The sequence below is a fragment of the Borostomias antarcticus genome, assembly GCF_949987555.1.
Source record: "Borostomias antarcticus genome assembly, chromosome: 1".
In the NCBI taxonomy this organism is placed as follows: domain Eukaryota; kingdom Metazoa; phylum Chordata; class Actinopteri; order Stomiiformes; family Stomiidae; genus Borostomias; species Borostomias antarcticus.
In genome coordinates, this window is record NC_140234.1 from 35,880,971 (window position 1) to 35,953,059 (window position 72,089).

The window sequence follows — 72,089 nt, forward strand, 5'->3', positions numbered from 1 at the left end:
TGTGTGGGGTGTGTGTGTATTCTCACTTGTAGCAGTTGTTGTGGAAGGGGTTGTAGCTGGCCAGGGCTAGCAGCACTCCAAAGCCCGGCCCCAGAGAGAAGAAGATCTGGGCCGCCGCATCAATCCACACCTGGAGAGAAGTGGAGGGGGGCGAGAGACACTGTGATGAACAAGAAATATACCGGCAAACATGACGCTTTGTAGATCTAGGACTAGGAACCATAAAAAAATGTTCTTAAAGGCTTTTTCAGAGGGGTTCGAAGGTCAAACGGCAACACGTCTCCCGGCTGTGCTGAGTAAGGACCACTCACGGATGTGCTGAGTAGTTTCCCCCAATCGGGTTTGAGATAGAAGACCACGCCCCTCCAGGCCCCTGGCAGAGTGGCCCCACGGACAAGCAGCACCAGGAGGACCAAGTAGGGGAAGGTGGCCGTCACCCACACCACCTGAGGAGGGAGGGAGGGAGGGAGGGAGGGAGGGAGGGAGGGAGGGAGGGAGGGAGGGAGAGAGAGAGGGAGAGAGAGAGGGAGAGAGAGAGAGAGAGAGAGAGAGAGAGAAAGAAGGTGAGACGTACACAGGAGAACAAGGGACAAACTGCGCCATACCATGATACGAGACGCACCTGTTATGCCTGACGATGCGTTTCATCTTGATGGACAGTTGGTTCGCTGCTCACCTTCCGTCAACAACACCCTCTGGCCCCGCCTACAACCGATATACCCCTCCCCGACCCCGCCCCCTCACCTTGCCAGACGTCTTGACTCCTTTCCAGATGCTGAAGTAGACAATGGTGAAGATGAAGAGGAGGCAGAGGGCCAGCTGCCAGCTGATGGAGCCCAGCTGTTCGAGTCCCGGGGACAAATGCACCTGCAGCACATGGCGGCTGGGGAGGGGGGGGAGGGGGAGGGGGGGTGTGAACGGAGTTGAGGAAGAAGGAGTTGTTGCTTTTTAAAATCGAGGAAGAGAGCAGAGAGAAACCGGACCCGTCGCGCGCCCCTTGTTCATTCTTGCCACAGTAGCACAGGTGAAATCATAAAACCCAATGTTGCATTGTGGGAAAGTGAGTTATGGGAGTTTGGGCGTTGACCCAGGTCAGACAGGGGGAATTAGACAGCGAGACCTGATGGAGTTGGACAGTTTTATAGCTGTATTAGAGGCTCATCTCTCTCGATACCAGACAGACAGACAGACGGGGTGTGATAAGAGTGGGCCTCGTCCAGACACAACCCTGACCCTGACACCCCCTGACACGGCCCTTCAACGCCCACACCTCCCTCCTCTCTCTCTCTCTCTCTCTCTTTCTCTCTCTTTCTACCTTCTACACAAACATAGTTGTTGTTTCATTCTTTCTGCAAAACCATTTGCATCCCCGGGGACAGTTCAAGTTGAAAACCAAAGTTGACGAACATATAAGAGCTCTCTCACCCCTCGCTCCAACAATACCCCCCCCCCCCACCCTCTCTCTCTCTCTCTCTCTCTCTCTCTCTCTCTCTCTTACATGTAGAACTCTTCGGCGGGCGAGGTGGAGGCGTTGGTCCAGGTGACGTTGTGGTCAGCGGAGAGGTAGCGGATGCAGTTGACCGTGTTCCAGCTGTTAGAGCAGGTGGTCCAGGGCAGAGTGGAGCGGAAGGAGGACAGGAGGTAGTACAGAGCCCACGCCATGATGGTGTTGTAGTAGAAGGCTACGTACAGAGCTATGATACAGATGGCAAAACCTATACCTGTAGGAGAGAGGGAGAGGGAGGGAGGGGAAGCTGGTTACAGGACTATGTACAGAGCTGTGGTGCAAAGCCTGTACCTATTAGCAGAGAGGGAGAGAGGGAGAGAGGGAGGGAGGGAGAGAGAGAGAGAGGGAAAGGGAGGGATAGAGAAAGAGATGAGATGAAAGAGCGACACACTCATTCCCTTGCTCAGTGTCAGCCTCGCACTTATGGACTCGGAATCGGAAATCTATCGCCTGGTTTCCAAGCTAATTCAAGTTCAGATGGAGAAGATGACATTTAAAAACAACTAAGATTTACATAATATCAAGTTCTTAAGGCAGCTGGCATTTTAAGGGGAAATGTGACAATTTCCATATCAGAGAGGGTGGACATCAGAGCACCCCGGAGAAGAGAGGAGGAGGCTTGAAGTGGGAGGAGCCAAAGGTCACAGAGGTCACGCCATCTGTCTCTCAGCTGGCTTAACAGGCAGCTAGACGTTAAGTCTGCTCTCGTCTCCTCTCTCTTTTTCTCCTCTCCTCTCCTTATTTGTCTGTCTGACTTATCTCTTGTAAAGCATCCTTGAGTCTCATGAAAGGTGCTATATAAATCAATTGTATTATTATTATTATTATTATTATTATTATTATCCTCTCCTCCTCTCCGTACCTTTGAAGATGGGGCAGATGTGTTTCCAGATGGAGATGCAGCCGCTACGGTGGAATTGCCCCAGGGCCAGCTCCATGTAGAACAGAGGCACTCCTCCAAACACCGCCATCAGCATGTAGGGCAGCAGGAAGGCCCCTGGAGACGAAACAAGCACACACTTCTGTTAACATCACTGACCGTCAGTGGTTTTTTTGGTCATCATGTTTTTGTAGGTGCTCTTCTACTGCCTGGTACTGCCTGCTCTCAGGCTGCAGGATGACCAGGATGAGGATCAGGTGGAACTCTATCATCTTCATGGGCTGGCTGGCTTGTGTGTGTGTGTGTGTGTGTGTGTGTGTGTGTGTGTGTGTGTGTGTGTGTGTGTGTGTGTGTGTGTGTGTGTGTGTGTGTCTGTCTGTCTGGCCTGGTGGCTGTCTGGTTGTCTGTCTGTCTGTCTGTCTGTCTGTCTGTCTGGCCTGGTGTCTGTCTGTCTGTCTGTCTGTCTGTCTGTCTGGCCTGGTGTCTGTCTGGTTGTCTGTCTCTCTGGCCTGGTGGCTGTCTGGTTGTCTGTCTGGCTGTCTGTCTGTTTGTCTGTCTGGCTGTCTGTATGTCTGTCTGTCTGTCTGTCTGTCTGTCTGTCTGGCTGTCTGGCTGGCTGGCTGGGTGATTACTTATTTGTGTGTCTGACATGAAAGTCCAGATAACAGTTGATTGAGCAGCTGGGAGACAGGTTATTAAGCAAGCAGAAAGAGACACCGGCCATTCTCATAAAACACAATTAATAGTGTTGCTTATATATCCACTATATCAAGTGTTTTCTATCTCTCCACATACGCACGCACGCACGCACGCATGCACGCACACACACACCTACACACACACACACACACACACACACACACACACACACGCACACACGCACACACGCACACACACAGGAAATTGCAAAGATTTTATTATTGCAAATTCAATCCAAACACAAAGGTGGTCTATTTGTCGCTTGGCTGGGGAGGGTGTGGTAAGCGAGAAGAGAGAGGGGAGGCTCCGCCCCCTAAACACACTGGCCAGTTCACTGTGATTACATAAGATACACAGGCTGACCTGGATGGAACTATGGGATCTATTGTCAGGGATGTGAAATTCAATGTTAGTTTAACCTGCTGAGTTCACTTCATTACAGAGAATGATATCTATGTCTTTTTTATGATGTTTAATCTTCACAATGGAGTGTGAGAGGATCATACTTAACTAGTGGTCCCAAACTACTCTCCAACACCTCCTCCCTGTCCTCCTCCTCCTCCTCTACTTCTACCTCCTCACTCTCCCCTCCCCTCCACCAGCCCCCCCCCTCTACTCCGCTTCTCCTCGTCTTTTCCTCCCCTCCTCCTCTCCTCCTCCTCCTCCTTACCTCTTCCCCTCCTCTCCTCCTCCTCCTCTCCTCCTCTCTTCCTCTCCTCCTCCTCTCTTCTTCCCCTCCTCCTCCTTACCTCCTCCTCTCTTCCTCCTCCTCTTTACCTCCTCCCCTCCTCCTCCTCCTCCTCCTCTTCCTCCACCTCCTCCTCCTCACCTCCTCCGTTCTGGTAGCAGATGTAGGGAAAGCGCCACACGTTCCCCAGGTCGACAGCGTATCCAATCACAGAGAGCAGGAAGTCCATCTTCTTGCTCCAGTTCTCCCGGGGCCGGTCCAGGCTGGTCTGCTGGACCACCAGGGTCCTGAGGCCGCCCAGCCCCGCCTCCCCGGGGCTCTGGGGGGAGGTGGAGGAGGGGAGGCCGTTGGACACCTGCCCCGACCCGGAGTTGGGCTTGGCCGGTCCCCCTTTCTCCCCCACCCCTCCGTCCCCCAGCACCAGCCTGCCGTTCTCCTGAGAGCCCTCCTCCTCCTCCACCTCCTCTCGCTCCTCCTCTTTCTCTCTCTCTCCCTCGTTCTCCGTCATCATCATCGTCGTCGACGGCGGTTTCATCTCCATAGCGGTGCGGTCGGCGGTTGTTAGGGGCGGGACGCGAGCAGCGACGGTGGCAGGGTTGTTGAGTGGTCTGACGAGGGGCCCATCAGGGGAAGAGGAGGATCGGGGAGAGGTCGGGGCAGGGGGGAGGGGACGTGGCCGGCTGGAGCAGGTACGGTACGGTAGGAACGGGACGTGGCCCTGCCGGTCAGATGTGTGGGACAGGGCCAGAGAGAGGGAAACTGGGAATGGGACTGGGCCGGCCGGGGATGGCTGGAGCGGAAGGAGGAGGGGTAGGGGCCAGAGGAGGCGGCAGGTGGGAATGGGACGCAGCTGGTGGAGGCGATGTAGGAAGAGACTCTTGGGTCTCCACAGTCTCCTCCTGGGACGGACGCGGAGATGACGAACTGCAACACAAACAGACAGTGACACTCTCTGGACCACTTGGACGAACAAAGAGAGCTGGTCAACAGACAAAGCCACGAGCTGCCAGTGTTCTGTCTGAGATCTGCTCTGTCTGAGGCCCAGTCTTCGTGTCCCCCCTAAACCCTCAAGCCCTGAGCCCTCACAGAATTATTGACGTCACCTGGTAAAGTGGTAGAGTGCGAGAGGCTGCAAGGGCTCTAAGCACTTGCGACATCACGTTACGTTGGCATCAAAACATATTTCTTACTATTGTGGGTGTGGGACTTTTTATTTCACTTTTACTTGATGTTTTTCTTGTTAGCGTACAGTACATGTAAATTAATTTTGGGCTGATTCAAATCCCCTTTACATTATCACAACCCTCTGTGTTACCCTCAAAACATTTCTGTTCAACTTACTTGTTGAAATCATTTCATTTTGTGGTCATAAGCAAACTACATTACGGCCTGTGATTCTTGTTTGTGATGAATCCAAAAGTATACAACACATTTTTGCACCTCACAACCATTTCCATATTCACGTTTGAAATCTCAAATCAAAGAACACTGTACCGAGATGGATGATCAATGTCATGCAGGTTTTAACTGGGTAATCATATGATTTAGGGCAACAGAAATCAATGTAATTTATAACCATATAGGCTACATATATTCAAACAAATCAAATTATACAAACCCACGGGGTTGATAACCTATATGTAAAAATATTGAAACCAAAACAACTATAAGGCTACTTGTGCAGATAAGCAAGTCCAGATGAAAACATGAAAACATATTTTGTTTTGTAATATGAAAGGTAGAGTTGGTTGATCTGTCCATGCTTGTTTATTGGCCGTTCAAGAGATAACCCCGTGTCCGATATGAACTGTGGGTAATTCCCTTCAGCAAAGTCTGCAGAAGTTGAGACTTACGGAAAGGGGGCATAGAGGGCTCAAAATGTCTGCCAGAGAGCCCTCATGCACTTGATGATTTGACAATGGGACAGCCCTACAAGTGCATCTCCTTTCTAAACAAGCGCACGCACGCACGCGCGCACACACACACACACACACTCATACAAACACACACATACTCTCTCAATGTTTCTCCTTCATAGTCTTTAACCAGGGTGGATGACAGGGAACCTCTGAGGTAGCACACTAGGACAGTGATTATTTTGAGGCGACCAGAGGTGTCATCACAGGGTTAATGATTGTGCACCGGTCCGTGGAGAGATGGAGGCGAAGCCCCTCGGATCGTCTGTCTGCCAAATACCATCTCAGCGAACTCTGCTAGAACACGCTGGTTTATTTTCTCTGTCCTAACAGTGTTGCAACTGTCGCAGCTACAATCACAACTGATTTCTTAGTACCTTGGGAAATAAAACGTACGGACGTTACATATATACTGAGGAGGGAAAAGCAGGATGAAGAGACAGCAAGAGGACTTGAAAAGAAGGAGAAAACAGTAAATAGTTAGAGGTTAGGTTGACAGATGTAACTTTGTGTGTGTTCAGGCAGCAGAAGTAGATGAGTTGAGGTGCTTTAACAAACACTCACTTTCACATTTGTTGTGTAAACTATAAACTATAAATAATAAAGAGTAATCATGATATTAATCATAGTGCATATTATGAGAGCCTGTGTAAGTGATTGATTTTTAATATCTAACTTTCTTCAGTACTTTAAAAGTACAAATCAAGATAACAGTAAAATAATTGTTAATATCTCAACTTCAGCAAAAAGGGAAAATTAAAATTAAATAATTAATCAGTTTTAACTAATACAATTAAAACAGATAATTTATCATTTGTCTTTTCTTTTTCTCTCTCTTCAAACTATAACTTAGAATGAGAATTTTTTTCCCCAGTTGCATAACATGGAAGGAAACTGTTTCTCTATCGTCTGTGGTATTTCAATCAAAACCATGTTCCTCATTCTGGAGAATTCGATTTTCCAAAACCATGTATTGGTTTTCAACTTCTTTCATCTTACGTTTATTCTCTGGTGATTCTGGTAACACTTGATATAAAAGTTGATCCAGACAATCAAAAAAACGTCTGAGACAAAACACTCGGTCTTAAGACAACAGGAAAGATACAAAAATACAAAACATACTGTATTGCCCTTAATTGTTTTGGGCCAAAACATGAAAATTATCCCCAAAAAATAACATATATGAAAATACAGATCATGTAATCTTCTCAGTTAAATATGTAATTTAGAAAAAATTGAGAACCAGCATTGTTATGACAACCTGTTTTATCCTGGCACATAAAAATATGCTCCATTTCAAAATTCCTTAAATGTAGGCCTACTTAACACTAATTTGAGACATACAGCAACAATAAGATGGGAAATGATTCAGAAATGTATAAATCAATTTTGAGTTTCTGATCAAATATGTCAAACGACCCTTGCGGCCCCGGCTGTTGAAACCGAGGGGAGACTTCCAAAGTTCATCACATTGTTTATGTGCGTTTGCCTCAGAAGGAATTTAATGGCACAGCCAAGAGAGAGTCCATTCAAATGGAATGCCATTATCTCAATTAAAGGTGATTGTCCGGCAATTCTCTACAAAGTAAAACACCACCACCACCATCAATCACTCCCTCCCCCCGCGCCGAGCCCCATGGTGCACCTGGAGGCACAGGAGAACAGAGACCCGGCACCAGGTTTCAACTCCATAGAGACTGAACTAACACAACGAGGAACTGGATGTGGTCCTTATAGACGGAATAGCATAGAGACTGAACTAACAGACCACTAAGATCTGGATGTAGTCTTTATACACGGACCAGCATGACGGAATAACATATAATAGAAGAGAAACAGATAAATAAATACTTTTATAAATCATTTTGATTTCTTCTCTTTTAATCCCCTGTACATACTCATGTAGAGGATTTCATCCTGCATTTCAGAACGAACTCACACATGAGGCTACTGAGCCTTTATCTACAAACTGTAATACCAATAAACAGCAACTATTGGGAAAACTTAAAGTTGATAAACATGCTGAAACATGGTCTCTGAGAGGGACAGGGGAACAGTCTCCCTCCAGGACATATACAGTATCACGCCAGTCTGAAACATGGTCTCTGAGAGGGACAGGGGAACAGTCTCCCTCCAGGACATATACAGTATCACGCCATTCAGCCCAGATCACAAAAGGAGGTGAAGAAAGAAACAGAATGAAAAACAACAGCAGCAGCAGCCAGGGCACAGAGCACAGGGGGCAAGGTCTGACCTACACACACACACACACACACACACACACACACACGCACACGCACACACACACCTACACACACACACACACACACACACACGCACGCACGCACGCAAACACACACATACACAAACACACACGCACACACACGCACGCAAACACACATACCTACGCACAAACACGTATGCACACACACGTACGTATGCACACACACATGAACGCACGCACACACATGCATGCACACCTACGCACACACGTATACGAGCACACATACACAATATTCAACAGATGGAGACCAACGACACAAACCATACATTGTAATTGACTATCTACGGAGGTAGCAAACACACACACACACACACACACACACACACACTCACAGCCCACATAGCATGGGTTACTGTACACAGGATCCTCTGTGAAACATTAGTTATAGTAAGCAAGCCGGAGCACATCTTAACATACTGTTTGCCTTAGAGCGCTCTAATATCTCTCATCACACACACACAAGCGCACACATAAGCGTGTGTGGACTCTTTCACACACTCCCCGTCTGACACACACATACATACACACACACACACACAAGATACACACATACTTTAAAGTTGTGTCCTTGAAACTCAGAAGTTTATTCATGCATATATTCTGAACTACAGCCAACACCGTCACATGCATCCAATCTCCACTTCACACACACACACACACACACACACACACACACACGCACACACACACAGTAAGAGTGCAGAGGGTAGTCCTACCGTTGAGGCTCTGGTGGCGGTGTGGGGTTCTGTGTGAGGAGGAGACTCTGTAACGTCCCTCAAAACAGACCCTCTCAGACACTCCCACTTCACGCTGCTGCAGTCTATTACTCTCTCTCTCTCTCTCTCTTCAATCCCTCTCACCCCTATCTCTCTCTCATCTCCCTCTCTCTCTCACCCCTCTCTCTCTCATCTCCCTCTCCCCCAATTTCACTCCCTTTCTATCTTCCCTCCATCTCTCTCACTCTCTTCAATCTCTCTCCTCCTGTCCATCACTCTTTATTCTCTCTCCCCTCTATATCTCCCTCCCTCTTTCATCTCTACGTCTTTCAGTTCATATCTTTCTACCACTTCTCTCACTGTTAAATATATTTACATTTCTCTTGACAAACAGACAGACAGGGGGAGGCAGGCAAACAGACAGGCAGACGGACAGACAGACAGGCAGACAGACAGGCAGTCAGAGCTGCTCCTTAGTCCTTTCATCTCCAGAGAGAGCATGTTAACTGCCGCTTTAAAGCACCTTGTAAGACGTCAGCCCCACCTTGCCCTGCAGTGTCCTGGCCGAGCCAGCGGGTCTGTTCTCAGACGGAGCCGACACAGCTGGCCTGGCGGAGGGGTAACCGGGGGCAAAACACACAACCCCCTCACTTATCAGTCTCTTCTCAGGGTTGTTCTCCCAGAAGGATCGGTGTTTCTTTACAACCGACCCCTCTGACTCGCTCCGCTTATATCCGTATAGTTCCACTGCTCCGGCCTGCGGTCCTCTCACCCCACTGCAGCGCGCCTCACTGGCGGGCAGACGGGCGACAAGCGGACCATCACACAGTTCGTCACGAAACTTTTTTTCGTCTGTACTTCCACCATGGGAGCAGGCCTACGTATGTCAAGCCCAGCCGATGACCCCGGGACTAGCTGCACGGGGGCCCAGCGCGTGAGAGAGTATCTTAAGCAGGCGACATTGCGAAATTCTGAGAAGCGAATATTACTCCGGAAACACTGTCCTAGCCCTCACACTAATGCACGCCGCTTATCTGATCAGAGTGGCCGGCTACTAAAAATACAGAGCCGGTCACTCAGCAGGAGGAAATGAGAGAGGACAGATCGGGTCTAAGATTCCGACAGACATGAAGGATAGATCGCCTCCCTGTGGGGGAAGTTGACACCCCGTTCTGACGGGGAGACTTTCCGGAGCCACCCAGGGAGAGCAGTTCTGGGGAAGTTTCATCTGATTTGGCAGTGCCCATCTCATACCCACCCAGCCCGACCCCCCCAACCCCCCCCCCCGATGCGATAAGAAGCAAGCGTGGGCAGAAAACCATTAGGCCGTTTAGGGCTGATGCCTAAAAGCTTCCCCAGCATCTGTCCAAACAACGATCAACTCAACGCACGACTCCATCTTAGCTCCCCAGCTTCCCCCTGGCACGGAGGGCCGCCAGGCTCCTATTGGCTGGCTGTTTCACAAGCGGAGGGTAAACACAAAGAGGGGCTGGGCGAAGTGGGGGGGGGGGGGTCGAGGACGGCAAGGGTCCGTCCGTTGCCAAGCGATGGCCTCCCTCTCTCTCCCCAGCTCCGGGCTGCTGAGGTAAGGTTTACCCACCAGCTGGGCTCGTTCCCCGGGAGCCCGGGACCCTTATCTGCCTTTATCTACAAACACCGCCATCAGATATGACAGCTCCCTCCTGAATAATGTGTTGACTCTGAACGCAGACTTTTTATCTCTGCCTACATGCGGCCTGTACCATTCTCCTGCATACCCTGGTGTTCAGAGCCAAGGGCATGACAACTGCTGATCGAGGCTCCCGTTTCAGTGAGCGACAGTGTGTGTGTGTGCGTGTGCGTGTGCGTGTGTGTGAGCGAGTGTGTGAATGACTGAGTGTTTGAGAGTTGCAGTGAGAGCAGGGAATGAATGTGAGACCTCCCTGGACTTCATCCCTGATGACCTGTCAAGCGGGACACAGCGCCCTCTAGCATACCCAGGAGGAACTGCAGCCCGGCAGTAGTAGCGACACAAAACTGAGGACAGATTAAAAAAAACGTTGATCAGTTGGTGGAACCCCGTCAGTCCACGGCTTAAAGGGCTCATTGATAAATACTAACTGTACGGCTTTTCAGGCTCAGGCTTCAGAAGCACGCTCTCACGCTCGACCACGTCCCGCAACCACATGGGTGACAAAGTTAATCAGAGTACATTTCCATGAGGCAGTGCACACGCACACACACACACACACACACACACACACACACACACACACACACACACACATACAGGAGAGTAAGATTTTCCATACTAAGGTTAATAAATGAGTTCAACCTGGTCTGCATCAACCATGTCACCCTTTATATCCCTCGCCCAGTGAGTCACTCAGCCAGCGGACCCCAGTTGTAGGCGGGGCACCCGGGACCACTGGAGGGGCTGAGCAGAGACTAACCAAGTGCTGGTAATCATATTCTCATCCACATCTCGTCTTGATGCTGAGAGTGTGTGTGTGTGTGTGTGTGTGTGTGTGTGTGTGTGTGTGTAGCCGAAGTGTGTTCGTCGTTGCAGCCCTGCTCCTGTTGAGTGAAGAGCGACGGAGTTCTGGAACTGGAGCAGACGGAACCCTGCTGTGACTGCGGTAATCCGTGGCGCCGGTCGCAGCGCCGGTACTGTGGGTCGGAGCGCTGGTACTGTGGGTCGGAGCGCTGGTACTGTGGGTCGGAGTGCTGGTACTGTGTGATGACGGGCAGGTGTGTCCTACCTGAGAGCTGCGCTGTGTTCCATAGAGCTGCGGTCAGTCGGGTCTCAGCATCCTTGGCGACGGGCTAGGGGACAGACGCAGGCTTCAACACAGCCAGGGCTTAGGAAAGGCTACATTCTTCATGGCTTTGTTTAAACACACACACACACCCTGGGATTTTATAGGGGGCAGGGATCCCTTGCTCCTAATCCAACACACATATTTCTTAGAGAGGATGAGAGAGGGAGAAGGGAAAGAGGGAGAGAGAGAGAGCGAGATAGAGGGAGGGGAAGGGAGAGAGACAGAGGGCGAGCGATAGAGGGAAAAGGGAGAGGGGAAAGAGAAAGGGGGAGAGAGAGAGAGAGACAGGGTGAGAGAGAGGGAGATGGAGAGAGACCGTGAGAGAGAGGGGGTGGGGGAGGGAGAGAGAGAGAGAGAGAGAGAGAGAGAGAGAGAGAGGGGGGGGGGGGGGGGGGGTTCAGAGCGGGCTCTGTCTGAGTCTGAGAGGCTGTAGGGTTGACCCTCTTTCAGCCACCTGCAGCAAACCCTGCCAGGGACATTAAGCCAAGTGGATTGCTCCAATGTCTCCCGAGACCTGTGTGTGTGTGTGTGTTGTTAATGAAATAGAGACACATTCTTTCAGAGACTCACTCTCTGTCTTCCACATCCTCACATACAGGCACACTCCAAGGAGAGGTGTGCATGTGTGTGTGTGTGCTGAGCGTCATCCCAATCTGTCTCAGTGGCAGTACTGGGTTAATCCCTATTAAAGATACATACACACAGAGAAAAGAGGAGCATGCATGAGAGGTTGTGGAGAGAGGAGAGGAGTGGAGAGGAGGAGAGGGGAAGGAGGTGAAGAAAGGAGAGCGGAGAAGAGGAAAAGAGGAGGATGAGAGGGAAGGAGGTTGAGAGGATAATTTTTAGAACAAAAACATTTGGATTGTGAGCTTAAGACTCTTGGGATGTAAAAACCTAGACGTCTAGCAGGCAGCCAGAGCTAAAGAAAGTAGAGGAGGGTAGAGAGAGGAGGGGACAGAGGTAGGTCAGTAGGGCCACTCGTGCGCGCACACACACACACACACTCGCGTGCACACACACATACAGTACACATACGTCAGCGTAAAGGCTTAGAGGCTTAGACTTCAGCCCCAGACCAGAGAACTGGGTAATTAATGTGATTCACCATTCAGAAAAACCACCCTGGTACCAAACATACAGAACACCAAACGATCAGCTGCAACTGTAAACAAACCATTGCTGCCAAACTTTATAACATTCATTAGAACAGCCATCAGTGGATCCCCAGGGATATTGGTTGTGAAAGCGTGTTTTTGGTCATCTGTGGACCCAGGGTTATGACTGAATGAAGCAGGCTATACATCTGTCTGTCAATCAAGCTATATTCCATAGCTATCTACAGTATGTCTTCACATATGTGACAGCCACTGGATGTTTGGTCCTGATGTCTGCAAGGTCATTTTTCTTTTTACAGATTATGAAAGTGTAAATATTAAACTTTCAAATGATGTGCCATGCATTGAAATCTGCAAATATTTGAACATATGCTTCTGTGACTGTTGGTATTCAGACATGCACTTTGATGACAAAATATGACTATTTAGTGATCCTAAAACTGTTGTTTTTATATTGAGTGGGTTCTTCGCAACTTCAATTTTCCTAATATGAAAAAAAGGAAAACAAAAGAAAAAAAAAAAGTCTCTCTAGTGCATTTTGAGGACTTCAGACAAAAACCACCTGTGGCTGTCAATGTGAGTTTCACTGAGATGGGAAAACGGGTCAGGAGAAGGGGGCGGAGCCGCAGACATGGTTAGGGGATCGAGCCCTAGTTCTCTGGGCAGGAGCCGTATAAGTCTCAATGCCAGACCCATGAGTTATTTCGCTGATATACTACGTAAGCTATGTTAACTGCAGATCTCTCCATGGATCTGGGACACTTCATGCAAAAATCTGGTGCTCAAATCTTGGCAATTCATTGGTTTCGCAGGAATCCCTGCGACACCAATCAGTAACGACTTTTTCAATCAGGCGTTCCCACCCATAGATATACCTGGGCTAGTGTCTCTCATTTGCTGCTACAACCTCTCACTTTCAATTTTGAACCGTCGTTACGCCCTCAGAACACCAGCTTGGGCGGTGAAGTGGAACAGATTCTATTATGTAGTATGTGGAGCGCAGTGATTCAGCGTAATATTTGAGTCTGGAGAGAGACTAGATGCGCATGAACCTCGTTAGGAAGTGGAGTCTGCCGCAAGACCACGACCCGGGTGTGCTGCCTCAGAGAGCGCTGGGACTAATGACGCTCTGAGATCACAGGACATGCATGAGGAAAATGGCTGTTTTCAGAGAAATGTATTGGTTAACCTGATCCTGTTAGCTGTTTCTAATTATGATGTTGACCCCTGAGTGTGGCCGTCTGCTTGAGCTTTCTGTAAGAAACTGTGTCTCCCTTTGCATAGACTTATGAGATAAGGGTGACATTCCATGGCTGGGACATTCTGTAGACAACACCAAATTGTTGTGGTTAGAAATAGAGACCTGGGTGCTGAACCATCAGCCGGTTATCTACTACAAGGCCGTGGGCTGCAGGGGAGACCAGACCAGTCTGATCGGGGAAGGGGGGGTGGCGGGGGTGGAACGCCCCCGAACCATAAGAACCATACTCAAGCTCAGATGCTTTGATTTGGGCCAGACAGCCATACAGACAGGCAAGCTGACATTAGACTAGATGCCATCGTCTTTTGTATGCTAAACCTTCTGTAAATAAATATAAATCTCAAATCCCGTGTTGGAGAGATTCATTTGGAATACACCTGGAAAAGGGACACTGGACTGTGTGGTATTGTGAGACACTGGGTGCCGTCTTTTATTGAAATCAAAACACAACGCAGAGCTGAATAAGGACAATAATAAAAGTCAAAATTGGTGCCGTGACGACCCAGATCGGACATCGAACCCTGAGAAAGTCCAAGACTGGTCGTCAGCCAAGGCAGACAGCTACAGCCACGGGAGACGCCTGGCAGTGCAGCTGTGACCTGAACGACCCTGGACAGACAATCAGACCCAACTGGGTGAGTGGGTTCGGTATCCCGATCATAAAAACTAATCAGTAAATCTCAGTATACCACACAGTCTCTCAACACGTAAAATAACCAGTGCTGGATGTGAATGTATGTAGCTACATGTCCTATGTTTGTAATGCCAAGGTGCGCATTGTTTTGTCTTGTGAAGTAGGCCACTGCTCCACTTCTCTATATGTTTGTATTTGTGGCATCTGGGGACTATAGTATTCCCTAGAATAGACCTGGGTGAGACCGGGAGGTTGGCATCTGGGGACCATAGTTTTCCTGAGAGAAGACCAGTGAGAGATCGGGGGGGGGGGGGTGCCGTCTACGTGAAATAAGGGGGATGGTTGTGCTTTTAGTTTAAGGTAAACCTGTGTGGGATACGGGACCGAATTGCCTGGGGTTGGGATGATTTTGTGATTCATGTTTATTGTTGCATACGGAAGCTAGATGTGTATGTATGTTGGGGCTGTTCAATTTTGCCTAAAAATAAAATCCAGATTTTTAAATCTCAAAACCCAATTTCCGATTACGATTTTTTTGGTAAAATTACAAAAGACAGACATTTCAAATATATTGCTTTTTATTTCAAACTGAAATTATTTTATTATATACAGTCTGCCTCGGTTCTGAGGGAGGCTAATAGGCCTATGATAAAATAAATGAGGATAACATTTTACTATCTGGCTTTGCTCTATGCTATTTTCTTGTAAACCTCTTGTAAACCAACACAAAGATGAATCCCTTGGGATTAAGTGAGAACCTCACTTTCACAGTAAACTTCACTTAGCTTTGCTCCATGCTATTTTCTTGTAAACATTTCCTAAAAAAACACAATGATTAATCCCTTGGGTTTAAGTGAGAACCTCACTTTCACAGTAAACTTCAGGTTTCTCTATCCTCTTGATCAAACAAAAATGTATGAATAAAGTGCAAAACTTTTACTTTTTGTCAAATAAATAAAGCTTGAAAAAATATATTGTATCTCAGACAAATCATAACAAAATCATACATGAGAGAGAGAAGTGCGTATTGTCAGTCTTTTTTTTTTTTACATTGTTTCAGTCATGCAGGCAGGCAGGCAGGCAGGCAGGCAGCCAACCAGCCAGTCAGTCAGCCAACCAGCCAGTCAGTCAGCCAACCAGCCATTCAGCCAACCAGCCAGTCAGTCAGTCAGCCAGCCAGCCAGTCAGTCAGTCAGTCAGTCAGTCAGCCAGCCAGTCAGTCAGTCAGTCAGTCAGCCAGCCAGTCAGTCAGTCAGTCAGCCAGTCAGTCAGTCAGTCAGCCAGTCATTACTTTTACTTTTTACAGTCACATTTGCAAGTTTTTTGCAATGAACACAAGCCTGTCTACAGCATCTGGCTTGAGGGATGCCCTGTGGCATGTTACAGTACAATGTTCCCTCCCACACTAAAGAGCCTCTCTGACGGGGCACTCGTCGCAGGGATTGAGAGGTATTTCTTGGCTAGCTTGCTGAGGCTTGGGAAGTTTTGATGTTTCTTCCACCACTGAAGTGGATCAGCATCCTCGCTTACCTCAGACATAAACAGGTAGGTTGCCAGCTTAGTTCTAATTATGTCTGCCTGTGACAAGGAGGAAGGGGGACCTTCTTCTGGAAGAAGCTTGACAAGCTCCTCCTCTTCTTCTGCGCAGGACCAGGCTCAGCTGCTGCTCCTTCTTCTTCTTCTTCCTGGCGCCCCTGCACAGCTGGGCCAGGCTCAGTGGGCAGCAGAGACAGCAGCTCTGTGACAGCTCTCTACGTAATGTGTTCCACCTTGTCAGGGTCAATGTATAGCCTCAGCGTCGTCGTCTTCTGGCTTGAGGAGACTGTTTCTGAACATGCTGAGTGTTGGTTTGATGAAGGAGACAGTCACGTAACTCTCCCCAGACAGAGTGTCAGTGAAATCTTGCAGTGGTTTAACAACTTTATTCACCAACTCCAAAACCTCAAGGTTTTGCATGATGGGCACAAGGTGCCTGCATTTCCTGTCTGACCCCAGGACACGTGCTATGGCTCTTTCTTGTTCCAGGACACGTTCTATCATGGCTTGCCTGGATCCCCACCTGGTTGGAGACTCTGTGATGAGTTGATGAGTGGGTAGGCTGAGCTCAGTCTGTACTACAGCCAGCTCTCTCCTTCTTTTCCAACTGTATGAAAAAGAACTGACAACCTTCTTACAAGTCCCGATGGCACGATCAATCTTTGGGTCCTTCATACCATTCTCTGTATAAAAAGAAATACAGAAGAAACAAACAACACTGTGAGAAATTGTTTCACCTTTAAAAAGGACCGACACAAACACACACAATGTGTCATATGCTATTATATAGGTTGTAAATGTATCATGTAGGCTATGCATTTCGTCAAAATATGTTTTTGGGTTAAAATAAATAAAATTGTCCATCATTGCTTGCTTCATTAATCTAGCAGTCAGTAACTTGTTTTTAAAGCACTTCAGATAAATGCAATTTAAATGCAATTGCCATTTTAGACACTTACCGATGGCGTTGTGCAGTTTGTGCCCAAAGCACTGTAGGTTGGGCCACTCATTAAGGTTCAGAGCCTTAATCATATTGGTGCCGCTGTCATTTGTCAATGCAAATGAAAGGTCTTCACTCAGATTCCAGGACTCAAGTCCATCTCTCAACCCCTGGGCAATTTCTTCACCTGTGTGATCGCTTGGGAAATAAGAGGTTTGCAGGCAGACGTTTTCCAGACTCCATTCGTCGGTGATAAAATGAACTGTGTAGTATATTTTATACTGTATCATACTGTATTACATCAATCATACTGTATTACTCTCATGTAGTAATAATTTTATTAGAATAATGAACAAACTTCACTTTAGTAGGAACTGTGTTAATATAAGGAGTTTAACATGTGAGCAAAGCAGATGTCTTTTGTCCCTGAGTCAGCATTCCTGTCCTGAGTCAATAAGATAGCACCTTTGAAGTCAGTTAGTCCACAGTTGTAACATGATCCTAGGAGGACACAGGAAGGACCCAAATAGCCCCATGTCGGAGGGGGGCAGAACTCAGTGACTGTTTGTGACCATGTTTGTATCCCTTGTATACAAATTTGTTTGTCATGTGATTCCTTGCCTGAAGCCAGTTTAAAAGCTGTGGCACCTCGTATGAGAAAGTAGTATTTGCCTAGAGATTCGTCCCCTGTGTTAGGCTTGCTCAATAAATTGATGATTCAACGTTTTTGGCCTCCTTGAAGTTCTGTTCCACACGAAGATGATGCTTTTGAAATACACTGCAACTGTCAAACTCAGGTATGGCTGCATAGTGTGACTGGACCAGAGGTCTGTCGTAGCAGAGAAGAACTGCACGTCCTCCAGCTGCTTTGTCACTTTTGCATGAGTAGTGTTGTACAGACGGGGCAAGACAACTTTGCCAAAATGTTTTCGGCCTGGTAGCTTGTAGCGGGAGTCTAGCACGTTTAGCAAATATTGGAACCCAGCCTTTTCAACAGTATATATCGGGACCATGTCTTTTGCAATGTGAAACGTCACTGCATCCGTGATATTTGCTTCGGAGCTGGTGGTGGCGTTTTAGCCGTATTCACGTTTTCTTGTGCAGCCCGCTCTGCGACACACTGCTCCCATTCCGGCGCGTGGTTTTTCTGGAGGTGTTAGAATAGGTTTGTCGTGCTGTGATCTTTTATCACCATGGACTTCTGACAGACTTTACAGCGTGAAGTGTTTTGTTCTACATCAGAAACGTTGAAGCCGTACCATCTCCACACAACTGACTTTTCTTCGCAACTAAACTCACGCTTCCCTTAGCGAACGCAGACATGTTTGTTTACAGGTGGGAGGCAGTAGAGCCAGTGCCAGTGTATGGAACGGAGGAGGGAAGTTGTGTGGGAGAATTTGGGGTGGTTGAACACCAGACGAGCAGCAGCTTTCTGGACAAGTTCCAGAGGTTTAATGGCTGACGCCGGTGCCCCAGTGAGGAGTTGCAGTAGTCCATGCAGTGTTTTTTGTGTGTTGGCTGTAAGCCGACACACCTAGAAGACGGAATCCCTTCCTCCCTTCCTCTGTCCCTGTTTGCGTTGTTGACTTGCAGTTCTATGTTGCTACCACAAGAGGCAGTGGTCCCAGAACATCAAAAGAAAAAGACTCCACAGATTTCACAGGTCAGTGGTGTGCTGCCTATCATCGTGAAGGTTGTGAGTTCAATCCTTGGTGTGGACATACCAAGGTACCTGACATATTTTGTCACTGGATGTTGTAGAAGTTATGTAACGAGCGTGGGTCATATTTGTTAATTATAGACCCTTTTACAGCCTAGTCAGCACAAGTATGCGCGCGCATTCTTGAAACAGTAGCAGAGGAAGACAGACGAAATCGCCATTATTAAGCGTACAGACCAATACATCCATGGTACGGACTGGACTGAGGACATCATCAAATCACCGCGTTTCGGTGCCCATTTTATATCAGGTAAGTTATTTTGACTACCTGGTTTCACTGGAATGTCTGGTTGAAATGTAGCCCTTCTCAGTCCCGTTGTCGCATTCCGCTCGCTCATGCCAGACAACAGTCCTTTGCTGGTCCATTCACTTTGCCGTCAAAATAAATCGGTGTCGGCCTTGTTAGGAGAGGCGCTCATATTTACAAGTGTCAGATAAACATTAAACTTCACTTACCTAAGCAAAAGTGTCAATTTTAACAAATGCTGAGTTGAAGCTTTAAATTTAAGCACCGCCAACACCACCACAGAAGAAGACTACCTCGGAAAAATAATTTCACTCGGACAGAACGCGCCAAAATAAGTTATTTATTGGTAGCGCCGAGGCTTCAAAACCCAGCATTTGTCAAAGATGGTCTTCAGGTGCAAGCCACACCCGGACAGGACATGGCCAGACAGCAGTATCTGATCATGGATGGCTGTGATACAGGCAGTGCAATTACATAACATGTCAAGTATACTGTACAGTAGTATACAGTAGTGCAGAGTAAGTTCTCTATTGTATAGACAAGGTGTTCAATTGCTCAAGTGTTGTCAGGTGTTGATTCAAGTGATAGTGTACAGTAGTGCAGTCAGTTGTCTATTGTATAGACGAGGTGTTCAATTGCTCAAGTGTTGTCAGGGTCGAGTGTACAGTGGTGCAGAGTCAGTTGTTTATTGTACTCTGGTTGTACTATACATAGGCCCTCACTCTAATTATAACAATGGCACACATGCCACCCCCTGGACCAACAAGTGAACACGTGACACCTTGCACCTTGTCTATACAATAGACAACTGACTATGCACCACTGTACACTCGAACCAACACCTGACAACACTTGAGCAATTGAACACCTTGTCTATACAATAGACAACTGACTCTGTACTACTGTATACATGTGCATTACATGCCTCTCTTCTTTACAAAGATGGTCACAACCACATGATGTCCTGAGAGCACATGCAAAATAACGTATGGCTACTTTTAATGTGCATGTCTGTATGTTTAATAAAGCATTTAGGAAAAGTTTCAATCAAGACTTGAATATTACCTATTCTGTTGAGTACTATGTTTACAATTGTTAATTCATGATATTATTACAATTGACTTTTCAAGTCTGCCTACACTTAGGTTACTTAGCTAAGAACCATTTTAATTACAATTTACTTCTAAGGGCAAATACTTTACTTTCATATCTTCATATCAATATAATATCAAGATCCTAGTAGATGTCCAAATAACCCACTGTGTCCTGGGTCTACTTATTCACCACCTAAAGGGAAGTGCAAAACAGCAAGTCATGACCTTTATCCAGAAACAAAAGTTGAACCCATTGCAGCAAAATAGCTAACATTACAGGAATCATCAGTGTAACTGCTTTAGCCACTGGCCGCTACCATTAATGTTATGGAAGCCGCTGCTAGTTGTTGTGAGCCCATGAGCTAACTGGCTATCCCGCTCTCATTGTGCTGGATTGCATTGTAAGCATTGGAACTGATGTGTCCAGGTGACAAGACCCATCTTTATTTATCAGACACTACCGTCCTACCAGTCCCGCACAGAAACAAGCCAGCCAACACACAGAAGCCAGGCTTGATCTGGCCTGGTTGATTTACACCTTGTGTATACATGTCACAGAATCCAAACATATATCTTTTATAATCACTGTTTTAGTGGCTATAAGATAGACTAATTTTTGTGTTTCCTGCTACATTTGTGTTTCCTGCTACATAGCACTGAGTGACAGCTAGCCAGATAGCTAGCCTCCAGTAGATGGGGCGCTTTGGACCACTGTGGTCAAACGCGCCCCACATGCAATGATCATGCATTACTAGCCATTTTTCTTTACTTTTATTCACAGTATGAGAAATAGGCAACGTAAGACCGACAGAGAAGTGGCCAGGGATGTGCTTGAGCTGGCAGCCAGAGAAGTGGAGAGGAATGTCTGTACGTGGTGCAGCTTAAAGCTACTCCATCAGTCACGTCTCCCTGTTACGCTACTTAAAAAAGTGGAGGGACATGCAAGAGGCAGGCAGCACACGGCTCCCTGATGTTGGCTACTCTCGCCATGGTCGAGTGTTCAGTAAGGGTCAGGAGAGGGAGCTGAGGGACTACCTACTGACAGCATCTGCCATGTTTCATGGGTTAAGCCCAAGTCAGGTAGCCTAATTCAGGAGAAGTTAATTTATGAGTTAGATATTCATAGAAATCATCACCCAACAATCTATACATTAGCCTATAATACAATAAATAAATACAAGCTATATAGACATAATAAATACAACTATATACATAGGCTTATGATAAAATAAATACTAAATATAGGTGCAAATATCGTATAGAACATGACATTAGGCCTATACATAATAAATACCTAACAGTATAAATAATGCATGCAGGTAGTGAAAAAACATGTATGTAGCACATAACATATAGTTGTAAGAAGATAATGTTATTTGCATGGGTTTTTAAGCAATGTACAATATTGGTCCAATGCGCCACACTACGTGGTCCAACACGCCTCACCCATGTTGGACCGTTTTCACATCCGCCACTTTTGGCAAAACTGTAAGAGTGCTGGAAACCTCGTTTTGATGTCCTTTTGTAGCCAACAGATATAGGTATACATGTATAGCAAAATTCATAATAAAACCAATAAAAAAATAAATAAAAAAAAAACGAAATAATTTTTAAAATAAATAAGCTTAAGGCAAAAAATGGTCCAACGCGCCCCGTTCTCCCCTTAATGTAAAGCACTGCCACAAGCTGCTTTGAACTTGCGCACCCTACGATCGGGGGGTGGTACTGTCAGTGCAGAGGGCAATCTTGAATGCTGGTCGGCTAGTGTAAAACATCCAAGCGATGTAGGTGATGTGAACATGGCTCAGGCCAGACACCCGTTGATCGGTGACACTCTAACTAAAGTAATCACCACCAAGGTCAGTAGAGTAGAGGAGAAAGCCAGAGCTCCACAGATCCCATTCAGAGCTAGGGATGACAAACGAAAGCGCTGTCATTTTTGTGGGAGCAGAGGCCATTGGAGAAAGAACTGTAAGCAGAGGCCATTGGAGAACAGCTGTTCCAACTTCATACCCCATTATCAGTAGATGCCACTGCTCCGCATCCTAGGCTGCCCTGTTACAAAAGCCAGAAGGCCTACATGGGACAACCACCTTGAACGGACGCCAAAACATAGAGTTCCTCCTTGATATGAGGGGGGGTGGTGGCTACAGTCACTCCTCAATGCTGTCTGGAGCGAACAGACATCAAAATGAGAGAGCGAAAGCAAGGCATGCCTGGTGCAAGGGGGGGGGGAGAGCCTATTTGGGTGAGAAAAACCAGGTCATTCCTGCTGGAATTGGGACCTGTGTCTCTCACGACCTCTGTGTGGGTGGGACCGTAGGATAACCCCTACTGGGCCTTGATGTGTTGACAAATCAATTCATCCCTTCATTTCCAACAATGGAAAGCCAAATGGAATTTGAGTCGGGTAAACAAACCTGACCTTGCAGAGTTGCCAATCTGGGCAAAGGACAAAAATGATTATGGGCTTCTGAAAATGGAACCGGTCACCTTCACAGGCAGGCCTCCTCCATGTACTAGTCAGTATCCACTCTCCTCACGCGCGGTCGAGGGGATCAAGCCCCTCCTTAAAATCTTTGAGGAGAGAGAGGGGTTCTGAAGAAAACTCACAGGGCCTCCAACAGCCCAGCGTGGCCTGTGTTGAAACCTTCAGATGAATGGCGCCTGTGTGAACTACAGAGTGGCCAATGAGTATGTGGATAAGATAGCACCCCTAGTGGCAGACCCGTCCACCATTTTCAGTGCCCTCAAACCTTAACCTCTGGTGTTTTCAGTCTTCTGCTGAATCCCAAATCGCGCACTTAGGCTAAAGTGCAGAGCACTTGCGGCCTTACATGCGTCTTCCCGCTAAGTCCACAAGGGCTCAGGGTAGTCCCAAAACGGAATTGCTAGGTCCACAAGTGCGCCACTGCCGCCATTTTGCGCACTTTAACAGCATATACCGAAAGTCTGCAATTTCGCGGACTTAGGAGCAGAAAATACCCACAGTCCACCGCGTCTCATGTGACACAGTGCATTCGAGTCATGATCCGAGTGCATCACACAAATTATGACATTTGCCGATAACACATTTATCTTGAAATCCACATGCTGCAAACATATCCCACCGAACATCATTTTTTAATTTAATTTTAAATTAAAACAGACGTCAGTCGGTCAATTTGCAGAGCCGAGCGGAGAACTGAGGACGTGGCAGCCAATGAAAACGAAGTGGGAGGGGCATTGAGCTAAACTGGCTTGGGAATCGTTGGCACACCGCTGGAAGTCCTGTCCCATTTAATTCACTGCCCTGGAATCTCTGGCCCTTTAAGCTGACGTCAATTAAGTGCTCAGGCCTCAGGCCGCAAGTGCGAGGGGCCGCAAGGGTGGTTTGCGCACTCAGATTGGGATTCAGCTATAGACATGATGCAAGGCGGTCGTGTCACCTGACACAGATTAAGATGAGTACGTCCCAAAGTAAACGTACCCTCATAGATTGGATAACTTGTAGAGCCAAACACTCCAGACTAACAAGGTATATAGGTATAGGTACTGCATTTGTAATGCGCTCCCCATCCAGTTGTTACACTGGCCCGGCGCGCAGCCCGAGGGCAGAACGAAAGGGAGAGGAAAGATTGCACAAAAAGGGAGGACAGTACACAAGGACAGTCTAGCACTCAAGCACACAGTGTGGGGGGAAAAAATTCACACAAACAACTCTCACACAACACAACAGCAAGTGAACCTAGGAGTCTGTTATGGTGAACAAATGGGTTTTTAACAATCCTTTAAAAGTCCCTACGGTGGGAGCAGACTTAATGTGAATGGGGAGCTTGTTCCACAGTTTTGGAGCCAACACAGCAAAGGCGCAATCTCCCAGCCTTACTGCGTTGGACCGTGGAGGTCTCAGCCACATTTGGTCGTCCGACCTGAGTCCCCGCGAGCTGGAGGTTTTGACCAGTAAATCCATGATGTAGGCTGGGGCAAGGCAGTTCAGTGCTTTGTAGACAAATATGAGGATCTTAAAAGATACTCTCTGTCTGACTGGAAGCCAGTGGAGGGAGACAAGGACTGGTGAAATATAGTCCCTCAACTTAGTCCCGGTCACAAGCCTAGCTGCCACGTTTTGGACCAGCTGGAGACGTTTGATGGTCCCATCAGTGAGTCCAGCATAGAGGGCATTGCAGTATTCCAGTCGGGAGAAGATTAACATGAGCACTACTCTCACCAGGTCACTAGGAGAGAGGAAGGGCTTAATCTTGGCGATGGTGCGCAGCTGGTAGAAACAAGACTGTACTGTGGCGGTCACTTGACGGTCGAACTTGAGCTCGGAGTCAAATCTGACTCCGAGATTCCTGACGTGGGGCCTGACCAAAGAGGACAGGCTTCCCATGTTGTTGGACGTCCGACTAGTCAGGTTGGTGATCACATGATGATCTCCGTCTTGTCTTCGTTCAACTGGAGAAGGTTTTGAGCCATCCAGACCTTGATGTCCTCCAAGCAGTCTCTGAGTCGGTCCAGTCCAGCAACAACAGTGTAGCTTCAAGCCTAGCCCCCCAAAATCAGGGACAGTCGTGCCAGCTTTTGTTCGAGCAGACCCCTTGATCCACACGGTTTAGGTGCGGGGGCCTACTCGGGGTGAAGGAAGCAAATATGGAAAATTTCACTGTAATGTTCCAATTTGTTCCCACTGCTCGGATGACTGTAGCTCTGCTAAAGGAAGAAAGAGAATGGGTGCTAGGACCATAGGCAGTTTAGAATGAACCTTCCAAAAGGTCAAGTCTGGAGTCAACAGTAGCTCTTCTATAAAAAGATAACCTCTATATATGATCTGAGAGAGAGAGAGAGAGAGAGAGGAGACATGCTCTCACAATCAGAGTGGAATGCATAATGCTGTCGCAGTTTTCTTGTGTTTTTCTGTGCCAACAGGTGGAGAGAAGGGCTTCCGGGTTGACTTGGGACACGGTGATCAACATGTGTTGGAGTTCAACAGGGGAGACTACACTACTCCGGGTGGAGACGTCGACAACCAATACGGGACACGAACTTTCACACCACATTACACTAACCTTTACATCCTCCATTCACAGCTTGCTGGTTAGGGAGAGGGAAGCTGATGTGGAGTGGGTGGGTTTTTTGTCATACTGTGAATAAAACTCCAGGTTGCACTTGAGATACACTCATTAAAACTGAGACAGGGGTATTGTGAAGTGTATTTTGTTAAAAAGGTTCTTTATCTCTGGGTGGGGGACCCTCGAATTTGGAGTAATTTTCCCTTTCACAGCAGAAATTCACACAGCAATACATGAAGTGATCTTTTAAGATAAATATTTTTGCTTTAGAATTGTAATCATGCTAGAGAAAGGTATGATTATGTTATGGTTTAGACATTAACCTGTTTTAGCTTAGGCATGTTTCCATGTCTGCTTCCTTTTCTTTCTGCATAATGGCTGTTCAGGTTTAGGTTGTGGGAAGTCAACATTTCTCTTGATCATTGTGATTTTGCGTGTTCACGTATAATCTAGGGGGGATTGATGAATATGGCTATTGGAACGGAGTGGAACACCCCCGAACCATAAGAACCGTGCTCGAGCTCAGATGCTTTGATTTGGGCCAGACAGCCATACAGACAGGCAAGCTGACATTAGACTAGATGCCATTGTCTTTTGTATGCTGTAAATAAACAGCGTTTGTTTGTCACTCAAATCCCGTGTTGGAGAGATTCATTTGGAATACACCTGGAAAAGGGACACTGGACTGTGTGGTATTGTGAGACATTGGGTGCCGTCTTTTATTGAAATCAAAACACAACGAGAGAGAGAGAGAGAGAGAGAGAGAGAGAGAGAGAGAGAGAGAGAGAGACTGCAGACTTCTATCTGAGTCTGCAGGGAAATCTCCTGTAGCAGACTGTTTCAGACCTTTCTGGAGGAGCTGAGCAGAAGTTCCAGGAACTGAAAAGAGGAGAGGAGAGAGGAGAAATGAGGAGGGGAAAGGGGAGGGAAGGAGAGGAATTGAGGAGAGGAGGATTGGGGAGGGGAGAGGAGACGACGAGAGGGGAGGGGAAGAGAGTCTGCCCAAGGATCTCTGGGAACTTTAATGATGCAGCAGAGGAAGGCGGGAGAGAAGGAGGGGGAGTTTTCAGACTTCCATTGGAAGGCAGGGGAGAGAGAGAGAGAGGAGGAGGGGGGGGTTAGCTCATGGTTTCCATGCTCCAGACTGTGTTGTGCTTTCCCATCACTGAGAACACAAGGGCATCTAAGTACCATTAAAACTCTGCCCCTCCCAAACCCCGGCCCTCCAGCTTCTCTGGGCCCTCCAGGCCCCTGCGCTAGCCCCTGGGTGACCCCGGCCCAGACGGAGCAGCTCTCTGCTGGATGCTGTGCTGGCTCCGCACTCTCCTAGAGGCCTGTCAGGGGTAGCTGTAACTCATCCGATTGGCCCGCTACCTCGGGGTCAGGACAGGCGTGTCACTTCCTGTTTGGAACTGGTCTACGCAGAGAGCACGGGGGGGGGGGAGAACAGAGGAAGGGAAAAGACAGGAGAGGAGAGTAGAGGAAGGACCAAGGGTGGAGGCGACGTTAGTTAATCACGTGTTAATCACACGGCTTGACGTGATGTTGGCCGGAGAGCACCTGGTGGAGCTAGGACCCTGCTGGCTGGACTGACCTGCACACCGACAGCTGTCAGCGCACTGAGCCCCTCAGAGGGACTCAGAGGAGAGAACGGCGAAGAGGCGGAGCTCTGTAAGACCCTCAGAACATGAAACTCTCCCAGGAAACAATTGAGACCAAATAAAGTTAGGCCACAGACATCCAGTCCAGTAAAAAAGAAAACAAAAACTTTATTATTTTGTCTAAAACTTGTGTTGGGTGGAAGGGGGGCATGGTCTATGGAGGGATGTAACCAGAGAGGAGGGGCGGAGTCAAACAGACCAGAGGGGGAAGGGGGCAGGGCTGGGGCGTTGAGTCGGTTGCCATGGTTATGCCAGGGCTCCCATTGGATCCCAAGCAGAAAGTACGATGGGCTCCTGTTGCATCACGTCCAGAACCTCCTGGGAGAGGTACTTCCTGTCCACCACCACCTCGTAGACGTACTCGGAGAACCAATCATCAGTCATGATCAGGTAACCTGGAGACAGACAGGAGAGAAGAACCAGTCATGATCAGGTAACCTGGAGAAAGGACAGGACGAGACAAGGACAGACAGACAGACAGACAGACAGACAGACAGACAGACAGACAGACAGACAGACAGGACAAGACATGACAAGACAAGACATGACAAGATAGGACAGGACAAGATAAGACAAGACAAGACAAGACAAGACAAGACAGACAAAGGAGAGAGAAGCCAGTGACCTTTTTCATGTGTTTGCTCAAAAGGGTAAAATATTGACTGTTGGTTCAACTCCCTGGAAAAGAACATGTCCTAAAATACCTCCTGAAGCATAATCTGAAATACATCAATGGTAACTAGCAGGGAGGGGAGGAGTGTGAGAGCTGATAACGCCGTTCTCCATCACCGTGCGTACCCTCCGGGTAGAACAGCAGAACCCTCCGCCACCTCCTCCACCCCCCACACCAGTCCCCCTCCCCTGTTATCACCTCTCAACCCCAGCTTAGAGTACACACACACTGAGCGCACGCACGCACACACTTTCCACCTCCCCACACCAACCCCACCCACCCGACAGAAAACAACAAGACTTTAACTCATTATTGCTGCATTAGACCATTTCCTCCTCAGAAAAATGGAGAAAGGAATGACTGGCTTCCTCCTCCTCCTCCTCCCACATACCAGCGAAAAACATCCTGACTACCCCGGCTGTGTGTAATCTGACCTGGCACAGTACTGCTGTGTGCCCCCAGCTACCAGAAAACACACACACACGGTTATTCTCACTCTCCCCCTTGCCATCTCTCTCACATAAGTTTGCCGAAAGTACAACCAATCACAGGAACAGCAACGAGCTGTAACTCATTAGATTGGCCCGCTGCCGACGCACTGATACGGGCGCACCACCACACCGCAGGACGTCTCTGGGGTGAGAGTTCCTCTGCTATCTGCTGACCTGTCAGACACCCTCATACTGACCCCAGCCTCGTACTGACCCCAGCCTCGTACTGACTCCAGCCTCGTACTGACCCCAGCCTCGTACTGACTCCAGCCTCGTACTGACCCCAGCCTCGTACTGACCTCAGTCTCATATAGCCCTGACTGACCCTCATACTGACCCCAGCCTTGGACTGACCCCAGCCTCATATAGCCTCTTACTGACCCCAGCCTCATATAGCCTCATACTAACTCCAGCAACCTGCTGCTACATATCTCCCCAGCCTCGTACTGACCCCAGCCTCAGACTGAGCCCAGCCTCCAGCATAACCAGAGCTCCTGAAAAGCTGAGGACCTATTGTACTCATATTGTCCTACTCTTACACTTTGGCTCCACTACTAGATTATACTCTTAGTCACTTGTTTTAGAAAGGAGATGCACTTGTGAGTTCAGGCACGTAGTAGTACACTGACTTCCTACATTAAATGCAATTATTGTAAGTCGATTTGGATAAAAGCGTCTGCTAGATGACTAATGTAATGACCTGGACACTGGAGGAGAGAGAGAGACTGGTGGAGAAGGGACAGAGAGAGAGAGAGAGAGAGAGAGACTGGAGGAGAAAAGACAGAGAGAGAGAGAGAGAGAGAGAGCGAGAGAGGAGAGGTGAGGAGAGACTGGAGAAGGGACAGAGAGAGAGAGAGAGAGAGAGAGAGAGAGAGAGAGAGAGAGGGAGGAGGACAGACTGGTGGAGAAGGGACAGAGAGAGAGAGAGAGGAAGATAGACAGGAGAAGGGACAGAGAGAGCGAGATAGAGAGGAGGAAAGACTGGAGGAGAAGGGACATAGAGAGAGAAAGAGAGAGAGAGAGAGAGAAGAGAGACTGGAGGAGATAAATGAAAAGAGACTGGGGAAGAGAGAGAGTGTCTGTGGTGGTCGAGGCCTCTGGTCAGTCCTGCTGGTTGTGTAATGGAGGCTGGGGGCCAGCAGGGTTCAGTTTGTGTGTGTGTGCGCGCGAGTGTGTGTGTGTGTGACCGACCGCAACACTCCCTGCTGACAAGTTGACTTATCGATGACGTTATAAGAACTCGCAGAACGTGCCGGAGCTCAAAACAATACCCCTTCTCCTGCCTGTGTGTGTGTGTGTGTGTGTGTGTGTGTGTGCGTGTGTGCACGCGTGCATGCGCGTGTTCTTCCTGGAAGGGGAATGTTGGGTGGCAGGCGGTTTGCGTATAGCGTCATTATTTGTCTTGACGGGACGGCAGATGTGCGGCGCTTCTTCAGGGGGAGACATCTTGAGGCTGCGGCCGGCAGCCATTTTGTTTTAGCCGTAGAGAGGAGGCGGATGAGGCGCGCTCCTGAGCTGCGGCTCGCAGCGCGACGACGGCAACGATGACGACGGGGGCGATAAAACCGAACAGAGCAGATCAGGCTAGATTACTATCCCCTCAACTCCCCGCCCGCACTCCCCTACTCAAGAGATTTATTTTCGGATCCTCGGTCGCTGATGACTTCAGCACATAAACCACTTGAACACATAAATGAACGTCCAGCGGTCACCGGTAACACGACCCGCTAACTGGGGAACAATCATGTCGGAGCAGAATAACACCGTCTCTTCCTGCCCTGGCAGGGATGATAAAGTAGTCGTATCTGATGTGAGAAAAGTGTTGTGGAGCACATTACCAGGCCATAAATACCTTGTCAGAAAAGAAATATGGTCTGCGTGTGTGTGGGGGGGGGGGGGCACTTCTCCCCTATTTGTATAATATCGTGTTAAAGTAGAAATAGTGCAGAAAAGGAGCCGGAACCATCAGTCATGTGGAGCCAAGGCTTTGGAAGCAGCGGGTTCAGATCATTCCAGCTGACCCTCTGAGGGGAACGAGTACAACAGGACACACACGCACGCACGCACGCACGCACGCACACACACACGCACGCACACACGCACGCACACACACACACACCTCTCTCTCTACCCCCGACTGTCCACTCCCGCTCCCCCTTAACCTGGCACAGCCCTCCTGATCACGTGAGCTCACGCTCTGGTTCTCTTCACGGTTCTCTCCCCAGAATGTGAGCTCATGTGATCAGGGTGGCTATGCCAGGCTGGCACCCATCATTCTCTCTCTCGCTCCCTCTCTCTCACACACACCCCAACTATCAACTCTCCCACTTCCTCTCTCTCCGCATCTGTAGCTGTCCACTCTCCCTACCCTAACCCTCAACTTTCCCTCCCTCCCTCCCTCTCTCCCTCTCTCTCTCTAACCGTCAAACAGTCATCATTCCTCTCATGTCCCCTGCACCTCCCCTGACAGCCTTTAGCATCATTTGTTTTCGCTAACTTTATTAACACACCGTCCGGCGCGCGGAGGCTGCGCTCCATGTGTCCGTGTTTATGGAATAGGATATGCACGTAATTCACTTCATTTGCAGAGTTCTCTCATGGCCTGTCGTGGCCATATGCAGATATGATTAGTTTAATGTGCCAAAAGGGGGGGTTGAAGTGCAGGACTGGACCAAAATACCCCAGTAATCTGCCCTGGAATGTAGAGCTGAGAGAGAGGAGAGAGAGAGAGAGAGAGAGAGAGAGAGAGAGAGAGAGAGAGAGAGAGAGAGAGAGTAACGATGGAGGGAGAGAAACAGGCTTTCCTAGCGAAAGGACGTGTGGGACGGTGTCTATACCTATATAGTATGGAGAGAGAGAGGGGAAGGGGGAGAGAGAAAGAGAGAGAGACAGGTCTTGTTGTGAGTGAGGAACAAAATGGAGACCACTGAGACAGTAAATAAGACTATTAGGCCAGACTAGGAGTGTAACAATTACCGGTATTATAAACTGTGATAACATTTGATTAAATTTATCACAAAAAAATGATCACTAAAACTGTGTTTGATAACCATGCATCGAAAAACTCACTGTAAAAACTGTCCAACCAAAGCTAACAACAGTCTCCCAGACGCATTATTTTGTTCCTGCAAACAAAACGTGCATAGTGCTGCTAATTCTATTAGTGGTTCTCAATATAAAACTTGGTGAAATTATTTCAGTGTTTATCAGCAGTTTTTGAAAATGTTCAGCAGATTTTAACAATACCGTGATAATACTGATAACGGTGATAATTTTGGTTACTATAATCGTAATGTGAAATGTTCATACCGTTACATCTCTGGTCCAGACCAGAGCAGACCAGACCTGAGAAGAGGATGCTCCAGACAACACTAACCAGGGCCAGATCTAGAGCTTCATACCAGGACTAGACAGGGAGGCTTCTCTCTAATCCTGCCTCTGACCCTGCCCCCCCCCCCCTCTAACTGGAAGAGAGCATAGTTCTTCACCCTGCAGAAAGCCTGCGCTACAGAGCGGAACCGTGTGTGTGTGTGTGTGCGTGCGTGTGTGTCCTTGGCCGAGTCCACTCTCACCTTTATTCCCACGGTCATCTCCCCAGGAGTTCTCTACCCTCCACTTCTCAAACCCTCCTTCCTTCCCGTCCTGGAAGACACAGAGAAAGAGAGAGACAGAGACAAAGAGAGGGGGCAGAATAGAGAGAGAAAGACAGAGAGAGAGAGAAAGAAAGAGAGAGAGAGAGAGAGCGAGCGAGGGAGAGAGAGAGAGAGAGAGAAAGAGGTTTCTATTTACAGTAGAAGACAGCTGTCCATGTTTTCTGAAGCACACAGAGAGAGGTACAAGTTGTCAGCCTGGTCAGGAAGAGACAGGTGGTAGATATATGTCTATCTTAGGGACTAGACTGGTAGATATCTGTCTATCTTGGGGACTAGACTGGTAGATATCTGTCTATCTTAGGGACAAAACTGGTAGATATCTGTCTATCTGAGGAACTAGACTGGTAGATATCTGTCTATCTTAGGGACTAGACTGGTAGATATCTGTCTATCTTAGGGACTAGACTGGTAGATATCTGTCTATCTGAGGAACTAGACTGGTAGATATCTGTCTATCTGAGGAACTAGACTGGTAGATATCTGTCTATCTTAGGGACTAGACTGGTAGATATCTGTCTATCTTAGGGACTAGACTGGTAGATATCTGTCTATCTTAGGGACTAGACTGGTAGATAGTCAGCTATCTTGGGGACTAGACTGGTAGATGGAGAGTTATCTTGGGGACTAGACTGGTAGATAGAGTTATCTTGGGGACTAGACTGGTACAGTAGATAGACAGCCATCTTGGGGACTAGACTGGTAGATAGACAGTTATCTTGGGGACTAGACTGGTACAGTAGATAGACAGCCATCTTGGGGACTAGACTGGTACAGTAGATAGACAGCTATCTTGGGGACTAGACTGGTACAGTAGATAGACAGCTATCTTGGGGACTAGACTGGTACAGTAGATAGACAGCCATCTTGGGGACTAGACTGGTACAGTAGATAGACAGCTATCTTGGGGACTAGACTGGTACAGTAGATAGACAGCTATCTTGGGGACTAGACTGTGGTACAGTAGGTGGACAGCCATCTTAGCTGGCTACAGGCTTCTAGTTCATATCGGGCCGCTGTTCCAGGGCTGGATGGAGAAGAGAGGTGAAGAGAGGAGAGGAGCTGACAGCTGGGCTTACTTACACAGTGAAATTGACACCAATTTTATGAACTGCAGTCGATTAAAACCACAATAAACATACTGGATGCTTTTGATGTAGAAAACGTCATGTTAGATTAGGAGCACGTGTGAGAGGAGTGTGTGTTTGAGAAAGACAAGTGCGCTTTTGGTTAAGTGAGTGGGTGGGTGTTTGTTAAAGTATGTGAGGTGTTTGTTAATGTGCGTGTGTGTGTGTGTGCGTGCGTGGGTCTGTGTGTGTGCATGTTAGGCTTGGCAGATTGGACAAATATAATGGCAATCAGCAATTCCAGACTCCAACCGGAAGTTGTTCTTTTGGGGTGATTTTTTTATTGTCCTTTTATTTAGCTAATTGAATGGTCTGCCTCCTCAAGAATTCAACTCGGCAAATAATGAACCTGTGAAGCGCGATTCAAAACGTGCGCAAATAGAAACTGGCAGTGCCTCATGCTCGTTGTTGCACTGATTTCACTTTCACAAAACAGGGCAGTGACCAACAACAGCTTGCATTTGACCCATTGTCTTGAGAGAAAATGATAATTATACACTAGCTATAGGGGAAATCACTCAGTTCATTTGTTTTGTAAAGTGAATTATTCATAACTATTTAGAGGTTACAATGCCAGCTTCCTTCTTGAGATCTCTGAAGATGTGGTGGCGCTGCTGTAGCTACCGCTAGCTTTCATCTAGCAGACCATTATGTTCTCTACAGCTAATCTACAGCTACTGCAACAGATATGTCTGCCGGTGGAACATGCTTACAAATCCATAGACCTACCAAGACGGAATGGCTGGCTAATGCTGAATTAAGAAACGCTGCTGCTTGGCCTTGTCTTTCAATGTTATTTGACAACGGGTGAGTGAAAATGTGGAGGAGCTGTTTTCTAACTCGTTCCAGCTGAAGCGTCCGCGCCCACCGGGGCGAGTATACCGGCGCTCGGCGTCTGCTGGGCTGACGAGGCCGGTGGGGAGATCTGGACACATCGGCCCAATCCTAGTGTGTGTTCTATCTTGGGGACTAGACTGGTAGATGGACAGCTATCTTCAGACACATTGGCCCAATCCTAGTGTTTGTTCTACCTTGTCGGTGACGGCTGTGAGGATCATGGCGTGGGTCATCAGGGAGTCTCCGAAGATCAGCCTCTCAGCCTTAGACAGGTTCTTCACTGATACACCAAACACCAGCTCGTGGTTGAACCTACACACACACACACACACACACACACAAAAGGCTGTTATCAAAAATGTGTGGACTAAACACACAGTAACATGTATGACTGAGGACAGAGACTCACACGTTCATGTCGTTGATGCCCAGCTTGCCGTGGAAGTGTTTCCCTACGTCACAGCCGAACCACACAGCCTAGATCAAGAACAAACATCCAGAATAACGTTACTGACCAGGCACAGCCTAGATCAGGAGCAAACACACCCAGAATAACGTTACTGACCAGGCACAGTCTAGATCAAGAACAAACACCCCCAGAATAACGTTACTGATCAGGCACAGCCTAGATTCGCACATCCGGCTTAGGCCTGAACCTGGGTCCGTATCCTTTTCCTACCCCCCACCCTATCCCAACCCCTGCCTCTATCTCGGCCCAGGCACACTCACGCACACACAGACACACACCAGAGTTTGCCATACCTCTCCCATGATGCTCTTAGCCTTTCTTGCTCTGAAAATGTAATTTAATGTAATTTATGGCTCTATAAATGTTCTTAGCCGTTAGACAAATATATTCCAGGAGCTTGCTCCAGGTTGCCTGTTTTAAATATCTGTGTTGCTTTATGGCTCTGTGTGCTGCTAACCCTGTTCTGCCTTCCCTCTCCCTAGTGCCTCTCTCTCTCCCTCCTATCTTCTAACCAGGTCCAGTGGATGCCCCACTGTCACCAGCAGACCTCCCGGAGTCCGATAGATACCCCTGTGTCTGCTGTGGATGTCGTAGCATTTAGTTAACACACACACACGTACACACAGACATACATGTCTCTCCTATGATATTTTTAGCCTCTCTTACTCTGAAAATGTAATTTAATGTAATTTATTGCTTTATAAATGTTCTTAGCCGGTAGACAAACATACTCCAGGAGCTTGCTCGATCGCCTTGTTGAGAGGGGTCAGGGAATAATTTTTTAAAGCTCACTTATCTGGCCCCCGGGTGATACTGTTTTTTTGCTTCCCTCTGGAATATGCAGGGGTGGGTCGTATGCTCACCTCCCTTGTTCTCTGTAAAGCGCATTGTGTTGCCTCTGGGTATGAAATGCGCTATACAAATAAAGCTTTGATTGATTGATAGATCAAGAACAAACACACCCAGAATAACGTTACTGACCAGGCACAGCCAAGATCAAGAACAAACACCCCCAGAATAACGTTAATCTTTGGGAGGTTGCGCCTTCCCAGTATTTTGTTTGTGGTGCTAAACCATAGTCATATAATTCCAAGTTAATTCCATAGTCTGCTGATGGCCATCGGGCTGAAACTTTAGCATTGTTTGTTTTGTACATGGCCAAAATAAACCGGTAACATTGAGAAAAGTCAACGTCATCCTGAAGATCGGTGTTTGTGCTACCTTTCTACCTTTGGGTGTTCACTCACGCATGCACGCATGCACGCATGCACGCACGCACACACGCACGCACACACGCACGCACACACACACGAGCGCGTGAGCACGGCCCACCTCGCCCTCTTTGATGGACTCTGCGGCAGCCTTCTTGAGCAGCTGGACGGGTTGGTTGTTGTACAGGGTGCTGCGTCCTCCCACCATGTTCCCCAGGAACTCCACGCTGTACAGCTTCCCGTACGGGTTCTGGGGACGCGGGTCGTTCACCAGGCACACCTACACCAGATACAACACATCTGTTGGGTCGGACTGCTTCCTAGAGGAATCTACCTATAGAATAAATCTGTTAGATTGAACAGTTTCCTATAATAATAATAATAATAATAATAAAAAACTTTATTTGTATGGCAACTTTCATGCAAATAAATGCAATTGATTTATAAATGGCCGTACTTTAGCTATGTGGAAAAATGAGGTTTTCGACTCGTAACCTCAGGTTTCCTGTAAACAGCTGGTTATGGCCCTTTTTTTTGTCACAATTAGATTATGGTGACATAGTTTATCGATTTGCTTGTCCCACTGCCCTAGCCAAACTGGATCCACTTCATCATGCTGCTCTGAGATTTATTACAAGTTCAACATTCAGGACACATCATTGTACACTTTATTCTCTAGTTGGTTGGTCTTCACTTGCTACACGGAGGTTGCAGCACTGGTATGTTTTGTGTATAAGGCTGTTCTTGACATGCTTCCGTCGTATATTTGCTCCAAGTTTGAACAAGTTTGAACTCCCTCCACCTCAGATACAACTCTTGGGTGCTCTTTAAAGTGCTGCCCGTAAGGATAGAGGCAAGTAAACAAAGCCTGTTTGATTTTGACCCCTGGTCTTGGAACGATCTGCAGACCCATCAAACTGGCCACTCTTATATCCTTTCACAGTTTTAAACAAAAACTATCAGAAATCCTTTCCACCTGCTGCTCCTGCTCTGATGTGTAGCACTTTCTCTTTCTGACCCCTGGGCTTCTCTAAAGATACATTTTGTCATGGTTTTATTATGTCTGCCTTTTATATAGTTACGGGTGGTTGGTAGTCTACTGACAGTTTGTAATTTTGTACTGTGCTCATTCTATTTGTATTGTATGTTTGTAAGTCATGTATGTAGGACGTGAATTGTGCTCAGCCTTCTTGGCCAGATCACCCTTGAAAAAGAGACCTCGGTCTCAATGGGTTTTTAATTTTCTGGTTAAATAAAGGTTTGATTGATTGATTGATTGATTATTTAATCCAGGATGTCAGTTTCCCCAGGTTTTTAAACAACAATTCTTTTTGTTTTAGGGCAGATCAATAGGATATCAGTTTTGTCCTCATTTAGCTTTAAAAAGTTGTTGTACGATCGTACCAAACACTGCACTTAGATCTAATAGGACAAGAATTGAGACCTTAATTGCATCAGAAGTTAGTCTGAGGTCGCTGATTCTTTTAGTAAGAGCAGTTTCAGTGCAGTGGTGTGTCTTAAGCCTGATTGAAGTTCCTCCAGGATGTTATTTTCTTTAGGAAAGGAGTTCATTTGTACTGAAACTGTCTTTTCAAGTATCTTACTAATGAATGGGAGGTTGGATATCGGCCTGTAATTGTTCAGTGCATTAACATCTAGGTTGGGTTTCTTTAGTAGCAGTTTTACAACAGATGTTTTGAAGGCATCTGGGAAGATGCCTGTTTGAAGAGAGATGTTTATGATCTTAAGGACATGACGGAACACTGAAACACTGTCAAACACCTGCTTAAAGAATTCTCTAGGTACAGGGTCAAGACATGAGGGAGTGGAGTTACACTCAGTGACAATCTTACAAAGCTCTGGTAATGTGATACGTGTGAATTTCCCCATGGTTACATCTTTTAGTTTTTTTCCAGGGTTTGCTGAGGTCGTCTATGTTTATGTCAGAGGTAATACTGGCTCCATGTCATTCTGTTATGGAAGAACAGTGCGAGTTCTTCACATTTTGGTGTTGAGGGCTGCAGGAAGGGGGGAAGTGTTGATTAACTGGTCTATAGAGGAGAATAATAGAGTTAGTTGCTCTAGAGCAGGGGTCCCCAACCTTGCACCGAGAACCGGTTTCATATAGCCAAATTTCCCGAGGCCCGGGGGGTAGCCTATCACGTTTTTTTTTCCTTTTTGTTTCTGAGCCTATAACGTTGTAGTGTAGTCGCTTTTTCATAATTTTAAGTAGGCCTAACAACAGCACACTGATTTAAACACATTACATGCATATTACAGTATGTTGGTGTCAACACATATTAGCCTATTATTATTATGATTATGATTAGTATTATTATTAAATATTATTATTATTATAGGCCTAATAATACATTTAAGTAGGCCTAACACACTGATATAAAACATTTTGATTTTATTTGATTTATTGACAAAAAACATAAAATTGTCAGATTAGCAACATAATGTGCATTGTCAGGGATAATACAAAAAGTCCAAGACTTGTTTCCATCCAGTTTGTCTTTTTTTCTCATGCTAGCTAGCTAAGATCGGCAAGGCAGGCAACACACAGACACAGTTCACATGGCTAGCTCAAGATCAACTCGGAAGTGCTCCTTTATTTGGAACTTCGGGTCAGAAGTTCAAAATCTGTAAATTGTTGTGGGCTTAACAGATAGTGGTTACTAGTGAAAAAATGACCAACATACTGTAATAAATGTATTACTCCACCACCCCAAAAAAAAAATGTTTTTTTTTTTTCATTATTAATTTTAGACTATACTTTCCGAGGCCTAGTAGCACCTGTGCCGAGGCCCGGTACCGGTCGGCGGCCCGGTGGTTGGGGACCAATGCTCTAGAGGACTATGCCTATAGAATAGATGTTAGATTGAACAGTTTCCTATAGGACTATACCAATTCCTAGGCTATTGTTCAATAATTACACATCAGGATCGGTGACATAATCCCATTCAATAGCCTACCTCTCGTCATATTGGGGGCTATAACGTGAGGGAATGGATGAAGGACATAGAAAAACTGATTATAAGGACTATATATTGGAACATTTGAACTGAATTAGATTAGATTAGGAACACAAACTGAGCTGGGGAGCCTACCCACAAGTCTCAATTAAGGCTTTTAAACTTTTTTTTAAAGATAATTATTATTTGAAGTGTCTACTCTTGTTTGGGTTATGATTTGAAATGTTTACTTTTTGGAGGGAACCTTTTGCGTGACTCCTGTTACTCTTATTTCCAAATTGATATTAACTATAGTATCCACTAAGATACTATACAGGTCAAACTCGTAAATCACCTGTTTGATTGTTATAATGTGAAGCACAGCGTTACAGTGTAGCCCTATTCCTATCGTTTTTACGAAAGCCTCCGGATCTGCCTTTTACACTGGAACGCAGCTCTGGATTGCTAGGAGCAAACGTAGGTCTTTTTCGGGGGAAACGCGGTAGAATAATCCAGGCCTGAGAGGGGTGTTCCTGCAGGTACAAGGTCTGGGACACCAGCATATCAGCGGGCCAGGCCTACCTTGTCCTGGATGTTGTAGAGAAGTTATCAGGTCTAGGACTAGGCCTACCTTGTCCTGGATGTTGTAGAGGAGTTATCAGGTCTAGGACTAGGCCTACCTTGTCCTGGATGTTGTAGAGGAGTTATCAGGTCTAGGACTAGGCCTACCTTATCCTGGATGTTGTAGAGGAGTTATCAGGTCTAGGACTAGGCCTACCTTGTCCTGGATGTTGTAGAGAAGTTATCAGGTCTAGGACTGGGTCTACCTTGTCCTGGATGTTGTGGAGGAGTTATCAGGTCTAGGACTAGGAGGTCTACCTTGTCCTGGATGTTGTGGAGGAGTTATCAGGTCTAGGACTAGGAGGTCTACCTTGTCCTGGATGTTGTGGAGGAGTTATCAGGTCTAGGACTAGGAGGTCTACCTTGTCCTGGATGTTGTGGAGGAGTTATCAGGTCTAGGACTAGGAGGTCTACCTTGTCCTGGATGTTGTAGAGAGGTTTGACATGGTCCAGGTAGAACTGCTGGGGCGTTAGGGGGCCCATGCGGTGGAAGTTCTTGTCCTTGTCTCGGTACTCCCAGCAGATGGTCTCTGGAGGGCTTCCCAGACACACACTGGCCACCCGGAACACCTTGACACACACACACAAAAACACAAACACACACAAATATGAAGCAAGATCTGAAGGTGGCTATGTAAATGTCTCCAGGAGGTTGTACAGCAGCAGTGTTTAGTGGGTCAGTGGTGATTCACCATCTTTGCTGGGCCTGTACACCCCATATACCCAGAGAGAGACAGCCCTACATGACTGATCCTGTAACCCTCCCCAGCCCCGTCTAAAAACAGCTAGTCTGAGGAAGAGCCGAGCCAACCCCCCCCCCCCCCATACCTCAGGCTTTCCTGCTGCTGCTCCTTCCAAGCCTCTTCTAGCATCCTCTAGCTTCCTCCTCCTCTAGCCTCCTCCTCCTCTAGCCTCATCCTCCTCTAGCTTCCTCATCCTCTAGCCTCATCCTCCTTTAGCCTTCTCCTCTAACCTCCTCCTCCTCTAGCCTCCTCCTCCTCTAGCCTCCTCCTCCTCTAGCCTCCTCCTCCTCTAGCTTCCTCATCCTCATCCTCCTTTAGCCTTCTCCTCTAACCTCCTCCTCCTCTAACCTCCTCCTCCTGTAGTCTTCTCCTCTAACCTCCTCCTCTAGCCTCATCCTCCTCTAGTCTTCTCCTCTAACCTCCTCCTCCTCTAGCTTCCTCCTCCTCTAGCCTCATCCTCCTCTAGCTTCCTCATCCTCTAGCCTCATCCTCCTTTAGCCTTCTCCTCCAACCTCCTCCTCCTCTAGTCTCCTCCTCTAACCTCCTCTAGCTTCCTGCTCCTCTAGTTTCCTCATCCTCTAGCTTCCTCCTCCTCTAGCCTCATCCTCCTTTAGCCTCCTCTAACCTCCTCCTCTAGTCTCCTCCTCTAACCTCCTCTTCCTTTAGCCTCCTCCTCCTTTAGCTTCCTCCTCCTCTAACCTCCTCCTCCAGCCTCCTCTTATAACCTGCTCCTCCTCCTCTAGCCTCCTCCTCTAACCTCCTCTTCCTCTAGCTTCCTGCTCCTCTAGTTTCCTCGTTCTCTAACCTCCCCCTGGATAAACTGGGCTTTTTGGACCCGTTCTCAGAAACAGCCTTCCGTACACTGATACAGTAATCTCAGGAATTTCCTTCTCCTTCCTCCCAGGGTTTGGTGTATAAATACATATGCTTTCGCTATCACAAACGGCCGCCACCGCCGTGACAGTCAGAACTGCGGCCATTGTCCACTCCTGATAAGAAGGCCTAGCCTAGCCTGATGATATCAACAGTAGTGACAGCATGGATAATACACACACACACACACACACACACACACACACACACACACACACACACACACACACACACACACACACACACACACACACACACACACACACACACACACACACACACACACACACACACACACACACACACACACACACACACACACACACACACACACACACACACACACACACACACCTTTGGGGGGACATTTTAAGTGGATGATCGCACACACGCACGCACACACATCCTATTACTCAACCTACATCTGGTTTACGAGGACATCCCGTCGACTTTCATTATTTGTGTGCATGTGACTTTCTGCTAAACCCAGACAGAGTATAAGTGGTAGCAGGGTCAGAACAGAGCTGGAGAGATTATCTTTGGCTGCTCATGGAGCACAGTCTCACGACAGCTCAGGAGCTCTGTGGCTTCATGCTGCCTGCTTTCCACCCTCAACAACACTTAAACTACTAATGACATTCCTGAGTACAGGCTGATACTGAGGCTCTCACACACACACAGATACACACACAAAGACACACATCAACAGAGACCCACACACGCACATTGACAGACACACATACACACACCATTCGACAGAGGCGCACACACACACACACACATCGACAGACACACACGCGCGCACACACACACACATTCAAACCTTCCAAACTCTGGATTTGTTTTGACTGTCCAGCAGTCCTGGCCAGAAGAATAAATGGCTGAGGTGTCCACCCCTGGCCTCTATTTAACCAGATGCCCCGGGCACACAAACAGTATCACCCCCCCTCCCCGCCCCGTGCCCTCCTCTCCCTCGGGCCCTGCCCTAACCCCCCCGCCCCCCTCACTCTGCCCTCAGCCTCAGGCCCTGTCCTAACCCCCCCGCCCCTCACTCTGCCCTCCTCAGCCTCGGGCCCTGCCCTAACCCCCCCCCCCCGCCCCCCTCACTCTGCCCTCCTCAGCCTCGGGCCCTGCCCTAACCCCCCCCCCCGCGCCCCTCACTCTGCCCTCCTCAGCCTCGGGCCCTGCCCTAACCCCCCCCCCCGCGCCCCTCACTCTGCCCTCCTCAGCCTCGGGCCCTGCCCTAACCCCCCCCCCGCGCCCCTCACTCTGCCCTCCTCAGCCTCGGGCCCTGCCCTAACCCCCCCCGCCCCGCTCACTCTGCCCTCCTCAGCCTCGGGCCCTGCCCTAACACCCCCCCGCCCCCCTCACTCTGCCCTCCTCAGCCTCGGGCCCTGCCCTAACACCCCCCCGCCCCCCTCACTCTGCCCTCCTCAGCCTCGGGCCCTGCCCTAACACCCCCCCGCCCCCCTCACTCTGCCGCCCTCAGCCTCGGGCCCTGCCCTAACCCCCCCCCCCCCGCCCCCCTCACTCTGCCCTCCTCAGCCTCGGGCCCTGCCCTGACCCCCCACTCTGATCTCCTCAAAAGGTTAAATAAACCGCCGGACGGCCAAACCCAACACAGCAGACACGCAGCCTGGACCGAAACACACGAGGACCCAGAACAATGACACGGCCACGCTGACGTCAGAGCAGACCTCACTGTCAATATTGAAACACCTGTCCTAGACGAACACACATACAGGGAGGGAGGAAGGGAGGGAGAGGGTGGTCAGCAGACAGACAGACAGAGGAGGAGACAGAGACATGCAGGTGGACAGACAGACAGGCTCTTTCCCTCTGTCCCCCCCTTCTCTCAGGAAACAGACAAACATCACTTAGGGTGGGCAAGCAGTGGCTGACAGGACCTCTGTGTGTGTGTGTGTGTGTGTGTGTGTGTGTGTGTGTGTGTGTGTGCGTGCTTGTGTGTGTGCGTGTGTGTATGGTGTGGGAGGGGGGATTTAAAAGCGCTGGACTGAGCCAGACTTGTGTGTTTGAGCAGCGTCTTTATCCTTTTTTTAGCCCTTTTTATGTGTGTGATTACCAGCGAGGCGTCCCTGCCTCTCCTCCACAACACCGGGGCCTGGAGGAGGGAGCCGGAGCTCAAACATCCACATACAAACCCTAAAGACCAGGGCTTAACCAGAGAGCTGTTCTGGACAGGCATCGCCAGGGCCACCACGCTCCTCTCTCTCACTCAGCCACTATTATTAGGTACACCTGTCCAGCCTCCAGAACGTCCCGAATTCTTTCTTTTGCGGCATGGAGCCAGCTAGACTTGGTTCTGGTTTGTGAACAGGCATTGTCCAAGGCCAACCCGCTTCCTGAGTATTCCGCCATGGCATGGTTTGAATTAGGGGGCCTTATCGGATGGTACTGACCAAAACAGGAAGCTGAAGCTGGCGTGTGGGTGTTTTGTTGGGGGGGGGGGGGGGGGAATTACCTCCGTACATCTCTGGCCCACAGTGAGACCGGCCCTATACCACCCCAGCCCGGCGTAAACAACACAACCAGGGGCAGGCCTGTCCCGTCTTCATCAACGACATTTCAACTGGGGACTTGTTCCCTGAAGCAGACGTTTGGGCATGGCCTGATCTGTGGCTTCCTGATCCTCTTCTGCGCACTCACTCGCTCCCCTTCATGGATCTGAAAGCCAGGGACAGGTGTAAAAATCATGGCAGGATCTCTGACGTCGGGCCCATGCCGACGCCGGTCCAAGGCCGGGAGTGAGTGTGCTTTGTGGGGTGGCTAGAGAACAGGAGGGGAATTCCCTCATTATGCGGTCCATGTGCTGCTGTCGTGAGGGGGCAGAGATGAGGTCCAGCTGGGGGTAATTGGGCCTATAACTGGCCTTGCGGGGGCATTCGGAGGCCTGCCTGCCTGTGTGTTCGTGCAGCATCATGCTAGCTAGCGGATAGCTTAGTAGTTTGCATGTCTCCCAATGTAAACACACGAGAGCACCTGCACGCTAGCCGTTGGCATGACTAAGGCTCAAGGCTCTTCCTCATCGCAGTCTTGTTTGTTTACAGGTGTCCCGTTTCCCCAAACAAGAGGGAGATCACCTATGGCTGAGACAAACAAAGAGCACAACAGCAGCCTAGCAACACCCAGGGCTGGTAGCTGTCCAGGCCCTGCCAAGAAACCACCTGTCTCCTTCTGCTTCACTAGTCCCATTCCCTAGCCATCTTCCCTAGACTCCTTCCCTAGTGTCCTTCCCCATCTTCCTGTCCTAGACTACTTCCCTACTCTCCTTCTCTCATCTGTCGCTCGTCCCCTTCAATACACTCCTTCCCTTTACCTAGTCCTTCACTAGCCTTCTTCCCCTAGTCTCCTTCCCTAAAATCCTTCCCTAGCCTTCTTCCCCTAGTCTCCTTCCCTAAACTCCTTCCCTTTACCTAGTCCTTCACTAGCCTTCTTCACCTAGTCTCCTTCCCTAAACTCCTTCCCTTTACCTAGTCCTTCACTAGCCTTCTTCACCTAGTCTCCTTCCCTAAACTCCTTCCCTTTACCTAGTCCTTCACTAGCCTTCTTCACCTAGTCTCCTTCCCTAAACTCCTTCCCTTTACCTAGTCCTTCACTAGCCTTCTTCCCCTAGTCTCCTTCCCTAAACTCCTTCCCTTTACCTAGTCCTTTACTAGCCTTCTTCATCTAGTCTCATTCCCTAAACTCCTTCCCTTCACCTAGACTCCTTCCCTAAACTCCTTCCCTTCACCTAGAACATGCTGTGTAACCTAACTTGCATGTTCTGTTCTCTCCACTCCTGTGAACATCTACAGTTCTACGTGAAAATGTAAGCAAATGACACACACAGGGCGTCCGGGGAATACCAAACACACAGGGCGTCCGGGGAATACCAAACACACAGGGCGTCCGGGGTATACCAAACACATAGGGCGTCCGGGGAATACAAAACACACAGGGCTTCCGGGGTATACCAAACACACAGGGCGTCCGGGGTATACCAAACACACTCGCTTGATTGGAACCGTCTTGCAGAGTAAACAGAAAACACATGAGGTCTTTGCCGACTCTAACAAATGGTGTTCAACTATGAAATATGAGCGTAGGACTGCCTGCAGCTCCTCTAGAGGAGCTGGCCCTGGTCGTTGCTGGTGTCCTCAGATAGTCTCTTAGGCAGAACGTCACTGTCGCCTCGCCATGGCTCACGGAACGGCGGATCACATCGGCTTGGTTGTGTGTGTGTGTGTGTGCTTGCGTGCATGTCCGCGGGGAGCTGGCGCCGAGCGTCGACATATGGACATTTCAGCAGAGCTGAATGTGTTGTTTCTGATTCCCTCCGCATGACGCAATGCCACATATCAGAGGTTGAGCGGCCACACACACACACAATGTGAGAAACAAGCCGCAGTCTAAACACGTGTCAGTGTCGTGCGCGTTTGTGTGTAAAGCATACATGTGAGTAAGAGCATAAAAGTGTGTGTGTGTATGTGTGCGTGTGTGCAGCAGACATGCGTGTGAGAGCATAAAAGTGTGTGTGTGTATGTGTGCGCGCGCGCAGCAGACATGCGTGTAAGAGCATAAAAGTGTGTGTGTATGTATGTATGTGTGCGTGTGTGCAGCAGACATGCGTGTAAGAGCATAAAAGTGTGTGTGTGTGTGCAGCAGACATGCGTGTAAGAGCATAAAAGTGTGTGTGTGTGTGTGTGTGTGTGCGTGCGTGTGCAGCAGACATGCGTGTAAGAGCAAAAAAGTGTGTGTGTGTTTGCGTGTATCAAAGTCTCCTGGCTGGGGCCTCGTTAAGCTGGAGGAGACGTCAGTCCCACTTTGGGCTGTGTGGCGCCGACGCTGAACACACTTCATCTGTGGCTCTCACACGGTGACTGGGTTACATCACTCTGCGTCACACACACTCCACATGACAGCCCCGGCCGGGCCGCCCCTCCCGCCCCCGTCAAACTCCGCTTCTGCCCCCTTCATCCGGCTGCTCTGTGCTCCGGAGCCCCGCGCCTACCCGGGCCTCCACGCCAGGCAGCCTGAACCAAGCGCACCCAAAGGAATTTGAACCAGTAAGAAGTAGCACGGGGAGCCGGAGGGGAGGTGCTGTAGTGTTTCCACCCAGGGCTGATGCCACAGGCCTCTGGTACAAGGAGCCCTATGCAAGCATGGCAAGCGATGGAAACACACATTCAGATGGAGAAAGAGAGAGAGAGAGAGAGAGAGAGAGAGAGAGGTTCAGGTGAAGAGAGGTTCAGATGGAGAGAGAGAGAAAGAGGTTCAGGTGGAGAGAGAGAGATGGAGAGAAGGGGGGTGAGAGAGAGGTTCAGATGGAGAGAGAGGTTCAGGTGGAGAGAGAGAAATTTGGGTGAAGAGAGAGAGGTTCAGATGGAGAGAGGGAGAGAGAGAGGTTCAGGTTGAGAGAGGTTCAGGTTGAGAGAGAGAGGGGTTCAGGTGGAGAGAGAGAGGGAGGTTCAGGTGGAGAGAGAGAGGTTCAGGTTGAGAGAGAGAGGTTCAGGTTGAGAGAGAGGGAGGTTCAGGTGGAGAGAGAGAGGGAGGTTCAGGTTGAGAGAGAGAGGTTCAGGTTGAGAGAGCGAGGTTCAGGTTGAGAGAGGGAGGTTCAGGTTGAGAGAGAGAGAGGTTCAGATGGAGAAAGAGATTAATTCATTCACTGTCTTTATTTCACCAGGAAATGCCCACTGAAACACTCTTTTACAAGGGTGACCTGGCCAAGTAAACAGCAGTCAATCAATTAAACAATGTACAGTAGAACATCCAATGCAAAACATAAAGTGAAAGACCTCAGATACACAACAACATATCAGTGAAAGCCGATCCAGCCTATAAAAAAACATTTGCACCCCTCAATAACAGAGTTGAGCAAGAGTTTTAAATTCCCCAAGGGCGACTAAAACAAGACGAAGTGAAATTTGAAGCATGTTCCATGCCTCCGGAGCACAATAGGAAAAGTCAGACTTGCCCAGCTCTGTAAGGACCCTGGGTGCTTTAAGCTGCATCCACCTAGTGGACTGTGTCTGATATCTGGGACCAGTAAAAGAGAGCAGGCTACTGAGACAGAGACGCAGTTTGCCGATGAGGGCTTTGTAAACAAAAACAATGAAAAGAAGTTGTCAGCGTATATACAGAGAGGAGCAACCCACCAACTGGAATAGGGTACAATGGGGAGTGAGTGATTTGGCGTTTGTGATAAAACGTAAGGAGGCATGATAAACAGGGTCCAGTCTCTTTAGTGAGAGAGAGAGAGAGAGAGAGAGAGAGAGAGAGAGAGAGAGAGAGAGAGAGAGAGAGAGAGATGAATGACTGAGTGTTTGAGAGTTGTAGGGAGAGCAGGGAATGAATGTGAGACTTGATCTGAAGCAGTCTTCCCAGTATGGGGTCTGTTAAGAAGTCATGACCGCCTGAACTTAGCGACATTTACGCATTAGAGAGCATTCCTTCTGTATGTACAGTATGTGAGAGAGAGAGAGGGAGAGGGACAGAGGGAGAGAGAGAGAGAGAGAGAGGGAGAGGGAGAGGGAGAGGGAGAGGGAGAGGGAGAGGGAGAGGGAGAGGGAGAGGGAGAGGGAGAGGGAGAGGGAGAGGGAGAGGGAGAGAGAGAGGGAGAGAGAGGGGGAGAGAGAGGGGGAGAGAGAGGGGGGAGAGAGAGGGGGAGAGAGAGGGGGGAGAGAGGGGAGAGAGAGAGAGAGAGAGAGCGAGAGAGAGAGAGGGGGGAGAGGGAGAGAGGGATAGCGGGTTCAAAGATTCTTCTCTCAGATGCTGTGTCTGCAGATCGTCCCTGTGCTGCTCTGCTCACTCACAAAGACGTGTGAGGACACACGTAACCACCCCCCACCCCCACCCCCACCCCTCACCCCCGCCCCCCACCCTCACCCCCCACCCCTCAGCACACACACGGTGCTGGGGAGTCGACAATGAAGCCATCAAGCCCGCGAGCGTGCCGCTAACACCCGTGCCATGCTGGGGGACATGTTGCTGACCTGCTTTGACGACAGCATTACTGCAAGGGGACAGATAAGCATGACGAGGACCTGGTCGAGGCTAACGGATAATTAACGACTAATCATCGCCAATCTCCATGGACATCGGACAGTGTGTAAATATAATTACGGCTAATTAGCCAGCGGCTCCTCGGGGCTGCTGATCCTGCATCTCTCCTGTCGGCCTCTGCCGTCTCCGTCACGGCCTTACGGAGGCTCTCTGGGCTCCATCGGTTTCGGCATGACCAGGGCGGGATTGGGCAGTAGGGACGTGCCTCTTGGAGGGACTGTCAGCGTTCCTTTGAGGAGTTAGTATCGCCAGCTACTCTCATATTTCACTCGGTTACACTCCCCCCCCCCCACCCCCCGGTACACTCGCTGATGCAGAGCACCGCCCCCCCCCCCCCCTTTCTCTGAGAGTTAGTATCACACAAAACAAACCACTTCCAGGTGGACAAACAAACACATTGACAACCCCCCTCCCCCCCCCCCCCATCCCACCACCACCCGCCCAGCACAGCACGTAGCGGTGTAGCCAAGGGGGAACTGGCAGTGTTGCACAATTGGGAGAGGGCTGCGTTCAGGGGCACCGGGACACACTGCTGCAGAGACCACAGGGCTGCTTAAACAAACAGCAAGCCGCACGCACACACGCACGCACGCACACACACACGACCCCCAAAACAGGTTTCCAAGAAAGGCTCTTTATGTGGTGTTCTCGCTTGCTGTCCTGGCCCAATACCCATACGCGCCACATGCACAGACGTGCGCACACGCACCACGGTGTGTTGCACACACACTTCAATTCTGCCCCGTCTCTCTTTATTAGCTCTGGTGCTGTGATTTTTTTCCAGACAAAATTGCCTTTGCTGTTCCATATCAGGAGCTACGCGATAACCATCTTGTTTATGGAACATTCTGTCATCGACTTGGCAAGGACTGTGCAAGTGTGCACTCTTTCACACACTCCCCGTCTGACTGACACAAACACAAACACAAACACAAACACACACACACACACACACACACACACACACACACACACACACACACACACACACACACACACTCTCTTTTTGCCAGAGTATAGAATCCCAAGATGATTATATACCTCATGTATCAGATATCATTAGTTCACATTTTTATTTGTCACATGCACCATCATAACTAGTACAATGTACAGCGAAATGTTGAATTACATGACACAGACATTGTTTGTGAATGTGACAAGATCAGTTATGTAACAACCTGCCCAAGGAAAGACCACAAGCTGCTGCACATAGTCATATTCAGACCTGACACTCAATTAAGCATTCACTCTACTTTACAAGCATACTGTTGAGGAAAACTATTAGCCTAATCTTAGCTGAGGAATGGGTCAAAAACCTATTTGTTTGTCTTCATTTAGAAAATAAGACAGTTTGTTGAAATTTCAAATGAAATCAACCTCTGGAATGACAGTGTGTTCTGTCTCAGCTGAGTCTATGGCTGGTCTTACAGCACCCTCCACTGGTTAAATGTGGCAGAGAGGGAGGGAGGAGGGGAGAGATTTCTGCGTATCTGTTTTCAGTGTGTGTGTGTGTGTCTCACCTCCTCTATCATGGTGTCGATGGCCTCGGACAGCTCAGCTTTAGTGGAGTCGCTGGCCACCATGTTCCTCAGTCGTAGACAGTACTCTCTAAGCTGGAACACACAACAACAACAACAACATCATGCTCCTCAGTTGTAGACAGTACTCTCTAAGCTGGAACACACAACAACAACAACAACATACTCTAATCTGGAACACACAACAACACCATGCTCCACAGTCGTAGACAGTAGTCTCTAAGCTGGAACACAGCAACAATAACAACAACAATATATGCTCTAATCTGGAACACAACAACAGCAAAAGCAGCAACAACATGTTCCTCAGTCATAGACACTGACCGTACTCTCTAAGATGGAACACAACAACAACAAGTTCCTCAATCTTAGACAGTACTCTCTAAGATGGAGCACTGCAACAACATACTCTCTAAGCTGACGCTAACACACAACAACACCATGTTCCACAGTCGTAGACAATACTCTAAGCTAGAACACAACAATAACAACAACACTATACTCTAAGCTGGAACACAACAACAACAACAACAGCAACATTAATATGTTCTTCAGTCATAGACAGTACTCTTTAAGATGGAAGACAACAACAACACCATGTTCCTCAGTCGTAGACAGTACCCTTTAAGCTGGAACACAGCAATAACAACAACACCATCATGTTCCTCAGTCATATGCAGCACTGTCTAAGCTGTAACACCACCACCACCACAACAACGTTCCTCAGTAGTAGACAGTACTCTCTAAACTGGAACACACAACAACAACAACACCACCACCACCACCACCACAACAACGTTCCTCAGTAGTAGACAGTACACTCTAAACTGGAACACACAACAACAACACCACCACCACCACCACAACAACGTTCCTCAGTAGTAGACAGTACACTCTAAACTGGAACACACAACAACAACACCACCACCACCACCACCACCACAACAACGTTCCTCAGTAGTAGACAGTACACTCTAAACTGGAACACACAACAACAACACCACCACCACCACAACAACGTTCCTCAGTAGTAGACAGTACTCTCTAAACTGGAACACACAACAACAACACCACCACCACCACAACAACGTTCCTCAGTAGTAGACAGTACACTCTAAACTGGAACACACAACAACAACACCCCCACCACCACCACCACCACAACAACGTTCCTCAGTAGTAGACAGTACTCTCTAAACTGGAACACACAACAACAACACCACCACCACCACCACCACCACAACAACGTTCCTCAGTAGTAGACAGTACTCTCTAAACTGGAACACACAACAACACCACCACCATGTTCCTCAATCATGGACAGTACTCTCTAGCCTGGAACACAACAACAACAGCAACAACAACAACATCATACTCTCCAAGCTGGAACACACAACAACAACACCATGTTCCACAGTCATGGAGAGTACTCTCTAAGCTGGAACACAACAACAACAATAACACCAACACCATGTTCCACAATCATAGACAGTACTCTCTAAGCTGAAACACCACAACTACATGTCGTAGACAGAACTCTAAGCTAGAACACACAACAGCAGCAACAACAACAACAACACCACCATGTTCCTTAGTCGTACATAGTCGTCTCTGAACACCATAAGAAAAAACAACATCTATGATGGTCACAGGGCTCCTTATTTTGCTGAGTCTTTATACATTTTATACATCCTTTAATTATACAGGGGTGCTTTTAAAAACTAGGTCTTTTTTCATGTGTGAGTGAGGGTGCTGAGTGAGGGTGCCGAGTGAGAGAGAGAGTGAAAGAGAGTGAGTGAGGTACCTTGTGGTTGAGGATGTCGTTCATTCTCCGCGAGGCCTCAGAGCTGTGGGACTCCGGGAAGCACTTCTTTGGGATCACTCCATACTTTTCTGTTCACAAGGAGACATGTCAGGGGATCCATTCAAACAGTAGAATTGAGAGAAAGAGAGAGAGATATCCTGGACACACTTTCCATAAAGCTTGGATAAACCTTTGGGTTTTCAAGGGTATAGTGTAATATTATATTTTCATTCACACCAAATACACGAGTTCCATCAGCGCTTCACAACAAGGAAGTACTGCAGCTAAATATCATCACAGCAACTTCCTGCGAAACACCCTGTCATATGAGCCCAGCGGAGAACTGACCGATGAGGTTGACCAGCATGTCCCACTGTCCTCCGTCGCTGGTTGGATTGGAGAGCAGGAACTGGACCAGGCGTCCGTCCACAGGCTCCTTCCGCTGGGCTGTCTCCACACATGCCTGGAGGAAGTAGTAGCAGCGCTCCACCTGCCAGGGGGCAGCAGAGAGAGAGGAAGAAAAATGGTGGGGGGTCAGGTTGAGAGAGAAAGAGGGAGGGAAAGAGAGGGAGGGAGAAACAGAGAGAGGGGGGGGGGGAGGGTAGAAAGAGAGGGAGGAAGGGTCAGGGTGAGAGAGAGAGGGAGGGAGGAGTAGAGGGAGGGAGACAGAGAGAGAGGGAGGGGTAGAAGGAGGGAGACAGAGAGAGGAATGGATGGGGTAGAGGGAGGGGATGGTCAGGGTGAGAGTTGGGGAGAAAGAGACGGAAGGAGTGAAGAGGTGAACATGAAGAGCAGATCAAAGAGAGGGGTAAGATGGGAGACCAAGGTGAGGGGGAGAGAGAGAAAGAGAGAGAGATCATGATGACATGCAAACCTGGACAGCCTTGGTGAGCAGACAGAGCAGCGCACACAAAGAGGGTTTTAGCCAGACAATGGTCTCATGGTAGTACACGCAGGTACACAAAGCCACCAACACACACTGGGGCTGCCTAACACACTGACACTGACACACACAACTAGTGCTGAATATAAACAAACAGAGATGTGCTATTTAACCCGTCTAGTGTTGCAGGACAATGTAATGAACAAGAACAAAAACAGCAGCAGCTGTGCCACTACGACCTGCGTGGGTGTGAAACTCCAGTTCCTACCTTGTCCCAGAAGAAGAGGTACGACTGACTGAACTCAAACTCTTCGATATTAAACTTCTTCATGAAGGGAAGTCGCATGACGTTGAGGCACGAGAAGATCCAACATCTCCCTGAAATTAACCACATTGAAACGAGTCAAATTATGTGTTCGATCATCACCTGAGCAGTTATTTACACATCTTTAAGTAGGTTAATTAGTGGCAGACTGGTGCACATTTATGGGCTATCTGTGTGTGTGTGTGTGTGTGTGTGAGTGTGTGCGGGCGTGTGTGTGGTATATGTGTGTGTGTGGTATATATGTGTGTGAGTGTGTGTGGTATATACGTGTGTGTGTGTGTGTGTGTGTGTGTGTGTGTGTGTGTGTGTGTGTGTGTGTGTGTGTCTACCTACCTGAGTTTTTCTGGTTGGTTACAGGCTTGCCCTCGGTGGGGATGGAGTGCTGGAAGACGTGGATGGTGTCCTGGACTGTCTGCCGGTGCAGGCACACCTCCAGGGGGTCGATGCAGGTGGACACGTTCTGGGCCAGAAGGTACCGCGGCTCTGCGCGCAAACGCTTCACGAAGGAGGCGATCTTCTCCTGACTCAAACCTGGAGGAGGAGGGTTGGGAGGGAGGGAGAGGACCAATGGGGGGGAAAGGGCCAGAGGGAGGGAGGGAGGAAGGGAAGGAGAGACAGAAATGCATTAGGGACCAATTACGTTATAATCAATACCAGCAGCATCAGATTCGCGCACAGCCTCCAGCGCTGGACAAACAGCGTTCAGCCGACCAGTGTCCAGGTTAAACAGTCAGATGAGTTTCCAGGTCAAGGATATGCATCCGACTTTAGGAGAAGGCCGAAATGGTCACAGAGGAGAGTTGACATGGGCGTGTAGTTCCATCAAATAGCCCCACCATTAGTGTAGCACAGAGCAATTGAACTTTCAGAGGAACATTGTTTAATAAAGCATGCTGCTGTTATCTCAATAAGCTATATACGCAGTTATTTGACATGAAATCAGCTACCTTGGCCATTAGCATTGCAATACGCATTTGGCCACGGCTGTAGAAACCTTTCAGTCTGTTCTGGAAGTCTAGAAGGCAAAATCCTCAATTTAACCGTCGAGAGACGCAAAATGGTTGGAAATTCTCCCAGATGTTCTACTCTTTCATTTTGACACGATCAATTGCTTGGATGACTGGAAGCTGGAAAAGCCGTCTGTTCCTGGATCTGAACGGGGGTGTGCACAAACAAGGGATAGGCTGAGCCCATTCCAACAAAGTATCACTCTCTATTTCTCTCCCTCTCTACAGAATGCAAAAACATGAGTGGCTGCGACCCATGGCTTCGCTGTCATTTTCTCTGGAGTGGGGCCAGATCAGGGCTGTCCAACACTGTTTTATTGACTTCCACTACTCTTTGATGTTAGTGAACGAATACTGAATACTATTCGTTCTTAACCCCTTGGTGGCAGCATTACATAGTCTACCGGTGACAAGCTGAGCAATGCGCCAGACAGCGTATGCCTTGTTGTTCAATTTTTGCCTCCTGGTACTTGTAGATTGTGAGCTTGCTAGATTGTTTAGCTTGCTAGCTGAGTATTTGTTCATGACTTAATCATGTGGTGGTTTATTTTATCATGGCTTCAATTTGCCTAAGTTTAGGTTTCACTTTCACGTTATACAGTTGGCTACATCCATAAACTCTTGAAAATAATTTTCCAATTCGATTTTATAAAAATATATTTTGCACCACGAAAACCTAGAGGCTGTAGCCTACCATACCACTCACCACTGTGTTCTTCATCATAAGGTGGGCTGGCCATCTCTTTCTCTAAGGCGTAACTATCACTGGTATTTGTTTATTTTCAAAGCCATTATTGGTGAACTTCCACCTTACATCTCGTCTCTGTTGGACAGGAGCCTCGGCACCTACCAGATCAGATCATTTCGGCTTGTTCTCAGGGTTCCTCGAGTGCATTCTAAACTTGGAAGGGCTGCTTTTTTCCATGATGCTGCTTGTACTTGGAATACCTTACAACAGACTTGAGGTCCTTCCTTCAGTCACAGAACTCTAGATGTACTTCAACCTGTAACTGTGTTATTATTATTATTGTACATTGCATTTGTTTTGTTGATTTGTGTCTCTGTGTAAACTCGTCATCACTGTAAATGAGGGAAAGCTCAGTGCTTCACGAGTATAAATAAAGGTTTGAAATGAAATGAAATAGTACGTGCTGCGTGCGGCAGCACCGGAGCGGTGTTAAAACAGGCGAACAGCTTAAGTTGACAGCCCAAACCAGAGACCCGCACAGTGGTTTGAGGGAGAAAAGCTGTTGAGTTGCACTTCAGCGAGTCACTTGGTGTCGGTGTGGAGTATCGGGACAAGAAACTTAACTCTGAATACTGGATTTAGCTCCGAATACCAATGTACCGAACTTGGAATACTCAAATTACTCGGGCCAGTCCGACAGCCAGGTGGCCCGGGGGTGACAGCTTTACAATACAATCTTTCAGTGTCATTTCTATTCTAAATACAGTCTTTCAGTGTTATTGTTATTCTTTAATAACCTCATTCGCGTTTGACCTTTGAATGGATCTACAGAGATTGAATAGCTAGATTACAAGTACAGGATCATAAACATAATCAGTGCCATAGATCCATCCATCCTCGCTGATCATGCTTAATGACTTTGGGAGCACACTTGTAATTCTGACTGTCAAGCTTATGGAAAGATACATGTAGCTAGCTAAATATTTATTTGAGCTTTGACAGGACCAGGATAGGTGAAATCTTCAGGGTTGAGACTCATTCTGGCAGTCTATCCGTTGGTCGGCAGCTGAACCAAGTTAGCTAGACGTGCTAACATTAGCACAGTCATTGCCTATTCATTCCACAAACATGAAACTTTTCTGTGAGGGGGGGCGACCAACTCTGTGCAATGCTAGCTTAATAGCTAGCTATCACAAGCTAGATTCAACACTACAAATATATTATCCCGTTGATGACTCATACAAGTCGAGCTACACGAAAGTGCTACATTTAGCTAGCTACTAGCTTCGCTATCTAGCTAGCAGGCAGTCATCAATGCAAGCTGGTTAGTAATGTTGGTAGCTAGCTAGCCTAGCTCGCTAGCATAATGGGTATGCTAGTAATGGTAGCCTGGTATCACTGCCACGGCACACAAGGTTGAGCTCATTTGTCATCTTCCAAAGTGACAATGAATGAAACAAATCCAAAAGCACTTGACATACCAGTGTCCATGTTTCCGAAGAGGGTTAGCGAGTGTTTTAAAGTCAATAAACTCTTTGTTTATTTCATTCGCCGACAGTCAGTCAGTTCGGGTCCGATCAGCGCTCCGGAAACAGGAAAGAGAATGCAGGAAAATTCTTCTTCATTTTATTTCTGGCAGGCTAGACGCCGAAGTGGCGTATTGCTGCCTTTCCCTGGCCAGACACGGTACTACACCCCTCCCAGACCCTTACACCCTAAGATGTAGGCCAGTAGCGAACATAAAGCTTGCCACCGCCCTCCCCACCTCACACTGGTTACTCCCATGGCCCAAAAGAATCCTCAGAGACACAACTGGCTCCCCCACCCTCACTACATGAGCATACATATCTGCCCTCTCCCTCCTGTACCTCCCGCACTCCAACATGACATGCCTCACCGTCTCCCTCCACCCACAGCTACACAGACCATCCACATGTTTCCCCATCCGGGCCAGGTCCCAGGCCAGGCCACAATGACCAAGCCGAAGCCTGGTCATCATGACCTGTACCCTCCTACCCCTTCCCAGGGCGCCCCTCTTCCCCCTAACACTCCCCTGGATCCCATGGAAATGCCTCCCTCTCGCCTCCACCTCCCACTCAGCCTGCCACCTCTCCATCAGCACCCCCATATCCTACCTCTCCACTCAGCTACCCCCAGATCCACCCCCACCCCTACCACCTCCTGCCCTAAAACCCCCTTAGCAGCTGCATCCACAGCCTCATTCCCCTCCACCTCCACATGAAATGGGACCCACATAAACCCCACCCTACACCCCACCCTCTCCACCCTGTACAGAGCTATCACCAGTTCAAGGATGAGATCGGGCCTAACCCGTGAACCCCCGCTCAGGCCCCCCAGGGCAGCCGCTGAGTCGGAACACACAACCACCCGCTGCGGGCGTGCACGCTCAACCCAGTCCAGTGCCCACACCAGCGCCATCACCTCAGCAGTGAACACCGACAGCCCATCAGGCAGCCGCCTGCCCTTGGTAAAACGCAACTGGGGGATATGGATGGCAAAACCAGCCTTCCCACTCCGGGGGTCCACCAAACCATCTGTGAAGATCTGCAAATGCGCCGCCCACACACTCCGCAACCTTTCCCTCACCAGTCCAGCCGGGCAATCCTAACCTGAATCACCCGGTCCCTCAGAAATGCCCCAATCCAGTTCAACATGTGCCCCTTGACCCCCGCATCATACAACTTCACAAGAAGCCCCTCCTTCCACAACATGTCATAGGGAGGGACCCCCTCCGCCCACACCGCATTAATGAGGGACAAAACCTCTTCCAACACCACATCCCCCAGGTGCTGAAGCACCTCATACCCCAGCCCATCCTTTCCTGGAGCAGACCTGCCCCCATGCCGTAACGCCCTATGCAGCTCCCCCATGGTGAAGAACAGAGTACAGGGGTCCCCATTATCCCCACTCACCTCCAACTTAATCCGCTGACCCCTCAACACCTCCTCCCTCCTCCTAACTCCATCTACCCCTACATTCTCTAGACTATGGACTGCCTGAAACGTCCGGACACACATGCTGGCCTTCTGGGCATCACACACAGCCACCACACCCCCCTCCTCCAATACTGGCATAGCCCTACGCCTACCAACCCCCGACATGCGCCGGACCGCAGCCCACACCTCCCCTACCGAGGTTTCCGCTCCCAGCATCCCACAATACCTCCTCCAACAATCCCGCTTAGCCCCCTTGATCACCCTCCGGGCCACCACCATCAGCCTCTTATACTCCACCACTTCCCACACCCCCGGGCACCGCCTGAGCACCCTGTAGGCCTGATTCCGATCCCTCACCGCCACACTACACGCTGAGTTCCACCACGGCACACTCCTGCGCTCCCTAGGGGCCACCCTCCGGGGAATAAACCGGTCCACATTGCGGGCCAACATAGCACACAGGCTCTCATTCCACCCATCCACCGTACCATCCCCATCCACACTGCCCAGCTCACCAGCACACCCCTCATCAAACTCCTCCCACCTCGCCCTACTATAATCCCTCTGCCTCGGCCTCTCGTCCACCTGCACCAGCAGGGACTGCCCAAACCGCATATAAATCAGGAAGTGGTCGCTCCCTACCGTATACCTGTCCATAACATCCCACTCCCCCTTCCCTGCCAGGACCGCCAGAGCCAGAGCCAGGTCAAGACAAAACACCCCCTCCCCCTCCGACCCAACCTGAAACCGCGTAGGCCTACCATCATTCAGGCATACCAGCCCACACTCCTCCATGAACTCCTCTACAACCACCCCATTACGGTCCATACCCCTGCTACCCCACAACGGGTTATGTGCATTGAAGTCCCCGACCCACAACACAGGGGACCCCACCACCTGCATCACCCCCACCAACTCCCCAATCTCCAGCTGCAGACAAGGGTTGTACAAATTTACCACCGACAACGGCCCCTGCTTCCCCCACACACGCACCGCCACACACTCCAAACCCGTGCTAAGGACCACCCTCTGATACTGCACCCCAGTCCTAACAAATATTGCACACCCACCACCTGACCTATCCACCCAATCCAGCCCCTCACACTCAAACCCAGGAAGAACAAAATCAAGACAAGGCTTCAGCCACGTCTCCTGAACACATACCAGCAGGCTTCTCCTTAAAATAACTTACACATTTCTTAAACTCCTGGGGCCTCATTTATAAACGTTGCGTAAGTACAAAAGCGTGCGTAACCCATGCTGAGCAACTTTCTACGCAACTTTCGGTATTTATAAAAAACAAGCTGAGCGATAAGTTGGCGGAAGGTGTGCGTAACTCTACGCACACTTCGACCCTCCTTTAACTACGATAAGCACGTTTCTGGAGAAAGGGGAAAACGCGACTCCGATGGCAGAGGGATGAAACTCGGGAAAGTCTGCAAAACACATGACATATTGAATAATAAATACATCGGTCGCTGCAAGAAACCCTCCAATGTGTCACACAGTTTAAACGGAATCAATCGCCACCGTAGCCTAATCACGAAATAATGTCGGCATTGCTTTGGATGTGTCTGTGAATTGACCCATTTGTGTCATAATATAATGTTATGTTGTAGGCCTATTCATGTATAGGCTATCCCGAGAAGCATCAAGGGCAGTAGCATATGAATAAAAGCCACATTACGTTGATAACACAACACGACACGAGCCTATAGCTTACCATAGTAATGATTCCGTATGTCGATAGCCTACAACTATAAGGCCTATACCGCACCAAACAAATGTTGCATTCGGCGTTGAAGTATATTTATTCAGTTAATCATTTATTTAGTTAATTATTCGTATGTTTAATTATCCACCTATTCATTCGTTAATGTATTTATGTATTTATAGCCTATATTTGATTAGGCTTTTATGTAAACCCGAATGACCACTGAGGCAAGCCGCAATTACAATGATGTTGAGCGGTGAATGGAAATGTCCTACTTGAGGCAACTGTAGGCTACATTAGGCTATATTGTACATCATCATATATCCTCATATTGTCTTATGATTGTCATGTAGCAGGCATGCGAGGAATGTGGGCCTAAAAACGCATGTCATCCCAATGCTCACATGCCGCTTTGGTAGAATTAGCTGTGCGCAAAACAGCGCATGGAGGTGATGCGTCTCCAAGTTGTAAGAACACAAGGGAGCAAGTTAGATTATTAATTTGAATGACGAATCGTCATGTGTGTAGCTATAATTACGCTTTATAGAATCACATGAAACTCATCCATGGAACCCATATATTTACAAGACCTCGATACAGGCACTGATATAGCTGGATTATAGTAGGCCATGACGCACGGGGCCTTGGATATGCCGGTACTTGGCACAGATGTTCTAATATGTGCTTGGCTATCCCGCAACATCCATTAGAACACGCAGCTTCTATATGCCTACAGAATGTTTTGAGAAAGTATGTGAAATGCATGATATCCCGGAAAATACACAAATTGGCTGCTGCAAAGAACCCTCAGATCTGTCGTACAGTTAAATTGGGGATACTTGCCTTAAGTAGTCACTATAGGCCTACATGTTTGCATTGTTATGGATGTCATTGTAAATTGACCCGTGTATACGTTGATAAGTTAGGCATTTTATTCATGGGCCACCCTGTGAAGCATTAGATTACGTGCAATATAGATCCAAACCCCATTACCCATGCAACAACACTATAGGCTTATAATGATTATCAGTTTGGATATAAGCAGCCACCTATATAAGGCCTACCGCACTAAACGAATGCCAATATAGCCTGCATGATAGATAATTCATTATCTAACAGACCACTCAGGCCTAACAGGTGCTCTTATCAGTCGTGCACATGTGAAATAATCGTTCCGAAAAGATACTTTTGCGGCGTCTCTACCTCGTTGACCAATACCTCCACCTCGCATCGGTAAAATGTATCTTTCTCTTTCTGCCTTTTGCACTCGGCTCCATTGTCGTTGCATATATATAGGCGTATCACTGACCATTTATAGGCAATTGTGGGCGTTAATTGGGGTGTGATCAGAACGCGCGTTCACGTGCGCCAAGTTAAGTGTTGATTGTGATTTATAAAGGGCAGCTGGCGTAGGCGTGCCTGAGTGAACATGGGTTGTGATACGCAGCGTTTTATAAATCTGAGATTTTTTGTGCGTATATTTTAGTAGGCTAATCACTTAGCTAAGCTAACTTAGTTACGTGGATTCTACGCAATGTTTATAAATGAGGCCCCTGGCCATTAGCGATCAGACTCCGGGCGTTCCACTGGAGAACATGGAACCTATCCATCAACCCACCCCCATCCCCTCATCACCCACACTCTGCTGACTCCAAGACAGACATTTTTGAAGAAAATCAAGACAAAGATTTTCTGGGTGAGATCCTTGGACACCTTCAACGGGTTCACGGACCCACCCGATCCATCCTTGAACCTGATAATCAGCCGCCACCCGTCCCCATCCACCGACTCTCGTCTAAGCAGTTTCACCTTGGGCGGACTTCCACTTCCTGGTCCCCTACCCTCCGACGATCTACCCCTCTTCCCTGAACTACCCGCCCCCCGCCAACCCGAGAGGACATGCCTCAAGGACACCCGACCTACAAACCCTCCCCACCAACAATCGCTAAACAGGCAAGCAGTTCCAAGCTGTTCAAACAACCCGCGCAACGCAGCTCGACTAGCCGCTCTGACAGGTGACGCATGCGCACTATGGATCCAGTGCAAGTCAGGCGGTCTACTGAGACCATAACCCGTAGTCCCGCCACGCAGTGTTTTTGTACCAAACGCGCAGCCCATGCAGGAAAATTGTTTCAATGTAACGTGTATGTAACCAGAGAGAGTAGTGTGGGTAGTTTCTACTGTGAGAATAGTGTGGGTAGTTTCCATGCCAGACAGACTGGGGGAGACGGCGGGCGGGGTTGATTTCATATAAAACCATCTTCATTACACTATTAATTGTTCACCCGGTTTCTGCAATCAGTTTGACACAGTTAATTTATCTGCAAAACAGACTGTACATTTCCTTAAAAAAAATAAAAAAAAGTTTTGTTCCCATGGGATCTCTCCTGTCCGTCTGAAAAACGGGGGCAGAGAGGAGAGGAAGAAAAGTCGTGGCAAAAGGCTTAAGTTAAAAATCAAACAGACTTGTGCTCAACCAGGAATTGAACCCTTGATTTTCCACATGGGAGACAGGCACTTTATCCACTATACTACCTAGGAACTTGAAGGTGAGGGATGTCGTAGTGTATTTATTTTGGTGTGCTGGGATGTCTCTTGTGGTGGCAACATAGAAATGCAGGTCAACAACAGGACGAAGGGATTGACATCACGACAAATGCTATCTATGGTTACAGCCACGCAAAAAAAATAAAAAAATAAAAGAACACAAGAAAACACAAAACCAACAATTGGGATATATGTAGTCAATCTTAGGCCTCAGGGGAAAAAAAAGTGTCATAAAGTTTCAAAATCTTATTCAATTATTTGTTGTTGATTAATCTCTGATTTGAAAATCAAATTAAGTTCTAATTGAAAGGGCAATAATCTGGTAAGTGATTTAGAAAACTGCTGGAGCTGCTGCCTCCGCGACCCGACCCCGGATAAGCGGATGAAGATGGATGGATGGATGATGATTTAGAAAACTTTTGTTTGTGAATGAAAAACTTATCATAGAGAATAATACAATTAATTTCCCCTCGGGGAAACATCTTTTGTGATGTTATATGAGTTCTCTAAACAGCTTCTCAGTTCACATTCTAGCTAGCTAGCTAAACAGTAGCTTATCTCAATTCACAACGTGTCTAATAGCAGCTTGTGCACCACCACCACCATATCGTATTACGTTACGCCTGGCCTTCGAGCTTTGAAATCAATCCAGCGAGCTACCCGTTTTTGTCCTTCGGCTTGTTTGCTTAGTTTTTGAAAATGAAGTGTAGTCTGTCCCTTGTCTTTTCATATCGGTAAACCAAATGTGGCAAGATTATTCGTCATAACCAGACTAATCTCCAGAGTGACTCTAGTACAAAAGTGAATAGCAGGTGTGCACATTGGCATTGGCTAAGATTGCACTTTAAGCAACTTATGTTGGCACTGGGGTGAATGTAGCACAATCTGATCAGAAGTTACATAATGTATCATACTATGATATGAATGAGCTGTGGGACTCATTAAAGGAGTAGTAAAGGGAAAATGCATGTTTAGCCCTGTTTTAAGGTTACTTATGATCATATACAATGGTTCAGATCAAAACGTTGACAAAACTAGCATTTTTGAGAAAGTCTGATAATTGCTCTACCACCATTTTGGTCATACAATGGATGTTGGTGAGCACCTTGAAAAATCATTCAAAAAACATGTTAAACTCTCAATTTCAAAGACAAGAAACTCACCGAGGTGTTAGTTGGCGTTGTGACATATAATTCGCCATAAAGTAAGATTCTAGTTCATCTGGAAAGGCTTTTTTAAATATTTAGCATAGAACTATTTAGTCGCAGCACATACGTGTGTAAACTTCCGCAAACTAGGTAGCCTAGCAACATAAACAATAACAATAGCTACCGTAAGTAGTTCCGCTTCCTGAATCCCCTCTGCGGATTGATTTACACATCTACAACGGTCGCTTCAATACAAGTCAATGGATTTCATAAAATGATCAATAAAACCCTACAGGATTCATACTTTGCGGCGAATTTGATGTCAGAACACCAATGGACACCAATTACCCCCTCGGTGAGCTTCTTGTCTTTGAAATCGAGAGTTTAACATGTTTTTGAATGATTTTTCAAGGTGCCCACCCACATCCATTGTATGACCTAAACGTGGTAGAGCAATTATCAGACTTTCTCAAAAGTGCTATCTGAACCATTGCATATGATCATAAGTAACCTTAAAACAGGGCTAAACATGCATTTTCCCTTTACTACACCTTTAACCGGTGAGGTAATGAGCACGGACTCACTGATTGTCTGAAATGAATTAAATAAATACGTGGGACTGATTGTGGGTGCAGCAGAGACACTAAGCAGACAAAAGACTGGGGAGCAGATACTGCATTTGGAGAGACAGCATTTAGCCCCCCCACTGCTACACACAGAGCTAGACTCTACCTGAAAGCACACCACTCCAACATGGCACGCTGGCATGACATGAGGCACCGCCAGTGGTCAGCCAAGGCAGCTCAGAACAGGCACTGCACACATGTGAAAACCAAATTACACACGTATACATTCAACAATACGTATACATTCAACAACACGTATACATTCAACAACTGTGCTTGACGACATATCATGGGTGGGGGACGGCAGGTTCACTGTGCCTGTGTTTTTCTTTTCTTTTTTTTTCTACAATGGCGTGTGAGTGCGTGTGTGCGTGTGTTTGTGTGTGCGTGTAGGTGTGTGTGTGTGTGTGTATGGGTGAGTGTGTGTGTACGTGAGTGTGTGTGTATGTACATGCGTGTGTGCGTGCATGTGTAGGTGTGTATGTGCGTGTGTGTGTATGCGTGTATGTGTAGGTGTGTATACTGTATGTCTAGGTGTGTGTGTGTGTGTGTGCGTGAATGCGTGTGTTTGTCTGTGTGTGTGTTTGTGTGTGTGTGTGCGTGCATGTGTCTGTGTGTGTACTTCCTTCCACCAGCAGGACGAGCTGAGAGAGGAAGCCAGTTCTCCATTGTGGAGAGAACACTCTTAATGGGAAGTCTGCACGAATATGAGAACGAAAGTGAGAGTAAAGAAGATGGTTGTACACACTCTGCTCTGCGGCGTTTTAATGTTTCCCGGTTTATGACAGGATCTAGTTCCCTAACGTGGAGCTCTTTCAAAGAATAGACCGCACATGACTTTCAGCCTTGAAGACAGACATGTACAGATGCCTCCTCTTCACACTGGCCTGCCTGGGCATTCAACAAGGTATGTGCAACTGCTGCCTGCTGCTGTTTTTTTTACTGTTCAGAACTAGGAATTATGATAATAAAAAATACAAGCTCGGTTTCTGATTTGAAGAAAACTACAAAAAGACAGTGATGAGTCAACAAAACATCTGAAATATCCATCAAGGATGTGGCTTCAAAGCAGAAGAGGACGGACATTTAAACACCTTAATGATACACTATAGGTTCAATGACAAACACTAAAGATGAATCTGAAACGCACAGTAATCAGAGATCTGATGCTATAATCTGATACAAAATTAACTTATTAATATATGTTTATTAACATATTTCCAGTAGGTCATAAGTTATATAATCAGTCCAGGCGAAACATCACAGTTTAAATGTCATCTTCAATACTTGAGCTTGAGTCTTCTGTCCCCCTCCAGGTTTGGCAGCAGAGAAGTGCAATGCTGATGTGCTGGCAAGACGCAATTCTGTGTTTGCGCCACAGGGGGGCGATCTGTCCCTGTCCTGTGTGGTGCAGCACTGTGGACAGACTGGCTGGACCGGTGGCTGGGGCGAGTTCACAGATGATGGACGCTTCCTCCTGCTGGAGCCCACTGAGAGATGCCTGCTCTCCAATGTGACACTGTCAGCCAATCGAACTCGCCTGCTCGTCAGCATCCTCAACATCAACCAATCGGACGCCGGGAGGTATCTATGCCAGGTCACCTGGGAGCAGAGGGGTGGCATCAGTGTTGGACATATGACATATGTCAATGTCACTGCAGGTACAGTACAGTATCGTTTTCACAGCAGCTGATATTGTTTCCTCTGATCTGCGCGAGCATTCATGCCTTCAATTTCACCCGTGGTAAATAGAGATTGGTCAATTGAACAGTGATCAGTAGACTCACACCTGCACATGTCTGTTCTTTCTCTGTTACATTCCTCTCCCTCTCTCTCTCTCTCCCCCCCTCTCTCTCCCTCTCCATCTCTCTCTCTCGCTCTCTCTCTCCATCTCTCTCTCTCTCTCTCTCTCTGCAGCAATCCCATTCCCAGACCCCTCCCACAGGAGTGTAGTCCACAGGATCCTGGTGGGGGTGGGCGTCTTCCTGTGTCTCTCCCTCATCGTGGCACTGGCCTGCTGTCTGAGGTCGAAGGTCAACACCCAGCCACGTCCTCAACTCCCTCCCCCTCTCCCCCCAGCCAGAAGAGTCCCACGTAAGGATAGTGCCATATCTCCTCATGTCTCTCTCCTAGTGCTCCTATGGCATTGCTGAAATGGTGTGATTCCCCGGATGTACTGTGTATTGTGGAGATAAGCCTTGTCATTAGGAGGCGGAGCATCTCCCTGCACCAATCAGTGGCGACGGTAGAAATTCAATCCAGACTCCTCCCCTTCTGCCATCTGCACGTTACGGTTTTCAAAGTCCCCTTCACAACCTCAGAGACGAGCTAGCAACCTACATGTGGAAATTTGACGTTTTGACAAAGATTTGGACTGAGCAATAAGACAGGCTTGGTTAGTTCTTTCGATGGATGATTGTAAAGATATAGAAAGAATATGCTTACATTTTCTGTCTTATAGGGAGGTCCTTGTGTCCTTCATACCCCCCCCCCCCCCCATCTCCGAATGGTAATGAGTCCAGCCACAGCTTTCTCCAGCTCTGGCACAGTGTAAAGGAAGTGTGGAGATAGGTCTGGCTATGCAAGACTACTGTAATGGTATTCTGTACTCGGTCAGTACGGTGCCTGTATTGCCTGCGTATGGTAACTCCTGACAGTAGCAAGAGTGTTGATCCACACTGACTGTACCGAACCCTGGTTTCTCTCTGTCTCACAGCCCAACCCAAGAACAAACCTAAACCCAAGAACAAACCTAAACCCAAGCCAAAGCCCAAACCCAACAAAGAGGTGAGTCCTACAGTGCTTGACTAATAGAGTCTAGTTTGATTTGACTAGTAGAGTCCTACAGTGCTTGACTAATAGAGTCCTACAGTGTTTGACTAATAGAGTGTTACAGTGTTTGACTAATAGAGTCCTACAGTGTTTGACTAATAGAGTCCTACAGTGTTTGACTAATAGAGTCCTACAGTGTTTGACTAATAGAGTGTTACAGTGTTTGACTAATAGAGTCCTACAGTGTTTGACTAATAGAGTGTTACAGTGTTTGACTAATAGAGTCCTACAGTGTTTGACTAATAGAGTCCTACAGTGTTTGACTAATAGAGTCCTACAGTGTTTGACTAATAGAGTCCTACAGTGCTTGACTAATAGAGTCCTACAGTGTTTGACTAATAGAGTCCTACAGTGTTTGACTAATAGAGTCCTACAGTGTTTGACTAATAGAGTCTAGTTTGATTTGACTAATAGAGTCTAGTTTGATTTGACTAATAGAGTCCTACAGTGCTTGACTAATAGAGTCCTACAGTGTTTGACTAATAGAGTCCTACAGTGTTTGACTAATAGAGTCCTACAGTGTTTGACTAATAGAGTCTAGTTTGATTTGACTAATAGAGTCCTACAGTGTTTGACTAATAGAGTCCTACAGTGCTTGACTAATAGAGTCCTACAGTGTTTGACTAATAGAGTCCTACAGTGTTTGACTAATAGAGTTCTACAGTGTTTGACTAATAGAGTCTAGTTTGATTTGACTAATAGAGTCTAGTTTGATATGACTTATAGAGTCCTACAGTGCTTGACTAATAGAGTCCTACAGTGTTTGACTAATAGAGTGTTACAGTGCTTGACTAATAGAGTGTTACAGTGCTTGACTAATAGAGACCTACAGTGCTTGACTAATAGAGACCTACAGTGTTTGACTAATAGAGTCCTACAGTGTTTGACTAATAGAGTCCTACAGTGCTTGACTAATAGAGTGTTACAGTGCTTGACTAATAGAGTCTAGTTTGATTTGACTAATAGAGACCTACAGTGCTTGACTAATAGAGACCTACAGTGCTTGACTAATAGAGTCCTACAGTGCTTGACTAATAGAGACCTACAGTGCTTGACTAATAGATTCTAGTTTGATTTAACTAATCAAATCAAACTAGACAGTAGTGCTATACAGTAGAGCATTTCATACACAGAGGAAACACAATACGCTTTACAGAGAGAAAGGGGGGGGGGGGGTTGTGTGTGTGTGTGTGTGTGTGTGGGGGGGGGGGGGGGGTAACCAGAGGGAAGCAAAAAAAACACTTCACCCATTTGAGCCAATATAGGAGTATGTAAACATTCTTCCCTTCCCTGACCTCTCTCAACGAGACAATCAAGCAAGCTCCTGGAAAATGTTTAATTGTATTTATATGAACATTTTATAGAGCACTAAGCATGGAATAAATACAACTTTATAAGAAACATGAGAAACATGACACTATCAATACAGTAGATAAATAGTTACAGAGATGTTACCTACATACAGTAGTCAGCCCCTATACTGTATGTTAACTATCCCTGTAATCCCTTTTGGGATATACTGTATATCACATAATAAAACACAGTAAGCACTTAGCAAACAGGCTCCTAGAAAATCTAAAGTAAACTAGGTATAATAGCTATGCAGAAGTGGGAAACAAGATGCAGACAGGAAAGGGGGGGCGTGGGCGGGGGGTGATGACTTGATTGGGTCAGGAGACACACAGTGGGATGGAAATAAAGTCCTACAGTGTTTGACTCATAGTGTGTGGGTGTCCGTATCCTTCCTCATTCACTGGAAGGCCGCCACTCCGCAGGCTAATTGTGAGCGACCATGTGCTTCTCCCTGCAGCTGGTCTACGCAGCTCTGTCTCCTGACAGTCTGGGACTGCAGCTCCCCGCCCCCCACAGACCCCCGGCCCAGGGAACCGTCTACTCTGACCTGAGCTTCCCCCAGCAGAGCTACTGGAGGGAAGGAGAGGACTGGAGGAGGGATGAGGATGGGAGGAGGGATGAGGACAAGAAGAGGGATGAGGACGGGAGGAGGGATGAGGACAGGAGGAGGGATGAGGACAGAGGAAGGACGGGAGGAGGGATGAAGACAGGAGGAGGGATGAGGATGGGAGGAGGGATGAGGACGGGAGGAGGGATGAGGACAGAGGAAGGACAGGAGGAATGATGAGGATGGTCGGAGGACAGTAGGAGGGATGAGGACAGAGGGAGGGATGAGGACAGGAGGAGGGATGAGGACAGAGGGAGGACTGGAGGAAGGATGAGGACCGGAGGAGGGATGAGGACAGACGGAGGACTGGAGGAGGGATGAGGACAGAGGGGATGACAGGAGGAGGGATGAGGACAGAGGGAGGACAGGAGGAGGGATGAGGACTAAGGGAGGACAGGAGGAGGGATGAGGACTAAGGGAGGACAGGAGGAGGGATGAGGACTAAGGGAGGATAGGAGGAGGGATGAGGACAGAGGGGATGACAGGAGGAGGGATGAGGACAGAGGGAGGACAGGAGGAGGGATGAGGACTAAGGGAAGACAGGAGGAGGGATGAGGACAGAGGGGATGACAGGAGGAGGGATGAGGACAGAGGGAGGACAGGAGGAGGGATGAAGACGGAGGAGGGATGAGGACAGAGGGGATGACAGGAGGAGGGATGAGGACAGAGGGAGGACAGGAGGAGGGATGAAGACGGAGGAGGGATGAGGACAGAGGGGATGACAGGAGGAGGGATGAGGACAGAGGGAGGACAGGAGGAGGGATGAAGACGGAGGAGGGATGAGGACAGAGGGCATGACAGGAGGAGGGACATGGACATGCAGCCCAGGCCAGTTAGGCCTTGATATTAGTGTCATACAGGATGACTGTCTCTCAGTGGATTTGGTGCCTTTCTTTCTTTGACTTTTTTTCTCACTACAAAGTCCACATGCTCCCCTGGTGTCTGGGAATCCAGATCATTTGAACAGTAATCCATGTCTTATATGGCCTCGTAGACTGCAGAGACGGCGCTCGAAGATACACAGATGTTTCGTCTGTCACGGAGTCACCATTCATACATGACTCAGAGAAGCCTTGGTCACTCGGGGACAGATGAAGAGGTCTTGATAGTTTGGACGACTGGGACAGATGAAGAGGTCTTGATAGTTTGGAGGACTGGGACAGATGAAGAGGTCTTGATAGTTTGGACGACTGGGACAGATGAAGAGGTCTTGATAGTTTGGACGACTGGGACAGATGAAGAGGTCTTGATAGTTTGGACGACTGGGACAGACCGCTTCATTTACCTTTCATTTACGTCTACTAACAGTAATCACAAGACGATGTGAAGGAAAAGCTGTTAATGAAGCAGCCCGACACAAATATGACACAAAATACACCATTTTATTTCATAATAAACTCTTAATGGCACATTACATAACGAAATATACATATACACGTACAGGCTTCTTAAATTAACATTTCCTTTTTTCATTTTAACCTCTTCATTTACTCTGCGGTTACATCTTTGTACATATGACATCAATGCAAAAGTTTAAATCAATAAATTAAGGGCATATTAACAGTGAGAAGGCTGCAGGCTACTGGCCAGGTCTGCTACTAAAGACTGTCCAATTTCCTGTCCAGACGAACTTCCTAGTTTGTTTGTTTTTTTCCGTATCACATGACAGGACTCTCAGAACTAAGCCTATTCCACCAATCAGCACTGCATGGATCTATGCATCTTCATAGTAGAAGGACAATCTAGCAACATTCTACAAATATAGTTGCCTTATTTGGTCACGGATTGACAGAGATCTATGCATCTCCGTTTCATGGCAAACACACTCAAACAAGATTAGTTACGCCCTGATACTGTAGCTTACAAGAAAACAGTTTATTTCGGGAATACGATGCTAATCTATTGTTCTGCCTTAGTAAGAGACACTGGTTTAGCTTTTTTTAAATTTGCTTCTATTTAAGACTTGAAAATAACCATCAAATCACAAAGCATTAAATCAAAGAACCAAAATGAGGCCATTTGACATAACACTCGGGGGAAAAAACAATTGTCAAATTCAGCATTATTAAGTGCGTGAAATACAACTGGACATTATGCGAAGAGTTAGACCGCCACAAATATTCATGGTTCTGTTGCGACATTAGGAGACATAATTCTGCAAAATGCTTGGAATAGAGCAACAGCCTATTTTGACAGCAACAGCCTATTTTGGGGGAAAGGGAACAGGTGAGTGATGTGAGCGTCGCTCCTCTGCTCACCCTCTCACATAGTGAGAGCACGCGCAGGGGGGGGGGTTAATAGACTGTAAGGCATAACTGGCCAAACAAAGCTTGTGACGGACTGAAACGACAGTAGCTCCTCTATTGAGTGAACCACCTCAGATGGTGGCTGGAGGGTGTGTGGGGGGGGGCGGCCCCAACTCCCTCTCCACAGCTTCACCTGCCCACAGAAATTCTGCTCCGTGAGACGGACTGAACCATAGAAGTCTGTGTAGTTAACTAGGTGTTGACTAGAGCAGAACTAGATGTTTACTAACACTGACGAGTGCTCTGTACCCTCAGGTGAACAGGGAAGGGCCAGCCTAACATCAATGACCTAAGACAAGCAGCAGCTAAACGACTGTACCCATCTACCCAACCCGACAAGAGGGGTTCAACCCCCAGTTCTCTGTGTGCCAAAAGACTGTCAGCCTGCTAAGCTAAAGGCTGTAGATAATGTTAGTTATCACGTAAGGATGGTGGCAAACCACCTCTGTCGCACTTGCTTATAGAGAGGTGAAATGATAGCCTGCTTGGCTTAGTAAGTAAATGATTCAACAGTATTGTGGGGTGTGGTGGTGGTGGTGTTGTTGTTGTTGTTGTTGTTTTGTTGCTCCACAAGCCAGTGTTGTCCATTTGATTCTTCGCCAGGCACATGTGCAGCTACTCTGACTGAGACAGACAACAGCGCAGACACACAGTGAATGTTTTGCACACTGCAGACCTCACAAAGGGGCCAGAAATTCTGGTTAGATTGCAGCAATAACTAAATATTAAATTAATTATATATTATATATTAAATTAAATACTCATACAGGGGAACGAACTCGAAGTATCAGTGATGACATTTTTCCATTGTTTACATAATTGTTTACACAACAATTAGCACCTCTCCAGAAGGTAAATCATGACATCAGGATTGTGATTGGGAGGGTAAAGCAGCTTGGCTCCAGCATCTCTACTGTACTAAGTACAGTATTGTCAGAGTAAAGCGTTATAGAGTGAGAGGTCTTACTGTGGTGGAGTGGCTCAGCTTATCGAAGCGAAACTTTAAGTTTGACCTGGGAGACGTCTTACTCTTCACATCTGTAGGGAGATCAGGACGTAAGACTCACTCAATACCAGCAACAGTCTGTGTGTGTGGGAGAGAGTGTGTGTGTGTGTGTGTGTGTGTGTGTGTGTGTGTGTGTGTGTGTGTGTGTGCGTGCGTGCGTGCGTGCGTGTGTGTGTGTCTGTGTGTGTGTGTGTCACCTGTAGGACTTCGACACATGATGACGGGAGCCACAGAGCCTTGACTCTCAATGCTGAGGGACGGGATAAAGATGGACGAGGAGGCCATGAAGGCATGGCTGGCCTGGGGGAGGAGGAGAGGAGGGGGGAGGAGAGGAGGAGGAGGAGAGGGAGCTCTGTGTGAATGTGTGTTGCGAATTTAACACTCGAGCCATATCATGTATTGTGATGATGCTTCTTGCAGAGAAAGCATGATTGACTGAAGTTTCTTTTTGCTATCAGCACTGTCAGATTATTATATTATTATCATTCCTGTGTAATGAGTTGACATTTCAGTACAGCAAACTCAAAACACACAAATACACACACACACACACACACACACACACACACACACACACACACACACACACACACACACACACACAGATGCCCTCAACCCTGAATTCCCCTCCCATCTCCCCTCCCCACATCTCCTCTCCCCACCTCTCCTCTCCCCTCCCCTCCTCTCCCCTCTCTCCTCTCCCCTCTCTCCTCTCCCCACCTCTCCTCTCCCCTCCCCTCCTCTCCCCTCTCTCCTCTCTCCCCTCCCCTCCTCTCCCTCGCTCCTCTCCCCACCTCTCCCCTCTCTCTTCTCCCCTCTCTCCTCTCCCCTCCCCTCCTCTCCCCTCTCTCCTCTCCTCTCCCCTCCCCTCCTCTCCTCTCCTCTCCTCTCCTCTCCTCTCCTCTCCTCTCCTCTCCTCTCCTCTCCTCTCCTCTCCTCTCCCCTCCCCTCCCCTCCTCTCCCCTCTCTCCTCTCCCCTCCCCTCCCTTCCTCTCCCCTCTCTCCCCTCCTCTCCCTTCCCCTCCCCTCCCCTCTCTCCCCTCCCCTCTCCTCTCTCCCCTCCTCTCCCCTCCCCTCTCTCCCCTACCCTCCCCTCCTCCCCTCCTGACCGTGGGGTCCAGCTCCTCCAGAGTGTCTGTGTCTGCGGTGGTGCTACTGAAGCTGCTGGTGGAGGAGGAGGAGCGTGAGATGTTGGGTCTGCTGCTGCTGCCCTCCTTCAGCCTGGCCAGCGGCCTACACACAGGAGACACAGGAGAGAGACAGGAGAGCGACAGGAGAGAC

General features: G+C 48.0%; 3 protein-coding genes across 3 annotated transcripts in view; all 3 read right to left on the minus strand.

Annotated features, from left to right (window-relative positions):
- The window catches only part of slc6a4a (solute carrier family 6 member 4a), a 14,343-nt gene extending 9,650 nt beyond the window's left edge, over positions 1–4,693 (minus strand). The window contains exons 1-6 of the mRNA XM_084449173.1: positions 3,916–4,693; positions 2,370–2,504; positions 1,499–1,721; positions 745–883; positions 312–446; positions 27–130 (exon numbers count right to left, since the gene is read on the minus strand). Coding sequence (XP_084305299.1) covers positions 27–130; positions 312–446; positions 745–883; positions 1,499–1,721; positions 2,370–2,504; positions 3,916–4,315 — 1,136 coding nt within the window. The 5' untranslated portion in view covers positions 4,316–4,693. The remainder of the gene's footprint in view (positions 1–26; positions 131–311; positions 447–744; positions 884–1,498; positions 1,722–2,369; positions 2,505–3,915) is intronic.
- Positions 4,694–26,836: 22,143 nt separating this feature from the next.
- blmh (bleomycin hydrolase) lies at positions 26,837–55,301 on the minus strand. The gene is made up of 12 exons (XM_084448854.1): positions 55,194–55,301; positions 52,351–52,548; positions 51,961–52,070; positions 51,158–51,299; positions 50,810–50,898; positions 48,988–49,080; positions 39,204–39,359; positions 35,333–35,491; positions 33,941–34,008; positions 33,726–33,843; positions 31,490–31,559; positions 26,837–27,148 (listed from the first exon to the last, which is right to left on the minus strand). Exons 1-12 carry the CDS (start codon positions 55,201–55,203, stop codon positions 27,000–27,002), a joined length of 1,362 nt encoding a protein of 453 aa, XP_084304980.1. The 5' UTR covers positions 55,204–55,301; the 3' UTR covers positions 26,837–26,999.
- A 15,023-nt stretch (positions 55,302–70,324) lies between these two features.
- LOC311310580 (rap1 GTPase-activating protein 2-like) overlaps positions 70,325–72,089 on the minus strand; it is a gene marked incomplete at its 5' end in the record, with an annotated part of 60,463 nt that continues 58,698 nt past the window's right edge. The window contains 4 exons of the mRNA XM_084440090.1: positions 70,325–70,426; positions 70,770–70,840; positions 71,006–71,108; positions 71,918–72,041. Coding sequence (XP_084296216.1) covers positions 70,418–70,426; positions 70,770–70,840; positions 71,006–71,108; positions 71,918–72,041 — 307 coding nt within the window. The 3' untranslated portion in view covers positions 70,325–70,417. The remainder of the gene's footprint in view (positions 70,427–70,769; positions 70,841–71,005; positions 71,109–71,917; positions 72,042–72,089) is intronic.

Bases quoted from the DNA above. Each gene is read 5' to 3' on its own strand.
- blmh (XM_084448854.1), bottom strand. The intron at 52,071-52,350 runs GTAGGTAGACAC...GGTTAATTTCAG, and splicing joins AACCAACCAGAAAAACTCAG to GGAGATGTTGGATCTTCTCG. The intron at 34,009-35,332 runs GTGGGCCGTGCT...TTCTTGATCTAG, and splicing joins AGTCCATCAAAGAGGGCGAG to GCTGTGTGGTTCGGCTGTGA.